At 44.0% G+C, this 58,694-nt stretch overlaps 2 protein-coding genes across 2 annotated transcripts; one reads left to right on the plus strand and one right to left on the minus strand.

The window, feature by feature from the left end:
- Window positions 1-5,438: 5,438 nt before the first annotated feature.
- On the minus strand, window positions 5,439-38,573 carry LOC311523899 (cathepsin E-A-like; the record flags this gene model as incomplete). The annotated part of the gene is made up of 10 exons (XM_084634430.1): window positions 5,439-5,618; window positions 5,707-5,805; window positions 15,626-15,770; window positions 16,822-16,944; window positions 18,033-18,232; window positions 27,561-27,679; window positions 29,319-29,436; window positions 33,170-33,341; window positions 33,507-33,582; window positions 38,372-38,573. The coding sequence occupies 10 exons, from the start codon at window positions 38,571-38,573 to the stop codon at window positions 5,439-5,441; spliced, it is 1,434 nt and encodes a 477-aa protein (XP_084490556.1).
- Window positions 38,574-43,725: 5,152 nt separating this feature from the next.
- On the plus strand, window positions 43,726-44,589 carry LRRC10 (leucine rich repeat containing 10; the record flags this gene model as incomplete). The annotated part of the gene is made up of 1 exon (XM_084617851.1): window positions 43,726-44,589. The coding sequence occupies one exon, from the start codon at window positions 43,726-43,728 to the stop codon at window positions 44,587-44,589; it is 864 nt and encodes a 287-aa protein (XP_084473977.1).
- Between the last annotated feature and the right edge of the window lie 14,105 nt (window positions 44,590-58,694).

A 58,694-nucleotide genomic window follows, 5' to 3' on the forward strand; every position in this document is an offset into this window, starting at 1 on the left:
AGCGTCCTCTCACAGAGTCTCATAACGCTAGAAAAGGATACGGTACAATGGGAAAATGCTTACAGGTATTTCACAAATAGCAACTAATTACAGGAATAAATTCAAATATTCTGTCCATTACTTGTACAGAATGGGACATAGTTATGGCCATTTTCAAAATTTCCTCTTGTTAGTTAGTTTGTTTGTGAGCCCACTATTGCATTCATCTGGTGCTGAATTATCTTTTGGACCAAGTTGGTCACCTAAGCGCCTCTCGCTACAATTTTTTTTTAACACTAGTTTAATAAATTGACTAATTATAACACTAGCAGCCCAAACAATTTATGGTTCACGTTTACCAGCATAAACAATGTAACAATTTATTACATAAAAAAGCAATTTTTTAAAAAATGAGGTTGCTTTGGTTGTATTAAACTATGTCAAGACTTGCCCCAACAAGGACCTGACCAATAGAGTAGGCCACTTTGGAGAACAAGAGCATCAGAGGGCAGGAGCTACAGATGTTAGTGAAGCTGGAAAAGACTGGGGAGAAAACAAGGCTAGAACAGAGGCATATGTTAAAGCAGCAGTTTGTTACCATCTCCTGGGGCTAATCTTGGACAAGGTGGGATATATGACCATAATGTCTGTGGTATGATGAGCTGACCAATACTGCAACTTTCTAGGTGTTTGCATTCTAAGTCAGAATTCAAAGAACCCAGACGGCAGAATGTTCACATTTTATGGAACTTTCTGGCAACACTTATTCATATATGATAGAAATGTGAGTAGACTGTAATTTTCTGTTAGAATAATAATTGTATGTATATCTATATAATGGAAATGTACAAAATATAATTCAACTACTCATCTAAGGAAGCAAAAATATCCAGGCTGCTGCTAAATAAACGATACAGCTTTATGATGTCTTATTTTAGGACCAAATAAATAAAGTTTATCTAGACAGAAAAGTTTGCTTATGAGTACTGCATACTTTAAGAATAAAATTGAGAAAAAAGCATATACACAAAATAGACGTGGAGTAAATCATATTTGTATAGCTTACCCTATTCTGCAAAAACTGGTCAATAGCAACTGTCTCTTGTGGCCTGGGACATAGCCTGTCAGATCAAATATATGCGGTATAGTCTTTTACTGATGAGTACAGAGCCATGACATTATAATGCTGGGAAATATAAATACATACTATAGTACACATTAGAAACCAAAACCAATATTCCACAGATATCTGTGCATAGACTTCCTAGGTCTGTAACAACAAAAGCTTCAAGTCTAAAAGTCCGTGTGTCAAACTTTGTCAATGCCAGAAATGGGTCTTCTATTTGTTCAGAACCACTAAGCTTGTCCTGAAGTACAGCATTATCAAGTTTCTCAATTGACACTGCTCCTTATTTGTTGGGTCAGTGCTCTTCTTAAAGGATTGGTTTCCATAAAAGGGAGACTACATGCTGTGCGCCTATATCTGGTAACTGGTCTGGAGTATTGCATCTAAAGGAAATCAGTTTATTGGGACCAAGCCTTGAGTAGGAATATGGCTGCCTCAAGAATATGTCCTTAAACATGGAGATTATTTTAAAGCATATTGTTAACAATTGAACCTGCTCACTTTGATGTGGGCTAGGTGCCCAACCTATCAGCCCCTCCAACCTCAGAATTTCTATTCTGTAAGATTGAGTATCTAGTTGTCCTGTGCACTAGCCTGTATAGTAGGCTTCATCTGGCAGAACCTTCCAAACATTAGCCCAGATCATTCCATTTTGACTAATCAGAACATAGTTATCAGAGGGAACACCCCAAACGCATAATCCTGTCACCTGGGAGAGTGGTGGAAGGAGATTTAAGGAAGCTTGCTGTAATACATGTACATTTCCATAGCACCAGAAGTCTTCTTTGAATTCAGCTGATCGCTTTTGCATTCCAGAGTTTAAAGTGAGTGTCAGAAGTGACGGCATAAAGTGTCATTTGTAAATGACTGTGTCCGTCATTTCAAACACGTATATATCATGGAAGTGCCCAGGGGACCAAGCGATATGCTAAGCACTGTACAAACACAGAATAAGGATATGTCCACACTGCTATGGCAGGTGTGATTGCAGCTCTGGTAGGCATAACCTTGGAGTTAAAACCGGCAGCGAAGATGCAGTGGCATGGGCTTCAGTCCTGGCTAGCAAGCCGAATATGGAGCCAGGGGGACCAGGCAGACTTGTAGAACCCACGATGTGCTAGGTAGATTAGAGCTATAGTGTGGGGCCTAGAGAGCTGCAATCACACCTTCCATTGTCGTATAGACACACTCTGAGACAGTCCCTGCACTGAAGAGCCTACAGTCTAAATAAACAAGACAGACCGGGCAGGGGAAAGGGTAGAATACACAAGCCAAGTGAGCAACGTGACAATGGCAAATGTCATGTTACTTCCATGAATCATGCTTATTTATTTATCTGTGTATTTAAATCTTCTCAGTGGTGTGGTGTTCTGCGGGGCGTAGCTATCTGGAAAGTCAAATGAAGGGAGAGAGTTGGTGCAAACAGCCAGTCAGCACAGGGCAGAGTGTGGTCAGAATGAGAACTGCAGAAAGCAGTCTGCTGACATCATCAGTGTCTGTCACTCGCAGCACAAACACATCCAGCTGCTGCTCTGCTGCCTTCAAGTATCTGGCTGGCTCCTCCCTGCCACATGTCTGTGGGGAGAGGGACACCACATGGTCCTAGTCCCCAAGAGGTCAATATAGTTCTGGGGCCAGGAGGCTCTGGGGGTGGAAAAGATGGCTCCAGCTGGGACCCATTTTACCCCCGCCTACCCAGAGGAACAGTACCTGCTTAAACCGCCGGCAGCCAGTGATGGATTAACGCACAAGCCCACAGGGTCCTGGCTAATTTGTGGGCCCCTATAGGAGCACCAGAATGTGTGTGGAAGTAGAGGGGACCGCCTGCACTGGAACTGTAGCCCTGGCCCCTGTTCCTCCTCTGCCCCCTGGGGCCCCACCACCTGGCCAGGCCAGAAGCTGGAGTCATGCAATGGTAAGAGCTGCCTAGGGACCCCAGACCTTCTACCTGTCCTGGGCAGGGGGTTAGGCTGCCAAAGAGCAGACCCTGGTCCATGTCCCCACCCCCCGGGAGTGCAACCCATGGCAGATGGAGGGTCCAGGGATTCCTGGGAAGCTCTTACTACTGCCTGGTTCCAGCTTCCGCACTGGCCAGGGGGTGGGGCCTGGGGGAGAGGAGGGGCAAGGGACAGGGTCCCATGGCGAGGGCAGGGCTAAGGCCCATATCAGCCCCCCACTGGGAAGAACTAGCAGGGGCTGTGCTTCACACCAGGGGAGCTAATCATCTTAATCAGCTCCCCCACTGTGAAGTGCAGCCCCTACCACTGCCACCATGCCTGCCCAAGGCTACTATGCCCGTGTTAAAAAGTCGGGGGCCATGTCCTACTGTCTGTCCCCCCCCCCCCCCGAGTTCCGGTTCCCCCTGGGGTCTGGGAGTCCAAAATGCTCTTTGTGACCAGGGCTCCAATAAATCTTAATCTGCCTCTGCCTGCAGCTGCTGGGCCACCTCTCTGCAGAATGCTTCCCACACAGGGTGTGATGCTAGTGGGTGCGGCAACCAGTGAGAAGCTGCCCTGATCATGTCAGGTGGCAGCCAAGAAAGAGTAGTCACTGTATGAGACTACTCCACACTTCCTGGTCAAGTGGGAGCCATAGCACATTTAGAACCCACATAAATCAGCCCTTCACAATACTTAATCTTCTAGACCAACAGTTAGACTGCATATCGGGAAACTAAAGTAACAAAGCTTTTCCTGGGCATATGCTGCAGGCAGAAAAAGACTGAAGGATTTATGTAATCCTTGAAAATCAACTTGGGGACAGGTATCCTTCTGCTTGCGTGAGCAATATGTTACCTACAACAGCTGTCCCGCCCTACAACCTGTCCCCACAAAGTCCTGATCCTCCCCAGCAGACTTCTTAGCATGTGGGATCGCCACAAATGGACATTCAATGGCTCTTGGAGGAGACGAAGAGGCATTTGGAGCATGTTGCTTGGCTGTGCGCTTCCCTCCCCTCCCTTATGATGTCTTTGGGATTTTCCCTTCCTTTTTTTCGTTAACATGGCCCTAGTTAACTTATTTTCCATTGAAAGAAAATGTAAAATGAAATGAAAAAAGCACCAACTCAAACCAATTTTTTCTTGATCAAATTTTATTCATTTGTATGTTAATAGCTAGAATCAGATCTAACAAGCAAGATGAATATTCAAATAGGTATAAATCAGATGAATTCATTATTGTTCAATCAATTACACAACAGAGGACAGCTTGGCTACCTATGGCTCGGAACTATTTTGCATCTCAGTCAAAACTGCTGCTAATGATGTCTCTCAAAATGTGGAACAGCACAGGTCTACATTGGGGTCCTATTTTTGTATCTTTCGTGGAACAAGGTGATGCTACAGTGTCATTCCCACATAACAGTCTCTCTCTTTGCAGCAATTGTGCAATACAAGCTTCACTGTTGGATTTCTTGCCATGCAAGTGGATGCCAATCCCAGCTGTTTCAATCCATCAAGGTGTGGAGATGTCAGGCACTAAAGACAGCATCTGACTGACAGTGGTGCGGGAACAATTTTTATAGTGGGGGTACTGAGAACCATTGAACCAAACTGTAAACACTGTATAGAATGGAAACTACTTTGAGCCAGGGGGCGCGGCACCCCTAGTTCCAGCATCTTTGCTGACTGAAGACCCAGTAATTGCAAAACTCTAGCCTAATAAAGAAAAAGAAAGTGTAGAAAAAGAATTTACCTGAGGAAAAAGACAAGTCAGAGAGAATAAGTAAGAAACAGGAAATCACATTTAAGTGATGGTAGTAAAAAGAGTAGGGATTGAGGCTTTGTGCACATAAAGAGTATCTATAAAGGACAGAGGGAGAAAGGGTGGAACAAACCCCAGCAAATAATGAGAAAAATAAAAGCAATAATTAAATGATAAAAAGAAAATATTTAGTCAGGAACTAGAAGGCTGAAACTGACAAGCAAAGGAAGAGAAATACCCAACACTAGTCAGATTAGGTTCCCATAACTGCAACTGATACACAATCATCTTTGCATTATTTAGCAGTCTTCTCCCAAGCACACTTTCCCTCCCACCCCAATGCAAATCCTACAGGCAAGTTGTTGTACAGGCATTTACTAGGTTTTTTGACACAGTCCTTCCTAGGGCTTTTGGTCTTTCAATCACTGATTTAGAAATAAATGTGTCTGTTGCAAATGTATAGAAATGGAACCTAGCTACAAAATTTGTATTCTGAATTCAATTTCAAACCCACCCTAAACCCATGTGAAATTTGTTGGGAGCAATATTCAGATCCAGGGTTTTAGTTCAGGCTCATCTCATAACCCTGAATAACATGTGTTTAAGGCAGAACTGATGCCATTAGGGCCTCAGGAACGCTCCCTTCTTTGAGAGGTTTTTGCAAATCCCACTCTATCATTTCCACGGTCAAAAACACAGTAAAACGCAGACATGAATACATCTCCTAAAATCCATAGCTGGCCAGAGTGAGTGGCAATATCCAGAGACTGAAAGCCACTGATGCACACGGTTTTTTCTTCTATGGTTTCCTGAAATTAAAAACACATTTCTATGTAGAATTACATATTATCATATCATAATTTGGTAGATACCATTTCTTAGAATTTATATGCATACCTTTATTATATACTCTTTTGCTGTTAACGTGTATTCTCTGTGTCCAATGGTGAAACTTATATGTGGCAGGCTTGACAGTCTCCTGCAGTCTACAACAAACTATAACACAATATATTGGTTGACTTGGGGTTTGTTTGTTTGGGTTTTTTTACATTACCTTTTTATTCAAAATTATAATCAGTCTATCAACCTAGCAACCAGAATATCAACCTTTGCAGTCCGGTTTGGTATTGTCATTTATTTTTTTTCAGACCTAATGGTCAACGTACAAGACTATATTATGGTCCTGCACAGGAGTGCAAGTGGTGGGAATGTATAAGGAGGCCTCCTGCTCTTTGAGCTAATACACAGAGTTGATCACAGACTTCTCAGACTCCCAGCACCCAAGGACTAATGGAATCTAGGGCTGACAGCAAGGCTAGTGATGTCCAAAATGGAGGGGTCTCTGAGGACATGGCTCCTCCTCCTTCCACATATGCAAGCAAACCCAGGCTCCAGCATGAGTTCTCATTGCCTCTTGTAATGGGTGCTGCTAAGTGCACAATTCCAATGCTCCCAGAAGCCTGCCACAGGCACAGTCCTGGGAGCTGCCTCCAGTATGTTTTCTCTCCTTAGAGCCTCCACAGTGAGTGACTTACAGCCACAACTTTCCCCATACTGTACAGGAACATCATATTTTCAGAGGGAGAAAATCCATCCAGAAGGTCTGTGGGACATATTGTGTTCTATATTATACTACACTAAAGCGGAATTCCAAGAACAGCTGATAGATCACAATCTAAAATGCCCGCCCAGTCATTGCTGTAAATATTACACTAATTCACAGTGAATATATGAGAGGGGGTTTTGTTGTGTGTTTGTGTGGGATTTGTTTTGTTGTTGTTGTTGTTTTTGTTTTGTTGGGTTTTTTATTTTATTTATTTATTGCCTCTCCAGTTGCTCCATTCATTAAAAAAATGAAAATAACTTTTGACCATTCCAAAGGATGGTCTGATACCCTCTGGGAGCTTTGTTGTAAGCTATAGTGTTTTGGCTTATTGTTCTACAACAGAAGGAATATTTTTAAAAATCTAGTTTATGAAAATATATTCCCCAAGTATTTTGTATGTCTGTCGAGTGCATTCTGGAAAACAAGAGCTAAGTAGAGCTGCAGAGCATATTGTGATATATATATATATACACACACAATATAACAGAGCCAAGATAATGCCTAGTGGGCTATGGGGGTCATAAATTAGAGCTGGGCAAGTAATAGATTTTTCAGTTCACTGCCAATTGCAAAACAAAACAAAACAATTTTTTTTTTCATTTTTGGTGAATTGAAAGGTCTAAAAAAAAACGTGTTGTGTGTCGAACAAAACATTTCATTTCAACCAAAATGTTTCATTTCAATTTTGAGTGTTTTTAATGTTTTAGATTTAAAAAAAAAAATTGAAGGCAATTTCCTAACAAAAGGTCTTTTCAATTGAAAAAATCACAATGCTTCAGTTTGACATTTTTGGAAACTTTCCCCCTCAACATGAACAATTCAGTGAAACCCACACAAATTCACAAAACCTTCTGATGTGGCTGAATCTCAATTTTTTTTTTAACAGAAAAAAAATTTCGCTGAAAAATTTTCTCCCAGCTCAAGCCAAAATGTAGCTCCATTTACACCACAAATGTGTCGAGAACAAGTTCAGGCCATGTGAGCTCATAGTTTTGTTTTACCCATGAAGTACATGGGAAATGTGAAACACATCAGAGAGAGAAGCTGAAGCACTGAAATGGACTCGACTTTATAGCATTGTCGTAATGTGTTATAATCAATTTGTTGGCATTGTATTCTATTTATAATACACCTCAAGGTGGCAGTGTTTTCATACACCACTCCATGCATGACAGCTCAGCAATATTAGTTTGGGAACACAATGTAGTAAAATCCCATTCTGTGGGCAAGTTAGTAATTAAAAGATAAATGAATATTATTTGATTCATAAAATCTATAGCATCATAATTTCAATGATGTCACCTTCTGCACCAGGGTAGAAGAAAAGGAGGACTTGTGGCACCTTAGAGACTAACCAATTTATTAGAGCATAAGCTTTCGTGAGCTACAGCTCACTTCCTCAGATGCATATCGTGGAAACTGCAGCAGGCTTTATATATACACAGAGAATATGAAACAATACCTATTCCCACCCCACTGTCCTGCTGGTAATAGCTTATCTAAAGTGATTTCCAGCACAAATCCAGGTTTTCTCACCCTCCACCCCCCCACACAAATTCACTCTCCTGCTGGTGATAGCCCATCCAAAGTGACAACTCTTTACACAATGTGCATGACAATCAAGCTGGGCTATTTCCTGCATAAATCCAGGTTCTCACATCCCCCCCACCCCCATACACACACAAACTCACTCTCCTGCTGGTAATAGCTCATCCAAACTGACCACTCTTCAAGTTAAAATCCAAGTTAAACCAGAACATCTGGGGGGGGGGGAGGAAAAAACAAGAGGAAACAGGCTACCTTGCATAATGACTTAGCCACTCCAAGTCTCTATTTAAGCCTAAATTAATAGTATCCAATTTGCAAATGAATTCCAATTCAGCAGTTTCTCGCTGGAGTCTGGATTTGAAGTTTTTTTGTTTTAAGATAGCGACCTTCATGTCTGTGATCGCGTGACCAGAGAGATTGAAGTGTTCTCCGACTGGTTTATGAATGTTATAATTCTTGACATCTGATTTGTGTCCATTTATTCTTTTACGTAGAGACTGTCCAGTTTGACCAATGTACATGGCAGAGGGGCATTGCTGGCACATGATGGCATATATCACATTGGTGGATGTGCAGGTGAACGAGCCTCTGATAGTGTGGCTGATGTTATTAGGCCCTGTGATGGTGTCCCCTGAATAGATATGTGGGCACAGTTGGCAACGGGCTTTGTTGCAAGGATAAGTTCCTGGGTTAGTGGTTCTGTTGTGTGGTATGTGGTTGTTGGTGAGTATTTGCTTCAGGTTGCGGGGCTGTCTGTAGGCAAGGACTGGCCTGTCTCCCAAGATTTGTGAGAGTGTTGGGTCATCCTTTAGGATAGGTTGTAGATCCTTAATAATGCGTTGGAGGGGTTTTAGTTGGGGGCTGAAGGTGACGGCTAGTGGCGTTCTGTTATTTTCTTTGTTAGGCCTGTCCTGTAGTAGGTAACTTCTGGGAACTCTTCTGGCTCTATCAATCTGTTTCTTTACTTCTGCAGGTGGGTATTGTAGTTGTAAGAAAGCTTGACAGAGATCTTGTAGGTGTTTGTCTCTGTCTGAGGGGTTGGAGCAAATGCGGTTGTATCGCAGAGCTTGGCTGTAGACGATGGATCGTGTGGTGTGGTCAGGGTGAAAGCTGGAGGCATGCAGGTAGGAATAGCGGTCAGTAGGTTTCCGGTATAGGGTGGTGTTTATGTGACCATTGTTTATTAGCACTGTAGTGTCCAGGAAGTGGATCTCTTGTGTGGACTGGACCAGGCTGAGGTTGGTGGTGGGATGGAAATTGTTGAAATCATGGTGGAATTCCTCAAGGGCTTCTTTTCCATGGGTCCAGATGATGAAGATGTCATCAATATAGCGCAAGTAGAGTAGGGGCTTTAGGGGACGAGAGTAGAAGAGACTCCCTGCCTCAGGTCCTCCGGTTGGTGGAAATTTTGATAATACAAGGTCATTGGAAAAGGTTTGAGTTGGGTATATTTCGAAAGCCCTTTCCCCCCACAAACATAATGGTACCAAACATGACAAACCTAGAACGTGTGTGTGTGTGTGTGTGTGTGTGTATTTAAAAATCAATGCTTTCTAAATTATATTTTAACAATGATTAGGGGACTGGAACACATGACTTATGAGGAGAGGCTGAGGGAACTGGGGATGTTTAGTCTTCAGAAGGGAAGAATGAGGGGGGATTTGATAGCTGCTTTCAACTACCTGAAAGGGGGTTCCAAAGAGGATGGCTCTAGACTGTTCTCAGTGGTAGCAGATGACGGAACAAGGAGTAATGGTCTCAAGTTGCAGTGAGGGAGATTTAGGTTGGATATTAGGAAAAACCTTTTCACTAGGAGGGTGGTGAAACACTGGAATGCGTTACCTAGGGAGGTGGTGGAATCTCCTTCCCTAGAAGTTTTTAAGGTCAGGCTTGACAAAGCTCTGGCTGGGATGATTTAGTCGGGGATCGGTCCTGCTTTGAGCGGGGGTTGGACTAGATGACCTCCTGAGGTCCCTTCCAACCCTGATATTCTATGATTCTATGATAAATTGACCTTTGGTAATCCTAGGTAAGTTGCCTTGACATGAAAGGACTGAAAACATTTATTCATCAAAGTCATCATCAGTGTCATCTCCATCTACTCCACTGCTAGATACATTGTCACGCTGATCCTCGTCCGTGCCGCACTTGCACCTCTCCGTGCAAGGCAGGCTGCTGGCCAAACATTTGCAGGACAATGAGCATCTGTTCTTTGCACACAGGTATTTGATTAGCTGAAGGACTGATTTGGGAACACGTGGTATTTTACACATAACCGATGTGATCAGTCCCTCCTCCAAGACCCATCCATGCCCTATAAAGGAAGGCAGTTTTGGACATGCTCAATCACCCTAAAGCCATTCCATTGCTTGATAATTCACCCTCTTGATAGCACATATAAATGCATCCCTTATCAGTAGCAATTTTTCTCTGCTTGCTTCTTGAAAACATCCACCTATGTAGCTCTGCAAGTATCATAATGTTGGTCTTCAAATGGTAAAGTTGGCATATGAATGGCTCCAGTGCATTTATGACCTCATCAGTGACTGCGTCAGCCATTCCGAACACCTTCAGAGTGAAGAGAAAGTCTTTGAATGCTGACTCAAATGCCTTCCAGTATGATAATTTGGTCTTTCCAGCACGTCTTCCAGTAGTGTCATATCCTGAAAGAGCATGGAAACCAAGCAGTGCTGCAGCTTTTAATGGTTTGCATGATAGGAACATAGCTCTGAAGGAAGAAAAGGAGTACTTGTGGCACCTATGTACTGCAATTCTGTTTCCCAGCAGCAGGTGCAAAACCAGGATCTTGCGGAAGCCTTGGGTAGCAACTCATGGAAAGCTCTAGAACATCTGTGTCTTGTGCAAAAACCTAGAGTTTAGTAGCATCTCTTTCTGTGGCACTGATGACATGCAAGGTAATTTTAGTGTCAGACTCCTCATGGGAACTATGAAGAAACTGCACTGAACAGTGTGAGGCAGCTGCTTCATTATGCCATGTGACCGTGAAATTCTTTGAACAATTATTTGCACACTGGAGTATTTTTCCTGCAAGGTATGAGGTTAGTTCATCCTTCATGGGGATACGAGACGGTAGCTTCTTCATGATGACATTGGAAATGTTCATGGAGTCAGTGACTTTGTATTGGACAGGGGCAATACCAGGTATTTTTGGCAATCTTTTTAATTGACTCCTCTGCATACATGTCAAACATGAGATGGACTTTGTCATCAGGCCAGTATTTTTGCTGTAGCCTCATAATGAAGTGTACAGTTTTAAGAATGGAGAGAGTTCAATAGTGGGTGTCCCCCAGGGTCTGTATTGGGTCCAGTCCTATTCAACATATTCATAAATGATCTGGAAAAGGGGGTAAACAGTGAGGCGGCAAAATTTGCAGATGATACAAAACTACTTAAGATAGTTAAGTTCCAGTCAGACTGCAAAGAGCTACAGAAGGATCTCTCAAAACTGGGTGATTAGGCAACAAAATGGCAGATGAAATTCAATGTTGATAAATGCAAAGTAGTTTCACATTGGAAAACATAATCCCAACTATACATATAAAATGATGGGGTCTAAATTAGCAGTTACCACTCAAGAAAGAGATCTTGGAGTCATTGTGGATAGTTCTCTGAAAACATCCACTCAGTGTGCAGGGGCAGTCCAAAAAGCTAACAATGTTGGGAATCATTGGGAAATGGATAGATAATAAGACAGAAAATATCATATTGCCTCTATGTAAATCCATGGTATGTCCACTTCTTGAATACTATTGGACTTGGAAAAGGTTCAGAAAAGGGCAACAAAAAATTATTAGGAGTATGAAATGGTTTCCATTTGAGGAGAGATTAATAAGACTGGGACTTTTCAGCTTGGAAAAGAGATAGCTAAGGTGGGATACGCTTAAGGTCTATAAAATCATGACTGGTTTGGAGAAAGTAGATAAGGAAGTGTTATTTACTCCTTCCCATAACACACAAACTAGGGGTCACCAAATTAAATTAATAGGCAGCAGATTTAAAACAAAGAAAAGGAAGTATTTTTTCATACAACGCTCAGTCAACCTGTGGAACTCTTTGCTATAGGATGTTGTGAAGGCCAAGACTATAACAGGGTTCAAAAAAGAACTAGATAAATTCATGGAGGATAGGTCCATCAATGGCTGTTAATCAGGATGGGCAGGGATGGTGTCCCTAGCCTCTGTTTGCCAGAAGCTGGGAATGAGCGACAGGGAATGGATCACTTGATGATTACCTGCTCATTCCCTCTGGGGCACCTGGCATTGGCCACTGTCAGAAGACAGGATACTGGACTAGATGGACCTTTGGTCTGACCCAGTATGGCTGTTCTTATGTACAGCCAAATCTTGGCAGGTTTTAACTGTTTCTGATTCACTGAGAAGTTGTACCTCAGCCATATCATCTGTGATTGCTATGCTAAAAAGCCTCTGCTGGCATAAGATACTGGTCACGTTGTTAGTAGGTACTGGCTTAGGAAGACCATGCAAAATGTGAATTAGTTTGCTTTCTGCCTGGCACAGATGCATTATTCCATCACATTCAAACATCGATTGTGGTCCCATGGAGAACTTGTAATTTCCCAAAGTCTGACTTAGATCAACATTATGCTGAGATCTGGACACGACCAGGAAACAAGTAAGCGATAACTTGTCTGCGGTTAGCTCCATCATAGTCCCTGCTACCTTCACTCTGACTTCCTTCTTTGCATTCAACCACAGCTTTAGTCTGTTCTTCTTGATTGTAGCCCATTGATTGATGGAGCCTTGAATAATTGTTTAGGTTTTGAAGGCTTCATACAAGTCATGACCCAAAGTATCCATTCAGCTGACATCGTTAGCTATCTCATCACTGAAGACTGCTTTCATCATGCTATTAATGAGCTTCAGTCCATCATACATGAATGGCCTGTGCAAGTAAGCTCACCCTGTAGCTTTAAAATTACCACTTCTTGGCATTTAACAGCATATAATGAGTCCAGATGGTGCTTGGTTACTTCTGGGGAAGTCATCCCAGCCTTGCTTAATATTTCGTTCAAAATTCAGCAGAGTGCTGGGGTTGTCAGGAAAAACTGGGATAGAACATTTGGATGTTGTGTTATGCCCAGCAATCCCTCCTGTGAATTTCATTGCTCTGTTTTCTCAAACTGGGAGTCAGGACCTCTCAGGGGGTTGAGAGGTTATTACATGGGGCAACACGAGCTGTCAGCCTCCACCCCAAACCCCGTTTTGCATTCAGCATTTATAATGGTGTTCAATATATTTTAAAATGTTTTTAATTTATAAAGGGGGGGGGTCGCACTCAGAGGCTTGCTATTTGAAAGGGGTCACCAGTACAAAAGTTTGAGAACCACTGTTCTAGGGCTTTATCTGAATCAAGTCCACAAAAGGGAACTGGTGATCTTTGAACAACCCAATTTCCTTTTCAAAATGCCTCCCATATGTCAGTGTCAAACTTTTTCTACACCTCTTATTTCACTGAGGTACCAAGCAATCATACATAATAATTCATTAAATCTTAAGCAAAAAAGTATTTCACAAAGTCTTCCAGTACTGTGAGGTGCAAAGTCCAATCAGCTGTCCTGACAGATCAAATAAAGAGCAGCAAAGACTCTACCATCTTCATGTATAATAAATTTCCATCAACTAGAGGACCTGGAGCTGTGAACCAGAGAGGTGGGGGTGGGGGCAGCGAGTCCCCCTAATCGGTGCAGAGGGTGGTACCATGGAAATTATGATTCTGTAGATTTTTACGAATCAAATGACATCTCCCTTACCTTTCTATCATTAATTTGCCCGTGGCATTACACATGCTCCCAGACTATGTGGGACTACCATTTCAATGCATATAGGAATGAATACGGCTGCAAGCAGGCAGACTGACAAGCCTCAAAGTGAGGGAGCAAAGCTGTTTGGACATCAAAGGAGAGGTCCCTGAAGGAGATGGTGAAGCTGCACATAGGAGGGAAAGCATGAGGGTTGCCAGGTATCTGGTTCTCGACTGGAAAGTCCAGTCAAAAACGGCACCTGAAAGTGTCTGGTTGGAAACACTGACCAGGCACCAAAAGTCTGGTTGCCGCCTGCAGGGGCAACATGGGGGGGAAGGAGGGGAACACATGGGCGAGCAAGTGCCCCCCCCAAAAAAAAACTGGCCCACCAGGTTGGGGAGAGGTGCCCTGTCCGCCACTGCCGCCTCTCGCGGCCAGACTCTCTCTTGCAGCCAGCTACCGCGCTGGGTGCGCTCTCACGCCGCCCCAGAGCGTGGCCCCGGCCCTTCCGCTCCCTGCCTGGGTCCGGCTCCCTGCCGAATGGGCCGAGGGGCAGGCGCAGCGGTAGGAGGGAGTACTGCAGCCCCTGGGCTGGGTGCCGGGCTGGAGGGGAGGGGGTGGAGCAGGGGGCGGGACCTTGGGGGAGGGGGTGGAGCAGGGGGCGGGCCTCAGAGGAGGGGGTGGAGCAGGGGTGTCTAGCTTCCAGAGACTGGAAAGTTGGCAACCCTAGAAAGCATCAGAGGATGAGAGTGGCAGCAGCTGGGCGGGAGTGGCCTAGCGGGGAGTGGAACAGAAGCAGGGAGATAGGCGAGAGTGAGCCACATGTGGAAAGCAGGGGGTGGCAGGGAGCAATTGGAGATTGAGAGGAAAGGAGACTCGGAGCATGGAGGAGACGGCAGCAGGATGCTGTAGAAGGTGAAGATGCAGCAGCAGGGAGGAGAAAAGGGAAAATGGAGGGAAGAAGAAAGTGGGAGGAGGGGTAGAGCAGGGAAGAAAGGGAGGAATGAGAGAGGCAAGGGAGAGAAGGGGGATGGAAGACAGGGATTGGGATGTTACATGCAAATGAACGAGAATATTTTGAATGATAGAACTGTGTCCCCCTCTAGGGGCCCTGGTAACAACAATGTTAGCTCTCATAAGCTCAGCTGACACCTGTGCCCTTCGATGGAATTATTACATGTCTTTTTATCTTAATTTCCGGATTCTGACGGTCAGTCAGCCTGGAACTGCTCTGGACTTTAAGGAGTTAACAGTCATGCCATATGACCTAGGAAAGGTAATTCTCTCTTGTTTTACAAGGTAGTATCATAGAATCATAGAATCATAGAATATCAGGGTTGGAAGGGACCCCAGAAGGTCATCTAGTCCAACCCCCTGCTTGAAGCAGGACCAATTCCCAGTTAAATCATCCCAGCCAGGGCTTTGTCAAGCCTGACCTTAAAAACCTCTAAGGAAGGAGATTCTACCACCTCCCTAGGTAACTCATTCCAGTGTTTCACCACCCTCTTAGTGAAAAAGTTTTTCCTAATATCCAATCTAAACCTCCCCCACTGCAACTTGATCGGTCATATGATGTCATGATCATCTGAGCAACTTTAACAGAACATTTCCATAAACAGATGCTTCTACTAGATCCATGTGTCATTAATGAGGGAAGAGATATCTTGCAAACAAAGGTGGCGGGGAAGGATAAAAACAATACAAATCAAATATCTTGCCCTGATTTCAGCTCTGTACAAGCAGCAAGCTTTTCTCCTAGTGCCTACTTTGTGCCTAATTTTAATCATTTTATCTCTTTCCCTGCCCCCCTCACATGAGCATTTGTATCAAATCATTACTTCACTTCCTCTGAGTTTTTTGTCCCGCTCTATGGTTTTTACCTCTCCAGTTTGTGTTGGACTGGCCCCAATATGCTCCTGTAGTTGTCTTATTTGTAAAGAGGGGCCAGTAATAAGAGAAGTGCCTGAATCAACAATGGCTTCACAACCATGGAAGCAAAGCGCAACCCGTCCCTGGATTTTCACGCTGCATGTGGAAAAACCAAAACACATACACTTTAAACAGAGAGTGCAGATACACTAAGAGTGATGACACAGTTATCAGGGAATTTAAGCAAGTCTATGCTGCCAGTTAAAATACAAGCATATGGTTCAAAATTTATACTAACTTTAGGGTGTCTTGATTCCAAAAGAAGGATAGCATTCACAGAAAACTAGGGCAAGAGAGCTTTGGAAATAATTTGTGTGTGTGTCATCTGCTCTTCTGAATGTGTAGGAGTTGAAGGTCTATCACTGATCTGACCCCAACCAATATATCCTCTGAGCATCTCACAAACATCGATGAATGTATTCAAGGTTGGGAACTGTTATTATTACAATCATTTTAAATAGTAGGAACAGCAAGGCTAAGGCCATGTCTACACTATCACTTATATCAGTATGACTTGAGCCGCACAGGGATGGGAAAAAACGCCCCACCCCTACCCCCGAGCGACATATGTTACACCAACATAAGTGCCAGTGTGGAAAGCGCTATGTTTGTGGGAGAGCTTCTCCCGCTAACATAGCTACTGCCGCTCGTTGGGGTAGGAGTAATTATGTCGAGAGGAGAGCTCTCTCCTGTTGGCACAGAGCAGCTACACAAGGGAGCTTACTGCGGCCCAGGTGCACAGGTACAGCTGCGCCACTGTAAACTCTCTAGTGTAGACATGGCCTACGTGACTAGACTGCTGTCACACAGGAAGGCTGTGGCAAGCCAGGAATTGAACAGCAGATCACATGAATATCCCTTACCCAGGAGAGTAAGGATTCCCACAATTCCCACGGATGTCCATTAGGCCCTTAATATGACCTGCTAATAAAGGACACTCCTCCGAGTACCAGCCACCAAAGTTAGTGCTTCCCGTAATATTAGTAGGAGCACAGGATACACTAATTATCTTCAGGTCTTTCCCAGAAGCACTGTTTTTGGGAGGCAGTACATCCAGGGTGGCCACTGTAGCATAGATGTCCTGGGATTTTAATGGGCTTATACAGAGAGGCACAGTTTCATCAGATTTATAGACATGCAAACGTACTTGTTAACATGAATTTGCCAGTAGCTTTTCTCAGTAACTGGAACCCAGTGAATTGAACCTTTGTAGAGCGACTGGTCTATACCCCCCAGTATCAGTTCACCACCATTTTCAAGGTCGTCTCCTCTAAAAATGTAAAACAAATAAATATGTAAACTGGATGACATACAATTTAAGTGGGACATGGGGGTAGGGGGGAGAAATCAGCTTTCAATTCCAACCCTTTCATGTCTTTTTCAAATGTGTATGTTGCAATGGAAGTCTAAAACTTCTAATTTTATAATTATACCTAGAGATGGCCCCAAATCAGAGCCTCCAGTCTAAACCCCTTACTAAAAATGTTAGGGGTTGTAGAGGGTTTAGGAGTGAGATTAGAAACAAGTGCCTCAGGCCAGTTTCTGGTTTCGTTTACCCCAGTATAAATCTGGGGTAAATCTAGTGATTGAAATGGAGTTATTCTAGGTTTGACTGAGATTAGAGCACAGCCCCTTTTCTTCTGAAATACAGTCGCTCAACTGCGGTGCTGCAGTTCTGTTCATCTCCTACTAGCTGATGAAACAACTCTATGAGTGCCCAAGACACTGTAAGAAAGTCAGATGTTCTTATTAGCACTGGTCAAAAGCTGGCAAATATGCTTTGTAAACGTTTTCTAAATTTTCTGATTCAACAAAATAAATTAGTTTTTTCTTCTTCCCTTTCACCCGCTTTTTCAGTGACAAAATGCAAAAAAGAAAAGGGGAGGGTGTAAAAATGGAAAAACAGCCCAAAATATTAAACTGACTATTTTGTTATTGTTGTTTCAAACAAAAAAGTGGATTTTTAAAAAAGTTAAAAACCAATCATTGGAAATTTTCAAAACAATGAAAAGTTTCCTTTTGCATCTTATCTTTTTAAAAAGTCAATTTTTCATTTTAAAAATAGTTCAGATGTAGACCATTCATCAGATTATTAAATCAAGACACTTCTTTGGAGTTCTCAGTGGTTTGCGCATTAATTGTGCATCTACAAGTGTTTATTTTAACGATATACGTTTAATAGCATTTCTGTAAATATGATTTTAGTTACTATGCTCCCCCACTGGTGCTTCTATCTAGACCTACTCCTGAAAATGTCCTTTCTGGAGATGAAACATATACAAATGGATGGTTTTCTTAATCTACAGTTAAAATTTGCTTCTTTTGACAGTGTCCCTTTATTCAGTGTTAAAAACTGACCTGATCAAGTGGAAGGAAAACACTGGCTTCTCTACCAGACGTTGGTTGATTATGCTGTCAAATACTGGAAGAGCACTGCCAACTGCTAAAGAAGGGTATCCTAAACCCAGCACGCCATCGAAGTGTGCAAGAGCAAAAGTCATGCCGGGCTCAAAGATAGACTCTCCGAAGTCCTGCCCCTGGATGGAAATGTTGCTAATCTGTTTGTTATTACAAAAGGGAACAAATGAAAAGTAAAGTCTGAGCAGATTACAGAAATAACCACATTTTATATACGCATCAGATTTTTAGTTTTATCAAATATAATGTCCAGAGCTTTCCGGTAATTGTGTTAGTTGCATTAATATTAGCAGGCATCACGCTGAAGACAGTTATATTTTAGAAAGCAAGTCCCTTTTAATGGCCTAATTCTGCTGTCACTTGTTCATAAACTCATGCCAGAAAACTACAGTCAAAAGGGAAAGGCAAGGTGGAAGATATCTGCCCTAATTCTAGTCAATCCATAGGCCTCAAACAGGAGACATGAAGGGCCATGCTGGAACAAGATGCACTTGTTCCAGGACTACACATGTCGTGCATTTCGCTTTATGTCATATTGCCAGAGTGCTGTATGTTACTGTGCTCTCAGGAAGAAGTCTATCACTAGACAATAACATATCCTTTTCTAATTTCAAAATTATGTTTTTATATTTATTTTAGTGGCCTGGCAGCTCTCCTAGTGTGAACCAGCAGCTTTGCTATAGTTAAGGTTGAATCACTGTTTAAAAGATAACAGTTCTAAGTGCTCTAAAATCTATTTGCTATCTCAGATTGTCTTTAAATTTTCTGTGCCGTAAGGGAATGTGCGATAGGGTTACGGGTCCAAATTTGGGGTAATATGAGCCGCAGGTTCCCAAGATACAGCCCCCCTAAAAAACAGCTATTTACAAAATTACTTGGTTCTTCTTTCTTGCCCACACTTGGGGCTCAAACTATGGATCTGATCCTCCCCAAACTGAGACAGGATAAGTGGGGATGGGCAGTAGGGGTGGGGGACATGAAAGTGGGTGACAGGAGAAGTGGCAGCCTGTCAACCCCACATTCCCCCCTCCTCTTGGAAGCCATCACCACAGCCACTCCTGCTCCTCCCCCACTCTCCTCATCCTGCCCAGGCTTAGTGGTTGGGGAATAGGTAGAGATGCCTCCCATCCCTCCGGGCAAGGGCCAAAGGGTGGGGGGAGACACATCCCACATGCCAAGGGTGTGGGAGAATAGGGCAGCAATAATCCTGAAACCTAAGGAGGGCTGGGGTCATCCATGTGTGAGTTGGGATCTGGAGGGCCCTGCCCCTATGGGGGTCCAAACCCTTCTCCTTTTCCCTCAAGTGATTTGGGAGGCTTTACTCCTCTCTTGGGGGAGGGGTCTGGCCTCTCTTTCTGAATCTCTGTGAGTAAGGCAGGACCAGGGAGACCCTGTCCCTCCAGGGAAGTCTGTGCTCCTCTTCCTAGCACCCCCCCACACCCCATGTCAGCCAGCATCCAATAGGGCCCTGCCCCTCTGGGTGCTAAGCCCCTCTGTCTGCCCCAACGTGAGCTGGGTTTGAGGCAGGGTGACCATATTTCCCTTTCCTGAATAAGGAGCACCTAGTAAAATTATTTGTATTCAAGCGAGCTCAATGGCAATCAGGCAGACCTATGCAGTACAAACATTCAGATTAACATTAAGTTGACTGAGCCCCTGTTAAAAAGAAATACTGTGTAGTTGGATTATTTTTATTTACCTTCTTACCTTTAAGGCTTTAAGGTTCACACAGGGAGGGATGATACACACACCCCTAACCCCCCCCACACACACTCACGGAGAGAGGTGACGCACACACACGTACCTCTCTCACACGGGGGAGGAGAGGTGACTGACCCTCCCTGCCTGGCACGCTCCACCCTCCATGCCTGCCTGGGCCCCCAGTACCTGGTGTCGCATCTTCTCAAGGGAATACTTGGGGGGCGGGGGGAGGCACACAGGGTCACATGCCCCCCTCCACAGATTTCTGCCAGGATTCACACCAGAATGTGGCCAGCAGCAGCCTATCGGCACTGTGCAGGAAGGAAGGGACGGGAGCTACTTCCAGCGGCAGGGGATGGAGGGAGGAAGGGATGACCTGGCCCATGCCTTTGCAGAGCTCATCTCTTCTTCTCCTCCTCCTCCTCCCCTACCCCGTGGGCTGGAAGCAGCGTGTCCCTTCCTGCCCACACCGTGCCAAAAGACAGCTAACACCTCCAGGCTGCTGTTGGTTACTAACATAACCCAGCCGCCTTCTGTGCTGTCCCTGTCCCCCCTGCCAGCTACAGCACAGGCAGGAAGGAGTTAAGCCCTAAGGAAAGCCACTGTGCACCAGGGTCCAGGGAACCTGACTGCAGGGGCTTCAGCTAACCTGCCCAGAGAGGTGGCTCGGGAGGGGAGGGTGCCTGGGGACATTACAGCCTCACACTCCCTGGGGGCAGGACCCAGGGTTGGAGTGGGACAGGTGAAGAGGGGGCTAAGCCCGGCTGCTGTGAAGCCTGCAGATGGGGGTGGGGGAGAGGGGGAACAGGCTGGAAATCACTTCCCCCCACACTCCAGAGCCGGCACACGCTGACGGACCAGCAGTGGGAGAGGCCTGGCCACACACACTGCAGCTTTGCCCCACCTCTAGTTTTGCAACCCCTATCGTTGGCCTTTGGACCACCCCACTCAGCAGGCAGCTGGCGAGCAGGGATCCAGCCAGCAGCAGGACCCACCAGTACTGATGGGGGGAGGCGGCAGAAATTATGGGGCAATTTGCCCGTTTTTAAGAAAAAGTCAGGACACCTGCAGGAGGGCTTAAATACAAGACTGTCCCATTAAAAAGAGGACATCTGATCACCCTAGTATGAGGGGACAACGGAGCCACCAGCTTCCCTATGCTGCCGCTAGATGTGGGGAAGGAGCTCCAGGCTCATCCTTTCCCTCGATGCAGCTGCTTCTAGGGGGAGAGGGGGTGATGCAGAGTAGTGGGGGGAGGAAAGAAAGGGGTCAGAGCTGTGTAGTGGGATATGTAGCAAGGGCGTCAGCTCTTTCCCCCAAAACCTCTGCACACCTATACCTAGGGCCCTACCAAATTCACAGTCCATTGTGGTCAATTTCATGGTCATAGGATTTAAAAAACCATAAATTTAATAATCTAAGATATTTATGTGTGAAATTTCACAGTGTTGTAATTGTAGGGGCCCTTCATTTTCCATTTTTATTTCATTTAATTTTTCCCGGGAATTTATCAGTATTTATTCCCACAACAACAAAAACAGGTGAAAATCAGTGCAAAAAACTATAAATAATTTTTCTGGAATAAATACTGGGGTTTATTTTGGTGGACAGAAAGACGGGGGGAAAGTATTCAGTTGATTAATGCTTTGAATTCCATTCATCAATATGGTTTCCTGTGGAATTAAAACAGAATGCAAAACACTTCTGAGTTTAAGAAAACAATATACAGTATCTTTAATCCACAAATTAGGGCTGTGAAGCGATTAAAAAAATTAATCACAATCATGATGTTAAATAATAATAGAATACCATTTATTTAAATATTTTGGGATGTTTTCTACATTTCAAAATCTATTGATTTTAATTACAACTCTGAATACAAAGTGTACAGTGCTCACTTTATATTTATTATTTATTACAAATATTTGCACTGTAAAAAACAAGAAATAATATTTTTCAGTTCACCTAATACAACTACTATAGTGCAGTCTCTTTATCATGAAAGTTCAACTTACACAGGTAGAAATATGTACAAAAAATAACTGCATTCAAAAACAAAACAATGTAAAACTTAAGAGCCTACAAGTCCACTTAGTCTTACTTCTTGTTCAGCCAATCGCTCAGACAAACAAGTTTGGTTACAATTTACAGGAGTTAATGCTGCCCCACTTCTTGTTTACAATGTCATTTGAAAGTGAGCACAGGCGTTCCCATGGCAATGTTGTAGCCGGCGTCGCAAGACATTTACATGCCAGATGCGCTCAAGATTCATATGTCTCTTCATTCTTCAACCACCTTTCCAGAGGATATGCATCCATGCTGATGGTGGGTTCTGCTCAATAATAATCCAAAGCAGTGCAGACCAATGTATGTCCATTTTCATCATCCGAGTCAGATACCACCAGCAGAAGGTTGATTTTCTTTTTTGGTGATTTGGGTTCTATAGTTTCCACATTGGAGTGTTGCTCTTTTAAGACTTCTGAAAGCATAGACTTTAAGACTTTAAGGTCAGAAGTGACCATCTAGTCTGACCTCCTGCACAACGCAGGCCACAGAATCTCATCCACCCACTCCTATAACAAACCCCTAACCTATGTCTGAGCTATTGAAGTCCTCAAATCGTGGATTAAAGACTTCAAGATGCAGAGAATCCTCCAGCAAGTGACCCGTGCCCCACGCTGCAGAGGAATGCAAAAACCCTCCAGGGCCTCTGCCAATCTGCCCTGGAGGAAAATTCCTTCCTGACCCCAAATATGGCGATCAGCTAAACCCTGAGCATGTGGGCAAGACTGACCAGCCAGACACCCAGGAAAGAATTCTCTGTAGTAACTCAGATCCCACCCCATCTGACATCCCATCACAGGCCATTGGGCCTATTTACCACTAATAGTCAAAGATCAATTAATTGCCAAAATTAGGCTATCCCATCATACCATCCCCTCCATAAACTTATCAAGCTTAGTCTTGAAGCCAGATATGTCTTTTGCCCCCACTGCTTCCCTTGGAAGGCTATTCCAGAAGTTCACTCAACCGATGGTTAGAAACTTTCATCTAATTTTAAGTCTAAACTTCCTGATGGCCAGTTTATATCCATTTGTTCTTGTGTCCACATTGGTACTAAGCTTAAATAATTCCTCTCCCTCCCTGATATTTATCCCTCTGATATATTTATAGAGAGCAATCATATCTCCCCTCAGCCTTCTTTTGGTTAGGCTAAACAAGCCAAGCTCTTTGAGTCTCCTTTCATAAGACATGGTTTCCATTCCTCGGATCATTCTAGTAGCCCTTCTCTGTACCTGTTCCAGTTTGAATTCATCCTTTTTAAATATGGGAGACCAGAACTGCACATAATATTCCAGATGAGGTCTCATTAGTGCCTTGTATAATGGTACTAACACCATCTTATCTCTACTGGAAATACCTCGCCTGATGCATCCCGAGACCGCATTAGCTTTTTTCACAGCCATATCACATTGGTGGCTCATAGTCATCCTGTGATCAACCAATACTCTGAGGTCCTTCTCCTCCTCTTTTACTTCCAAGTGATGCGTCCCAAGCTTATAACAGAAATTCTTGTTATTAATCCCTAAATGCATGACCTTGCACTTTTCTCTATTAAATTTCATCCTATTACTATTACTCCAGTTTACAAGGTCATCCAGATCTTCCTGTATGATATCCCGGTCCTTCTCTGTACTGGCAATACCTCCCAGCTTTGTGTCATCTGCAAACTTTATTAGCACATTCCCTCTTTTTGTGCCAAGGTCAGTAATAAACAGATTAAACAAGATTGGTCCCAAAACCGATCCCTGAGGAACTCCACTAGCATGTTCCATACCTCATCCCTTTCAGATTTTGGAAGGTACTTCAGATTCTTAAACCTTGGGTCAAGTGCTGTAACTATCTTTAGAAATCTCACATTGGTACCTTCTTTGCGTTTTGTCAGATCTGAAGTGGAAGTGTTCTTAAAACTAACATGTGCTGGGTCATCATCCAAGACTGCTATAACATGAAATATATGGCAGAATGCAGGTGAGACATACAATTCTCCCTCAAGGAGTTGAGTCACTAATTTAATTAACAAAATTTTTAAACGAGCATCATCAGCATGGAAGCATGTCCTCTGAAATGGTGGCCGAAGCATGAAGGGGTATACGGATGTTTGGCATATCTGACAGGTAAATACCTTGCAACGGCAACTACAAAAGTGCCATGTGAACACCTGTTCTCACTTTCAGGTGACATTGTAAATAAGAAGCAGGCAGTATTATGTCCTATAAATGTAAACAAACTTGTTTGTCTTAGCGATTGGCTGAACAAGAAGTAGAACTCAGTAGACTTATAGGCACTAAAGTTTTACATTGTTCTGATTTTGATTTCAGTTATGTAACAAAAATAATCTATATTTGTAATTTGCATTTTCACGATAAAGAGATTGCACAACAGTACTTGTATGAGGTGAACTGAAAAGCACTATTTCTTTATCATTTTTACAGTGCAAATTTTTGTAATAAAAATAATAAGACAAAGTGAGCACTGTATACTTTGTATTCTGTGTTGTAATTGAAATTAATATATTTGAAAATGTAGAAGAACATCCACAAATATTTAATAAATTTCAATGGGTGTTCTATTGTTTAACAGTGTGATTAAAAGTGCGGTTAATCGAGATTAATTTTTTAACTGCAATTCATTTTTTTTAGTTAATCGCATGAGTTAACTGTGATTAATCGACAGCCTTATCCCAAATAAAACTTTTCATTTGAATAAATAATTTACTATTGTACACTTAGAACTATTAGCCTATAAATATTTATGTTTAATAGGCTACGCCATTTGCAGTGCACACTCTCAACTTCTTCCTTTTTTCCTGTTTTTTTTTTAACTTTCCAATACTTCCTTGCGTTCTGAAATGTATTCTGATGAAGATTTTCATTTTCTTCCCATTTTAGTGTGTCAAATCTTTAAACCGTAATCTGCTAGCAGATTTAAATGTGTACGTGGTGGGTATAAGATTCATCAGTATGTTCAGATGCGCACACACTTCAGAGCTTGTGTATGTGCCTGTTCGTTTATTGGTCGTATCTTCTAGACTGATACATAGCCTTACTTCAGCAGACAGCTTTGCATATACACACAGTCTAATGTATTATCGTAATACATATATCTCATGCAATGTATTGTATTTTCCTAATACAAAGTTATATATATATATATATTTGAATGATACAAAAGTAGGGTGAAAATCGGAAAAAAATGAATACTTTTTGTAAACCTGAGAATTTTTTGGTAAAAATCGGTTTAAACTGAAAACGAAGGGGCCCATATACTATGCCCACATCTGGAGTAGAGACTTTACATCTGCACTCTCCTGCCCCTTCCTTCCTCCAACTAATACATGCCCTCCTCACAATCCCACCACTCCCGACTTCCCCATGACCCTTCCAAGCTTACCAGGGGCATGGAGTGGGAAGGAGGATGGTGGATCTGGTGTGCAAGGGGGTGGACTCTGAGCATTGTGGGTATTTGGGTGGTCAGAACAATGGCTGTGATGGAGGGAATGCTGGAGCTGTCGGAGCAGTGGTAGGGGAACATGGTGGTTAAGAGCAGTGAGCTGTGGTGGGGAGGGGGTTGGAGCAATGCAGGGAAGAGTGGAGTGGAAAGGAGGGGTCAGAACTATGTATTGGAGGATGCTGGGGGGGCTTCACATCTGTCCTCCAAAACTCCCCACGTCCATTTCCACCTCCCGTGTCTGCCTCCCTTTCAAAAAACATCCTCACTGACTCCATGCTAGTCCCTGCATTGTTCCTGCATCTTCTCCCCAGCTCCCCCACCAGCAGGTTCCATTCCAACACTCACTTCTTTGTGGGGAGGAGGGCTGAGTTGGACATGCAAGGAGATGAGAAGATGATACTGGGACAGTGAAGGGACTCACATGCAGCCTGTGCATTCTGTGGCCAGGGTAATCATTGCCAGGGATCCAGCAGGAGTGGAGGGGGAAAGCTGAGCTGCGATGCATGAGGATACTGAAAAATTATTTTAAAAAATGCAAGGAAATTAAGTGCCCAAAAGCTTTGTTAACACAGAGTTAAGGTTCTCTGGCCGAGTCACCTGCCCTTTCAGAACTCTGAGTTCAGCTGCACCCAAACTGCTGAAAACCAAGAACTACAGAGTTAAAGTACACATTCCCCTCCCTGGCAATGCAACCTAACTCTGCCCTTTTTGAGCAATGTCTCAACATGCCAACACCACATACTAGTGTTCTACAGATGCTATAGAATATTCTGGGATCAGAGCACAAGAGCACTGTAGGACAAAGTCTTAGCTAAGACAAAACTCAGGTTAGGTCTGATGTAGCAAACAGGAGCTACTTACACCTGGCCTACACTCAAACACTGAGCCAATTCCGCACAAACCATCCCAAACTAACTAACTGTTACCTCCCCTTCATCCTAGCCTGAGAATTCCTTCTGAGGCATTGCCTTCACTAACCCCTCACCAGCCCTGGGAGCCACCATGCTTCTGACAACCCAGATAACAAGATCACCCCATGCATCGACACTGACACAATCTACGGAAGTCAGCACTTAAATGAGGCACTTGTGATCCTCTGATATATTCATGCACCTCTCGTCATACAACAGACTATGTCTACTCTACAGCTTATGTTGACATAGCGTGTCACTCAGGGGGGTGAATCAATTACCCCCCCCCCCCAAGTGACATAAATTACACCAACATAAGTGCTGGTGTGGACAGAAGTTTTCCAGCCAACATAGCTGCCGCTGCTCACAGGGACTAGAGTAGATAAGCTGAGGGGAGACCTTTCTCCTTTGGCTTAGAGTGGCTACATTAGATAGTTTGCAGCAGCACAGCTGTAAACTCTCTCGTGTAGCCGTGCCCACAGTAACAATCGTACCAACTTGCTCCAGTGTAAGCCCTCCAACATTCAGTACAACTACACTAACACAGTGAACGCAGCTGACATGAATGCAGATAAATGCTGGAATTCAGATCTGTGGAACACAACACAAATAATGTTACAGCCTCTTAGAATTTCCTGCTGGCTACTTATTATGGCATCCCTTTTGTGAACCATTCCCAATGGCTATTGCTAGCTCCCGGGGGCAGAGTTAAGGTTGCATTGCAGGAGTGGCCTGTACCTTAACTTTGTATTTCCTGGGTTTCACGGGTTGGTGTTTTGCTGAACACAACGTTCGGGAAGGCTACGGGGCACCATCATCAAACAGCTCGGCGTTAACGAAGTTTTGAGGCATCAATAATACATGAAAAGGTGCCTTTTCTAGGCTCTCGGCACATTTGCTGTAAACTGACAATACAGTCAGTCAGCTTGAACTAGCTTGCTCCTCACCCCAAAGCCAAAGATAAAATCAAACCCAAGCAATACCAACTTTATCCTCAAAACGCTGGGCATACAGTTAGGCCTTGCTCACGGTCAGCAGATTTGTGCTGTTTTGGACCACAAAGGAAGGAACTTTTGAAGACCAGGGCTTCTCACAGAGAACACTGTGCTGAGGGCTCTCTACTTCCCTCTCCACACTCCGTCCCCGAGGGGCTTCAGCTCAAGCCTCTATACTTATAGCATCTGTGGCAATATGACATGAGTCACTGTCTCTCCCCCCAGGTAAGGCAGGCCCCAATCTACTCAGGTCTTTGTAGGTCAATACTAACATCTTAACCACCTGGAAAGCCATAAACAACCAATACAGAGAGCGATGATTACGATGGTGTTAGGGTTCCACTCACCCGTAATGTGTCTTTGCCAGCAATGCCTAGAAGCTGCCCAGTACCATACTGTAGGGCAAAGGCCTGCCCTCCATGCTGATAGGAGTTTGATAGAAATGATTTGAATTTTTGATGCATCCCTGTGAAAATAAACTTCACCCTTAGCACTGAAGATAAGGTTATCAGGAATGTACCAGATTTCTGAGACACAGGACTAGCTGATAGGCAAATAAAACACATTGTTTGGAGAAGCAAAATAACAGATGAAGGGAAGCAGGCAAGAGTCTCTGCATCCCATAAACCCTGCACTTTTCTCCCTATTCTGAAAATATCTCAGCAATTGATTGATTTCCGTTTTGTATCAAAAAAATTTTTTTTTTATCCAGCTATTTCCACAGGTTTTTTTTAACTTTCTGATGTTTCTTTTGCCTCTGATTTTTCATAGTATTTAATTGTCAATTAGCAACTGTTGCAGCAAGAGAAGGTGCATATCACGGCTACAGTGAGGCACAGGAAGAATGGAATTTAAAATAGTAATGCAATGACAGTGCCAATGAGGGCCTTCAAACCTATCCTTCCCTGCCATCTTCCTGACATATTTAGAGGGCAGAATCTTACTTCTCTCTCTTCTGCTCTACCCATCCTGTTTCTCTAGGGGATGCACAGCAAAGTCTGCCCACTCCTTCCACAAATCCTTTCACATTTTCCTTCAGCCCAGTGAACTCTGAGACATCTTGCAACCCCAGAGTCAAAAGATCAGTGTAGCAGCAGCCGCTGCAGTGGAGGAGCCTTTCCACTTCCACTGCTGCATAACAGAGAGAAGATGCCCACCCCAGGAAAAGACACTCAGGGTTTGGACATCATGGCCAAGGTTCCTGAGAGCACTGTGTCTCAATATTGATGTAAATAAGACCGTGCATGCAGTACCTCCTCCCCCACCCCGTTTAGTAGCAGGATGAACGCATGAGCTGGTTGCCATCTGAAGATGTCAGGAAGGGGAAAGAGTTGTTGCAAGAGCAAAAATCTTCTCTTAGAAGATTGCACCAACTCAGAGACCACCCAGACCTATTGAGGGATGGGGAGGGCAGCAGCTGGATTCTCCAGTCGGACTGAGATCCATATCTGAGGTTATGAATATTATCCAGCTGCTTGTGCTCCTAAATACAGATTCCACTGAAATATTAACCTGTTCATTTCTCCCTAATGGACACATCTATAGCCTTTAGATTCCAGTACTTCACTCTGAGATTTTCTCTCTGTCTTCTCTTGTCTCAGATGTCTCTGGCAGCATGAAGTTTGAATGCTGTTTCTGAGGCTTATCCACCACACCATAAGTTGTGTGAGGTGGAGCAGACATATTAGTGTAGCTCAGCAGCTAACTCTGAGATAAGCAACACAGACATTCTTTCTAGTGACTCCTCTTTCTTACCCACCTCACCAGCATGGACTAATCCTTTCACCTCGCACTTTCTCTCACCCCTGTTGTGTCTAACTAGCAATGACAAATTCCAGAGCATATGGAACTGGAATTAATCTGAATATAACAGGAGATTATCGACTCCCTCCACTGTTGCTCAACATGAATAAAACTGCAAGTCAGTGGAATTGTTGTAAAATAGGGGTGTGAACTGAAGGTATGTGAGACTCTGCTGAACACTCAAGAAATGTGTTTGGTTTTCTGTTAAAGACATTTTCCAACAAAGTGCATTCATTGCAGGGGAGCTACTTTAAAAGGTGAATTAAACCATTAGAAGCACAAAGGAACATAACGTCTCTTACTGCAGGCTTCGCTGATGCAATAAGCTGAAGGGACCCAAAAATTGGATGATCCTGTGTCAAACACCACTGTGAATTTCTGAGGTGGGGTGCCAACACTTACCACCCCATAGTACTGGGCCTGGGGGAAAAATATACTCAGTCAGTTTAGCAGTATATCAGTGCAAACTATCCTTGAAGAAAAGACAGACAAAGGTACAATGTAAAAATCCTCAGTGTTTCCAATCTAATTATTTGACTTTTAATTAAATGCTACCTCTACCAGGCAACCAATTCTTTCCAGTCCCATGAGTGGCCACGTACGGCAGATTTCAGGATGTGGCATAGCTTTTCAGCACTTCAAGTGCAAGAAGTCAATCCTGGAGTTTTTCCATTGGCTAAAATGGAAGCAAAATCAATCCCCAAACTCTTACAAATGATAGGCAAAATCCTACAGTAAATTCCAGCAAAACTCCTGTTGAAGGCAACAGGAAGGTCTGGGAGCTTCATCCTAGTAAGAAATGCAAGATCTAGCCCTACTGATTTTAGAAAGCTCTGAATATTAACCCAACTGGCAATGCAACTATCACCTCACTGGGGCACACAGCTGTATATTTTTGTTTGAATGTATTCTAGTCAGTAGTAATTAGTCAGTTAAAACAAGATGATCAAATTCAGTCTCCGCTTAAGACTCCACCTGATGCACCACACAAAACCTATCAGAGGAATATAGAAAATACAGAAGGCTCTTTTCTATAAAAGGCAGATGGAGATAATCTGTGAACATGTGAACTCTGAAGGAGCTTATCAGCTTTCAGGCTCCAAGTGCTTAGTGCCCATATCTGCCTATGGAATAGCACTGCAGCATTAGGAGACCTATTTTTAGGAATAGGGGCATTTCTGGCATCCGATGTAGATAGAAAAGCCTCTCCGGTGCCAAAATATTCTGTATAGATGCAAATATTTGAATGTTTATGATGAATGTATTAGTTGCTATTAATGTGCTCAGCACTGATTGGAACGTGGTCTCTGCCCCAGGAACTTACCTTCTACATTAGATAAGTCAGTAAAAACAGCAGCATGAGTTATGTGTAAAAGAGCACCTGGATAAGCACATGCCTCCACTAAGTCGCAGCTTGATTTTATTTATTACTGTAACCCTTGTCCTCCGCCACTATTGTTTATCGCCTTAGTGCATCATCTGTAAAATTAGATTGTAAGCTCTTGAGAGCAGGGACCTTATCTTTGTATCCATTTCTGTACAGAACCTAGCGCATTAATAATAATAAATAATATGGTTAAATGGAAAAACCTGCAACATTTTGAGATTAATTAACTAGTGTGTTATTTGTGGGAAGCATGTTATTGCCTGTATGTTTAAAACTGAAAATCCCTTTGGGGCATGATCCATAACTTTCTCTAGATACAATGACAAGCACTCAATCAGAGCTAAGCAGGCCCTTCCAACTACATCACTCAGTGAGCAGATTAAGATTTAAGAATTTTTTCTATAGTAAACTAAAGTTAGGGTGCGTTGTGGTAAATTTTATCTAAATTGTACCCTAGGCTTCTGTTCTTTTAACTTCACCCTGAGGATCACCTGTTCCAATTCCCCTCATCAGAACAGGTGGAAGTGGGATCTTACTTTATCCTAACTGGGTCATAGTACTATTTATTTATTATATGCTACAAAACGAAAAGTGTGCCCATCCCAGGCCTCCTTGTGGTCCCTTGCTACTAGATACAGATATATCATTATGCAAAGCTGGAGGGCAAAGGGATCATAATTCATAAGCAGGGAAGCTTTGTTTAAATTAAGTAGTCCCTCCACTTACAAGTGAAATAGTAAGGATATAAATCATTCTACTAGCAAATGTATTTCTAGTATTCGTATCTTCAAAAAATGCTCATCAGTTAAGACCCAGGAAGCAAAACCAGAAATGCTATTGTTTAGGGGGTTTTAATTTTATTGGTGGGTGGAAGAGTGCATGGGATCCCACCCACTATATGAAATTCATTGTAGGGCAGTGGCCTGTTCAGAGCCGGCGCTAGTCATAAGCAGACTAAGCAATTGCTTAGGGCCCCAGCAGCTCAACGGGGCGCCCTGTTCGCTTATTATGTGTTGGGGGGGGCAAAAATATTCCTACCGAAGACTCCCAATGGGTTAGCACCACCTCTGGGCCCCCTGTTCACTTATTATGTGTTGGGGGGGCAAAAATATTCCTACCGAAGACTCCCAATGAGTTAGCACCACCTCTGGGCTCCCTGTTCACTTATTATGTGTTGGGGGGAGGGCAAAAATATTCCTGCCTAAAACTCCCAAAGGGTTAGCACCACCTCTGGGTTAGCTGGATTATAGACAGAATCTGCTCAGCTGCGCTCATAGTCAAAGTGCCAGTAGTGGGGGGAGTTTGGAATGGTCAACTCCTGCATTTGCCACTTGGAGAAAAACTAAATAATTGATCATTTCCATTTTTTAAACTGTAAGATGAGACAAAAAGATTTAGCAATTGACAGGGTGGCCTCAGTTCTGCTCATCCCCCTTAGGCCCAGGCAGGGCTTTCCTCAAGGCTACCCCCACTTCTACCTCCCCTCAGGCCAGGACAGGGCCCTGCTCAGGGACACACCTCTTGCTATCTCCCCCCAGGGCAGGGCTCACCTCAGGACTACTCTGGTCACTACCCACACTTCCCTCTGGCTAGAGTGCAAGTGTTCTAAGCAGAGCTGGTCAAAACAGCAGTAAAAGGTTTCACAGACATTTTTTGACTCGTTATTGGTTTTATTGACCAGCTCAACTGCTAGTTTAAAAAAAACAACAAAACCTTCTCAACAAAAATTTTCAGGATGTTTTCTGTAAAAATTCGAACAGTCAATAAAAATGTTTTCAGAAATTCTACATTTGGAAAATTCTGGCCAGCTTTAGTTCTAAAGGAAGTTGTTTTTAACCCTTCATGCTCTTCTTCCATGCTCACCTCTGGGGCCTTTTTCCTTGTACCCCCCAACCCATCTTGGAACCCCCTCTCATTGACCCAATCTGCCATGCTTCTACCTTCTTGCATACAAACACTATCTCCTCCAAAAAGCCTGTATAACCTAGCCCTGTCCTTTTGATAAATGTTAACAAAATAACCAATCAATTAGAAAACCAAACAAAACTCTAAACCAAGAAACATGGTGTTCACAAGCTCAAATCACTTGTGTAAATTGGTTAGTCTCTAAGGTGCCACAAGTACTCCTCTTTTTTTTGCGAATACAGACTAACACGGCTGTTACTCTGAAACTTGTGTGATATAATATCCCATCCAACGTAGTCCCCCAAATCTGAGATCTGTTTAGATGGGAAATTCTTCAGGGTTAAGGCAGGCCTGACATTTTTATCTCCGAAGTGCCTCTTGCACTTTGGGGACAATAAATAATAATAGCAAAAACTCCATTCATATTACCCACGTCTTTATTAACACAGATTTTTACAAGAATTTATTTGTGACCTAACGTGTTCAAACAAGATGACATTTTGGTTTATTGTGTAACATGTCAGATTTCTGATGGATGTTGCTGGGCCTCCCACATAGATGTGAGCCCCAGTGAAGTCAACAGAGGTTCGTGTGACTCATTGCAGGGCCATAGTTTCTAAACTAGAGGGAAATTCTAAGTAGGTCCCATGTCTATCCTAATTTTACTTATGTTACTTGATCAGTTTTTTGCACACTGGCAAGCTCATTTATAAGGATGCAAAGAATCTAGTTTAAACAGATACACAATTAATCTCAACTTGCAAAACTTTTTACAAGAGAATAGAACTAGTGTGCTGAACAAAACCTCCCTTCAGTACCATAAATAACCCTTTACAGTCTATTACACAAGAACATACTCACATTCATGTAGTCATATAGCCTTTCTGAAGCAGCTGGTAGAAAAATATCTGAAGGGAAGCAATGCAGATATCTCCGAGCAAAAATGTCAGGCTGATGATTTTTCAAAAATTCCTCCAGTTCTCCCTTTTCCCGGAGTTGCCTCTTGGTGGATTTAAATCGAACTAAAGGGATCCTAAGCAAACAAAATAAATACAAACCATTTTAACTGGACTTCCTTTCTGTATCACTCAAATGCCAATGTTTTTTTTTTTAAACACACAAAGATCATTCCAGGAAATCAGTGGAGAACAAAATGCACTATAAGGACCATTCTGTGATATTTGAAATGCTTTCTTACCTTTCTATAGCTAAGATGAATGGAATATACACTAGAGCCACTAATAGCACCCTCATGGTTTCAGGTGGGTGGGAATCTATATGACATTCATACAATTAGTACCGTCTTTTATACTTCATTGGACAACAAAGGGCTGTTAGCCAGGTCAATCAATTCCAGGTCGTCAGTAGTTTGGCAGAACCCTCATTAATGTGTTTGAGGACAAACCATTGGTTTGTGTAAATATTGACATCCCCTGAGGATATTAAAGCGCATTGAGCAAGGGCATGGTCTATATGAAAAGATACATGTTAACATTTTTTATATATATATATATATATATATAGACAAAATTCAGCCCGTTATGGGAGAGCAAGAGAGAGAAAGCAAAACACAAAGCAACCTAAGGAATTTTCTGGCTATCTTGCTGTACAAAGAAGCATAGATGACAGGTATTTCTAAAAAAAAGGAGGACTTGTGGCACCTTAGAGACTAACAAATTTATTTGAGCGTAAGCTTTCGTGAGCTGTAGCTCACGAAAGCTTACGCTCAAATAAATTTGTTAGTCTCTAAGGTGCCACAAGTCCTCCTTTGCTTTTTGCGAATACAGAGTAACACGGCTGCTACTCTGAAACCAGGTATTTCGAAAGTGACTAAGATAGTTAGGCAGGATTTAATATCCAACAGCTGAGTTTTTTATGTGGCACTTGCTTCAAGAGGATCTAACACCTATGTGTCACAAGTCACACACACACCCCCAAAAACTGAAGATAAATGCCCTTGCTAAAACTAAGCTACGTGTGCTGTTTATGTGAAAGCTGTATTTCAAATAAATAAATGGACTGTCATCCAAAAAAAGTCATCCGTCAAACAAGATGGTGGCATGCAAAGTAATGCACAAAATAGCCTAGGATTTTTTCCCTCTCACACATTGTCAAGGCAGGTTTTAATGGAAATTTTGCTGTGGTTTCAACAAGACATCTGTAATTTTTTCTTCTGACTATCCTGAAGATAGAAGCCCCCATCCATGCCCAAGGCCTACGGACAGACCAAACAACGAAAATGTAAAATCTTGTAATAAGGGGACTCTGCTTCATTAGACTGATAAAGATCCTAGCAGATGCCTACTGAGCATGCTCAGAAGTGATGTTTCAATTGCTTATGACTTGTTTTATTTTGAATCTTTCCTTCACAAAGAATGTAGGAAAGTGCATACTCTTTAGGGTGAACTGCACTAAGATGCACTTCCAAATATGAGCCATTTTTGCTATATCTTGTTCAAAAGAATGTGGTTAGAAAGTGGGGGAAATGCATTTTTCCACACTTTCCTAGCATTCAAAACGAGCTAAAGAACAGGTTGATATCAGCATGAAGGTGCATTTACACTCAATAAATAATTCACCTTTGGACAGACATAAGAAATTAAATCAAAAAGAAAAGACAGTTACCTTTTCCGTAACTGGTGTTCTTCGAGATGTGTTGTTCATGTCTATTCCACAATAGGTGTGCATGCTTGCCACATGCCCTGGTGCTGGAAATTTTTCCCCTAGCAGTACCCGTGGGGGGGGGAGCGCCCCCCACAACCCTTGGAGTGGCGCCTGCCTGGCACGGTATAAGGGGAGCTGCGCACTCCCCCCACCCTCAGTTCCTTTTTGACAGACAACTCTGACAGAAGGGAAGGAGGGAAGGATGTGCAGTAGACATGAGCAACACATCTTGAAGAACACCAGTTACGGAAAAGGTAACTGTATTTTCTTCTTTGAGTGATTGCTCATGTGTATTCCACAGTAGGTGATTCCAAGCTATATCTGTTGGAGGTGGGTAGGAGTTCATAAGTTCCAAGGACGGAGTACCGCCCTGCCGAACCTGGCATCATCCCTGGCCTGGGAGACGATCGCATAATGTGAGCTGAACGTGTGAACCGAAGACCACGTGACCCTACAAATGTCCTGGATGGGGACGTGGCCACGAAGGCAGCTGACGAGGCCTGCACCCGAGTCGAGTGTGCCCTCACAGTGGGTGGCAGGGGGACACCCGCCAGCTCATAACAGGAGCAAATGCACAAAGTGATCCAATTGGAAAGCCACTGAGTGGAAATCGGCTGGCACCTCGCATGCTCAGCCGAGGTGATGAACAGTTGCAAGGACTTTCTGAACAGCCTGGTCCGCTCGAGATAGAAAACCAAAGCCCACCACACATCGAGCACGTGGAAGTGGTGCTCCTCACTGGACCCATGAGGTTTGGGGCAGAGGACCAGTAGAAAAATGTCCTGACCCATGTGGTAGGCAGACACCACCTTCGGGAGGAACGCGGGGTGTGGGTAAAGCTGGACCTTGTCCTTATAAAAGACCGTGTACGGCGGCTCGGAGGTCAGGGGCCTGAGCTCCAAGACTCACCTAGCTGATGTGATTGCAACCTTCCATGAGAGGTGAGACCAGAACCACGTGGCCAGTGGTTCAAACGGGGGCCCCATGAAATGAGTCAACACCAGGTTTAGGTCCCACTGTGGGACCAGGGCTCTAGAATATGGAAAAAGACGGTCCAAACCCTTAAGGAACTGGCCAGTCACAGCATAGGAAAATACCGTGTGCCCTTGCACCAGCGGATAGAAGGCTGATATGGCTGCCAGGTGCACCTTGACTGACGAGGGTGCCAGGCCCTGGACCCTCAGGTGGAGGAGGTAATCAAGGATAAGCTGGATAGGGGCGGCCACAGGGGAGACACCCTGGTCGGCCGCCCACCTAGAAAACAGGACCACTTCGCCAAATAAGCGCGGCGAGTGGAGGGCCATCTACTTTTGAGGAGGATGTACTGAACCTGTTCTGAACACATCCTTTCCTCTCCACCTAATCACTGAACAGGCACGCCGTAAGGTGAAGAGCCGCTAGGTTAGGATGGAGGAGGTGATCCTGGTCCGGAGAGAGCAGGTCCGGGCAGAGCAGCAATGGCCACGGCAGAGCTACTGCCAAGCCCGTGAGGGTCCTGTACCAATGCTGCCTGGGCCACGCCGGGGCAATCAGGAGGACCCAGGCCTCATCCGTCTTTATCTTCTCCAGGACCCTGCTGATTAGAGGGAATGGGGGAAAGGCGTTGAGAAGCCAGCCGGATCAGGACAGATAAAGGCATCGGAGATAGCGCCCCTCCCCAGGTCCCCCAGGAGCAGAACTGGGGGCATCGCCGGTTCTGCTGAGTTGCGAATAGGTCCACCTGGGGAGTTCCCCACCTTCAGAAGAGCCGGTGGGCCACGTCCGGTGGAGGGACCACTCATGTTGCGAGGAAAAGTCCCTGCTTAAGTGATCCGCCCTCTCGGCCTTCAGGTGGATGTCGTGGGCTATACAGAAGTCCCAGAGCCTGAGGGCTTCATGGCAGAGGGCAGAGGATGGGGCCCCATCTTGTCTGTTGATATAGAACATCGAGGCCATGTTATCCATGAGGACCCTGACTACCTTGCCCTCCAGGTGAGAGCGGAAGGCCATACATGCCAGCTGCACTGCACTGAGCTCCTTGACGTTTATATGTAGGGTCAGGTCTTGAGCTAACCACAGGCCTTGGGTCTGAAAGTTCCCCACATGGGCCCCCCAACCAAGATCCAACACATCGGACACCAGCTCCAACGACAGGGCCCTGTCCCTGAATGGGACTCCTTAGAGCATGTTGTTTGGGGCGGACCACCACCGTAGGGAGGTGATCACAGAGTCTGGCATGGAGAGGACCTTGTCCATCCTGTCCATGGCCTGAGAGAACTTTGAGACCAACCAGAGCTGGAGAGGCCTCATCCTGGGTCTGGCGTGACGGACCACGTACATGCATGCCGACATGTGACCCAAGAGCTGCAGGCAAACCCTGGTTGTTGTCACCAGGAACCTTGTGACCAAGTCGATGAGACCTTTCAGGGTCCCGAATCTGTCTGGCGGGAGAAAGGCCCTGGTCGACGCTGCATCCAGGAGCGCCCTGATAAACTCTGTGCATTGGAGCGGGATTAACGTAGACTTGGTGTTGTTTACCAACAGGCCCAAGGCGGTGCACGTGGACAGAAGGAGCACCACGTGATCCCTCACCTGCGACCAGGAGGTGCCCTTGACAAGCCAATCGTCCAGATAGGGAAATATCTGGAACCCCCCTGGTCTGAGGTAGGCTGCTACCACCGACATGCATTTTGTAAACACCCTGGGGGCAATGGACAGACCAAATGGGAGGACTGTGAATTGGTAATGATTCTGTCCCACCACGAAATGGAGGAAGCGCCTGTGCCCCTCAGATATGTGGATGTGGAAGCATGCATCCTGTAGATGGAGGGCAGCATACCAGTCCCTGGGATCCAGGGAGGGGATGATGGAGGCCAGGGAAACCATACTGAACTTGAGTTTCATCATGTACTGGTTCAGACCTCGCACATCCAGGATGGGCCTGAACCCCTCTTTGGCCCTCAGGAGGAGGAAATAATAGGAGTAATACCCCTGGCCCATGAACTCCTCGGGCACTGCCTCTATCACTCCTAGTCCTAGGAGCAGCCCTACCTCCTGCTTGAGCTGGGGGTGGTTTGGTGGGGAGGAAGTAAACTGGATGGTGTAACCCCGGGAGATGGTGTTGAGGACCCATCGGTCCGAGCTTAGCCGTGACCATTCCGGGAGGAAAGCACACAACCGGTTGGAGAAGGGAAGCTTTACTGGGGGTGGATCCCTGATGAGGACTGGTGGCGTGCACCCAAGCATCCCGTCAAAAGCGCCTTTTCCCTGCCTGCTTGCCCTTGGAGGACCCAGGCTGGGGGGAAGGCCAAGACTGCCTCTAAGGGCGTCTCTTATAGTCCCACTGCTTCTTATGGGCAGCCTCATACTTCAGGAGGGCAGCTGGGCGGGAGTCTGCTGCAGCTTGAACTTAGGTTTTGCCGGAGCTGGGACATAGAGTCTGTAGGGTCGTGAGGGAGTCTTTCATGCCATGCAGCCTTGTATCTGTTTCCGCCACAGATAGAGCTTTCCTGTCAAATGGGAGATCCTGCATGGAAGACTGCGCCTCGCTGGACAGTCCAGAGAGCAGGAGCCATGACACCCGTCTCATGGACACCGCAGAGGCCATGGATTGTGCGGCCATGTCCTCGGCATCCGAGGCTGCCTGCAGGGATGCCCTAGCGGCCGCTGCCCCTTCCTCCACTAGCGCCTTGAACTCCTTCCTATTGTGGTCCTGGAGGGAGTCCTCAAACTTGGGCAGGGAGCCCCACAGATTGAATTTGTACCGGCCCAGGGGAGCCTGATGGTTTGTGACTCGTAACTGGAAGCTCGAAGATGAATACATTTTCCTTCTGAAAGAGTCCAGTCTCTGAGAGTCTTTGTTCTTTGGGGTTGGGGCTGGCTGACCCTGCCGTTCCCTGTAGTTGACCGACTTGACCACCAGGGAGTTGGAAGCCAGGTGGGTATACAAGTACTCATGCCCCTTAGTGGGTATAAAGAACTTGCGTTCCGCCTTCTTAGAGATGGAGGCCAACGAGGCTGGTGTTTGCCATGGGGCATTTGAAATCTTAGCCACCCCTTCATGGAGGGGCAAGGCCACCCTACCTGGTGCCAACAGGGACAGCATGTTAAACAGGGAGTCTGAGGGCTCCTCCATCTCCTCTCCTCTTTAAGAGTTCTTGATGGGTCCTGAAATCCTCCTGCGGGGGACCTTTCTACACACACAGATTTTGAACTCATTTAACTATGTTGGTTTAGAAATAGATATAGTTACACTGGTGCAGCCTCTAGCATGGATGCAGTTATACGCTTTACATTTAAGTAAAGTGACCAGAATAAACTCTGCCAGTGTCAAGGTGTTTATGTCAGTAAACCTGCATCCACACTAGAGGTTTGCACCAGTGTAACCACTTGTTAACAAATATAATTGAATCAGTAGAAAAATTGTGTATAGACCAGACCTATGGATGTAACTTTGAGAGACAGATGGTAAAGAGAACACTCCCCTGTGTGTTCAAAGAACAATTCCATGAGTATTGTCCATACTACATTTAGGCCTGATGCAATGTCCATTGTATTCAATGTGAATCCTTCCACTGATTTCAGGGGGTGTTGGATTAGGCTTTTAACATGCCATGAATCTATCTGCCCGTCTATCTAGGTTTGGCCCTGCTCACCATGGAACCTGTCAAGTATTTCAAATTAGAATAAAAGATAGTCTCTCTCTCTCTCTCTTCCACCCCATTCCATAGGAAAAATAGCTTGATTAGTTTAGTTGTAGGTGTATAGACTTTCTCCAGGTAAAGCTAAGTTGAAGAGATGGGTTTGGTATTTATTTTTGAACTCGGCGGGGTCTGTGGTGATTATTATCTCATGTGTGAGTGTGCGCTATAGTCTTGGTCCAGCTCCCACGAAGTTCTGTCTCCTGCGCTCACAGGCACTGGTTGGGACATTCTCGCATTCTAGTGGGAGGTAGTTACTGTGGGAGGTCAGTCACAGAGAAAGAAGTCATTTCTCAGACAGCTAAATCCAATAATAACCATGAGTCTGATAATTTTCCTCACTGATCTGTATTTCTCATTGTACATTAAGAATTAACCTTTTCCGGATAGTTCCTTTGCTCTTCTCAAATAACTAAAGTCAAATGCCAGCACCACCTTCTGTAGTGTGCAGTAATAAAAATATATTCTCATTGGATCTTATTGCTTTTTTAATAAACCTAGAGAAATAACTGAGAATGAAGTCCTGATTTCTTATTTGTGAAAGGGAGTTTTCCCACCCAATTCAATCGAACCAGTTGTAGGCACTAACTGCTAAGAGCAGCAGAACACCAGATGCATGATAACATAAAGTACAGTTAAATTTTTTTCTCAATATTTTTATTTTTATGGGACAGACACACCTGATTATACAAAAACAAAGAACCCAACAGAACCATAACTGACAATGAGCTCAGTCCTGTAATGAGGTCCGAGGGGGTGGACCCCTGTAATATGGTAGAGCCCCACTGAAATATCAGGGCCAGTAAGACTAACTGTCAAGGTATGAAAAGTGACTTCAATATCTTACATTAGGCATAACTATGTTGGGCATTTCCTGACTGGCTGAGTATTTGTTAACTTGCTCTCACCCTCAGCTTCTCCACTCAATCATTAGCTGCCTAGAAATGCCCTTCCTCATTATCATTACTGCTTAAATGAATCAGGGCTTTTTATTATATTTCTAATGTCCCCTCAAAAGCCCATTCTTCTATTGTTGAGTTCCTTTTTTTTTTCCAAATACTCTGATTTCACTAGCGTGTTCCAAACAGACTTTAACTTTGCCAACAAAAGCACAAAATGCAGCAACGAAAGGTCATTCTGACTTTTTTTGATAAGCTATAGCAATGATTAAACTATAACCCAGAGTTTTCCCAATATATATTTAGTTAAAAACTAAAAGAAAAAAATCTTCCTGAAATATGCTCTAGAAATATACAAACATATACTTTCATATACAAATGCCAAGCTGATAAGACAAAAAAGTAGAGAGATATTTTTTCTTTTCTCCATACTACACTGGTAAAAGGAAAATTACACTTCAAACAAACTATATTAATAACTAAAAAGTTATTACCTAGGTTTTTGTACCACACTTGTCACCACAGTATCTGAATCCCTTATATTATTATGGAAATACCTATATCATGGATGTGTTCTCTATCATAGCTCACACCACTAAAAAGTGATGTATGCCAACTAACCAAAATATAGTCTTTTCTCTGTGTGTTTTGACAGACACAATCAGGTACATTTTGGAGGGTTTTGAAAGGCTCAAAACTTTCATAAAAATTGTGGGGGGGGGGTGTCATAAAACAGATTAAAATGCAGATGCTAAACTGGGATACATCAAAGTATTTCAGATTAAAGGGATTTCATAAAACCAAAGTATCTAAATTTTCCATGATAATTGCTTAGAAAAGGAGAGATTATGAAAGTACAGTGCTGACGTGCTATTTACACAGTTTCGCTGAAATACAGCACAGTATTGCATTATAAAAAAATGCAGCAATCACTTGAAGGTTCCTCAGTGGAAACTCCACTGTTACTGTGGTACTGCCATATGTATGGTACATCACTTGCTTTGCCATTGTCCAGTCTACTAATTCAAGACAATGTTTTCAATACTGATCCTTACAGCAAGCCAACAGACACTTGCAATAGCTCGCCTTGCCTTCAAGATCCTGATAACTCTGCCCATTCCTGCTTATCAGCCTGAATCTCATTTCAGGTCACCCTGATGCACTAGCATCCGCTCTGCTCTGCCAGTAGATCCAGCCTCAGCATGCCACTTATCTGTCTCTCCCATCAGTGTCTTCAGGCCTTCTTTCATAGCACCCTTTCTGCATGGAACATGCCTCAAGACCTGGTCCCCCACATCACTGCCCTCTCCTCATTCAAATCTCTGCTACAGACCAACTTCTACTATGACACATGTACAACTAACTATGATGGATTGGCTGTAAGATAATTTGGAATTGCCAGTACAGTACATTTAAAAACAAACAGTATCAATGCAAATTTGTATGACCAGGATGTAGACATTTGCTCTGAGGCCACTTTAACTGTTTGCTCTTCCCCTTTTCCCTGTCTTCTGTTTGTTCTGACTTTCCTCACCACCGCCACTAAGTGTAACTGTTCAAGGCAGCGACCATGATTTCTTTTGTGTTTGTACAGCACCTAGCACATTGAAGGTGCTACTGGAAAGGAGTTGTACACACTTTAAAGAAAATAGCCTCCCTTGATCACAACTGATGCAGATAAAGAGTCAAACTCTGCCATTTGATGTGTGAACTGAAATCAAACCAAACATCCAACTCCATCTGTTGGAAATGCTCTTTCAAAAATCAAAGTTCTTCTGAACCTCTGATGTGAAGATTTGCAAGAGTGTTATAGAAAGAATCACCCAAGAGTTCGAAGCATCTATTGAGCTGCTCTCTAAAGACTGGAAGTCCTCTACAAATGAATGGATGCTATGCACCAAAGTTTGCAGACTGAATATCTAAATTAGTAACAACAGTGAATGTACTACAGTAAAACCTGCCAAGAGCGACCACTCATCGGAGTTAGCAAAAGTGGTCGCTTGTAAGAGGTGGTCTCTCTTCAAAAGTTTGCATGGCAGAGAGTGATGGTTCTGGGGCCTCTGCAAGCAGTCGCTCGTGACAGGTGATCTCTCTTCAGAGGTGGTCTCTAAGGCAGGTTTTACTGCGTACAAATCCATAACTGGCTACATTTAAGCTCAGGATAGCTCAGCAGTTTGAGCACTGCTAAATCCAGAGTTGTGAATTCAATCCTTGAGGGGGCCATTTAGGATTCTGGGGCAAAAATTGGGGATTGGTCCTGCTTTGAGCAGGGGGTTGGACTAGATGACCTCCTGAGGTACTTCCTACTCTGAGATTCTATGAAAACATTGCCATGGATTTAATGACAAAGTCTTTTGCCAGATGAAAGGGCAGCTAGACACTGGGAGTTAGTGGCAGGAGGTTAGAAGAATGGAGGCATGTTGTGATGGTGAATGTGTTGTATATGGGATTCAGGCAGTATAACCCAAATGCAATTTAGCAAAAAGACGGCACACAGCTAAAAGTCCCAGCAGCTCTAGTAAATACAGTTAAATTAAGAAAGTAAATACTGAGGCAGCTAAAGAGCACTTTGCCAAGTATTTATCTTAAATGTATGAGATAAGTATTGGGTGGCAGGTCACACTGTTCAAATGTGTATTTGGCACTTCACAAAGTAACTCCATAAAAGTTCCACTGGTCTGGAAAGTTACTTGAGTCTTGACAGGTATTCTAAACAGGAATCAGACTCCATCTGACAGTCCCACTCAGTCTGCTACAAGATTAAATGTTTAGTTTAAATTAAGTTTAAAAATTCACTCTTCAGCGATGTTTACTTTCCTTAGCCAATCGCCAGCGCTGGTACCAGCTGCGCAGACAGTGTGGCTGTATCTACAGGGAGGCAGGGAGCGTTTGAGAAACTATTTTTGGTCAAGTGTAGTGCAATTTTAGAACTTTTACAGTCTTCACAGGGAAGATGGCCTCTTTGCTGTGTGTGAGAGAGACCTGTTCTCCGAAAGTCATGCTGTCTGCACTTCCCATCACCAAGCACTCATTCGGTTATCAGCAACATTTCAGAGCTCTTGAGATTAATGACTGTTGCCATGTAAACTGTGTATTATAAGGGGAAGAAGGAAATACCAGCAGGACAGTGCACAAAGTAGAAACCGGGGAGAGTTCCTGATGCTCCGGGTTCCACATGGTAGCAGTGATTTTAAATGCAGACAGTTTCAGTATGGGCAACACGCTGAGAGCAATCCTTGCCTTCATCCCTTCTGACGACTGTCAGAAATACCTCCTGGGAGACCTTGAAGAGATGCCAATTGACAGAACGGTGGATCTGAGCAGCAGGCAGCTGAGGAGATTTCCCTTGCATGTTTGTTCCTTCAGGGAGCTCGTCAAGCTGTACCTGAGCGACAATAACCTGCATCAGCTGCCCCCAGAGCTAGAACAGCTGCAGAACCTCCAGATCTTGGCGTTAGACTTCAACAACTTCAAAGCGCTGCCCCTGGTGGTGTGCACCCTGAAGCAGCTGGGCATCCTCTACCTGGGCAACAACAAGCTCTGTGACCTGCCCCAGGAGCTCAGCCTCCTGCAGAATCTCAAAACCTTGTGGCTCGAGTCCAACTGCCTGAGCTACCTGCCCGAGGTGGTGTGTGAGCTGAGCCTCCTCAAGACCCTGCACGCCGGCTCCAACGCGCTGTGCACGTTGCCCGCTGGGCTGCGGTGCCTGCAGGAGCTGCGCACCATCTGGCTCTCAGGCAACCTGCTGGCTGACTTCCCCCCGGTGCTGCTGCACATGCCCTTCCTGGAGGTGATTGACGTGGATCGCAACGCCATCAGGTCCTTCCCCAGCCTGGCTCACCTCCCCGGCCTCAAGCTGGTGATCTACGACCACAACCCCTGCAGGAATGCACCCAAGGTGGCCAAGGGGGTGCGCAGAGTGGGGAGGTGGGCGGAGGAGACCCCCGAGCCCAGGAAGCGCTCCGAGCTGGGCAGGGAGGAGGAGACCGATGACAAGGAACTGCCACTTCCCCCTGACAAGCAGCCCCAGCCCTGCTAAGGATCAGCCAGGCTGGTGCTGCCATGGGCAGCTGGCAAATTGTCACCTGTGCCCTTCTCCTCTGGCTGCACGGAATTTGCGCACCTCTGGCTGGTTACAGCAAAAATGCCTTTTAAATAGAGCATTTCTTCACCTCCTGCTACCTCAGCTGTTAAATGCACACGATAGTGCCTAGACTGTTCTTCACAACAGTATTTTAGAGGCCTGTATGATCTCATTTAGTAGGTGTAGCTATTTAAATAGATGTGCCATCAAATTTCTCCCTCTTATCCCAAAAGCCTCCAAACTTAGGGCTAAAACCCAGCACTTCCTTTTGTAGGATGAGCAGGTGAAAAATACTGTATAAAGCCGACCCTTTGAAGTGACGGAACGGATTTGCATCTAGCAAAATCCATTTTATTCCAAATGCCGCCTAAGAAAGCATGACTGAGTGAGTTTTTCCTTCCCCTGATCACGCTGTAGCACTTGTAAGTGAGCACTGGCCACCATACCCCTTATGTAGCCTGCATCAAAAGAAGTGTTTCTCATGCAAATGATGAAAGGGATCTCAGCAGCTTGTCAAGACCCCCTCTTGTAGCAAACATCATTTGACTGTCCCCAACTAACACCTTAAATGACTAGACTAAGCCCGAGAGAGAATGAGGTTTTTATTTTACTTTGTGCCTTTGCTAGCACTTTATGCAGGGTCATTTCTCCATTCCATGGGGTGGGTTTTCACACCTGCAAAAGGAGTTGTTTTGTTTTGTCTTTTTAAAGGAAGATCTGATTGTAAAACTACAAAAATTGGCAGAGCAACTTACAGGCGTAATACCTAAATATGCCCCCAAACCTGCTAACACACCTATGCTTAACTACAGCTAGCCCCGGCCTTCAATGGGACTACTCCCCTGCTAATCTTTGCACAGCTGAGGCCTGTACTTCTGCCACCACATGTGGAAATGGGCTACATTGCATGTTTTGCGCTAATGTGCCCCGGGTAATGACGACTGACTCAAAATGGGTTGAAGTTATGTCTACTAAGTTATACTTGCAGAGACTGTTCTTTTGATTCATAGTATTTTTTTTATATTCAGCACCAAACTTGACAGGTTAATGGGGTTTCACAGCTACCCGTCTCTGTCATCTTAACAGCACAATACACAAAAATGACAGTTAATTTTCCATAAAAGGTTTGATTTAGTGACTGTTTAAAGTCATTTACATTCTTGAAAGAATATTTGGAAAGTAGAAAATCAGTTAGTCCTTGCTGTCTAATTAACGTAAAATCTAGATTTGGATCTGGCTAGTACCCACCTAGCGTGCTTCCTATTTATTAAACTAATGAATTGGAGTTGTACTCAAGCGCCTTTAGCAGAGGGAAGCCATACTGCTCTGGAGTTAACTGGATTACTTTTCTCAAAGCCTTTGCCAAATCTTGTTCTGCCAAACTAACAATCATTTCTTTCGTGAAATAAAGGGAATAACATTTGGATTTTATATATGAAGATGCATGCCTGCTTCTTGTTTCCACTAGAATTAATGTGACTCTTTCCTGTTTTGTCTAATGGGGGCAGCTTTCCTTTGCTACACATACTAAATCTTATTACTGGGCAAGAAACTGCAACTTTTTGTTTTGTACACCTGTGTAACAATAAAATAAGCCCAGGCGGTACTGATGGTCTACTATAGCTTTCTGTAACAGCCCTTTCACTAGCTGCCTTAGGAAGAGCTGTTGAAATATTTTATTCAGCCTTGGGCTTCACTGCCCTTTTGACATAATTTAGATCAGTAGGTCAAACGTGTGGCCCTTGAGGGTGACTGAAAATTATTTGTGATTTGAAAGTATGTTCCCTAAGCCATACCCCATAACTTTCAAAAAAAAAATGGAAGGATTTAAATCAGCCCTATCACAAGGCTACATTTCTGCCTTCTCTTGCCACTCCCCTTTCAATTTTTGAACAATACAGGAATGCGACTGTGCCTCTCAGTCCTGCTGGTGACCCCTTGATGTTCGGCGCTGCGACTGATAGAGTTGGACATCAAGGCTGGGATTCACAAGAGCTATTTATAGGCGTTGGATCCTTAACTATGTTTATGACTCCCATCCTAAGTGACCACAATCACTGCATGTACAAATAGCTTCACTGGGGCTCTGGTGACATTGATTGTTACTGCGAACACTTACCAGTCACTGCCGGTGAAAGTCATGTCTGTATTTTGACCTTGATGTAACCTTTTGAAATGCTGTATTGTACATAGATTGGCGGGTTTAATACAGACATCAGCAAATGGGACTTCAGATACTCATGTAAAGTTATTAGAGCCACAACCCAATCGTCCGTCACTTATTTTACTACCATCTTTTGATGTGCTGATAAATTCACACAGAGTGAACAAATCAGAAGACTGGACTCAAGCCAAGCTTTACAGCTTCAATAATTACATAAGGGAGTTCTATACTAAATGGTGAGCCATTTTTTCCCTATAAAAGTCCTTACAGGTAAGAAAGTGCAAGGCTGGTTGTAGGCAGTAACAATGGCAGCTCTATGAAGTTAATATTCAGTATCCATATTAAAAAAAAATAATGGACATACACACAGTCTTGCACTTGAACATTTAGTTTCACTTCACTATTTTTCTCGGAGTAGAATAAACCAAATTGATGCAGATTTCTAAACAGTGGGAAATCTAGATAATTTGTATTTATTTATATTATAGTAGCAGCTGGAAGCCCCAAGCAGGGTAGGCTGAAATCGTATAGGCTACAGTAAAGGTGGGTCTGAGAGATTTGAAGAGAGTAGTAGCCTCTTGGATCAATTCAGTTTCATATGGAAGAGAGAAGAAGGCAGCATCCTGCTCAGACAGATATACAAAAGAAAGCAGCATCAGGCCCTTATTTGAATTAAATAGAGATTCCATCATCATTGCTAGTTTCCAGATATATCTGAGAGAGACAAGTCTGAGGATGTGATGCTCCATCTTAAGCAAGCTGGCTGGGATTCTATTCTGAGTGTTGGTAGCCTGCAGCTCGGCAGTGAAAATGAAGGTGGCCAGAGAACTGTGTGTGCTACCTTTCGGAACCAGACTTACATTTTTATCTCATGGCTACATGCTTAAAACAGAGTGAGAATTGAGCAGACACTACAGATAAAGCAGGTCAACTATTATAGAAATATCTGAGTTTTTAAATGTCACACGCATTATTTTTCTTTCTAGCTGTAATGGATAATGCACTACCAGATCTTAGCCCTGTGTCACTACTGCAAGACTGACTATTCGCCATGTAACTGTGCAGGATCACATCACCTATGGGGGAACAAATATTTATTTAGTAAGCTGTGGTAAGAGCTGCAGTGTTTGAAAGATCAGACAGCTCGCAGTGGAGCTGGAGTAAGGGGCAGAGTACAAATGCAACCATCAGAAGTGCATGATAAATGTCATTACCACATGAATGTCATCACATAGAGTGTACTTACAGATACATTGTTTTCAAATATTGTAACAGATAGCAAGTAACACAGTTCAGTCTATTTAAACAATTCTAAGATTTTTCCTGTTGATCTATCACATCTTTCCAGAGGATGTTGTGTTGGAACTCCAGTGCAATATATACATATCAGAAGATTTGTACATTTCAGCTAAACACTGCTCTATCTTAAACACCTGTCCCTGAAATGGATGAGACAACACACAAGTCTCTGGGCAAGATTATTTTGAACTGGTTCCAAGGTGTCCTTTTCTAGACAACATCGACATTTCTGTCTTGTAGTTGGCAAGAATAACTTTTTCGGGCCAAATGTAACCATGTGATGAAGAGCGCCACCTCAGAGTTTTGATCATGAATAACCTTCATAACAAGGAAAATTACAAAACCAGGAACTAGCAACTTGAAACGAAAAAAATAAAACCACTTCTATGAAAGTGTTCAACAACAATGGCCATGGGAGGGAGGGTCTCTGGCATTGCTTCTAGGAAGGTGAAGGGGGCCGAGGGGGATGTACCGAGATATCCTTGACAGGAGGCCTAAACATAACAAATAGTTCCACTTATCTGTGATGAGAAAAGGAGTACTTGTGGCACCTTAGAGACTAACCAATTTATTTGAGCATAAGCTTTCGTGAGCTACAGCTTATGCTCAATTTATTTGGTTAGTCTCTAAGGTCCCACTAGTACTCCTTTTCTTTTTGCGAATACAGACTAACACGGCTGCTACTCTGAAACCTGTTATCTGTGATGCTAATTCCTCCTGTTCCCAGATTACAGCAGCTTCTGAGCAAACCATTCCCCACCTCCTCCCTGGGCCAACAGGAAGGCTCCCTTCCGCACTTAGGTAGCCGCAGCTCCTTTTTAAAGGTCACTGCTCTAGTTACTGCAGTGGTTCTCGAACTTTTGTACTGGTGACCCCTTTCACACAGCAAGCCTCTGAGTGCGACCCCCCCCCATAAATTAAAAACACTTTTTTATATATTTAACACCATTATAAATGCTGGAGACAAAGCAGGGTTTGGGATGGGGGCTGACAGCTCACGACCACCCATGTAATAACCTTGCGACCCCCGAGGGGTCCCAAGCCCCAGTCTGAGAACCCCTGATTTACTGTAATCCAGTGCCTGAGTTCAGAACTACTAACCAAGTTATCAACCAATAAGGCCCCTGTATCGCACAATTTCCTTAGGCCCCTTCCCTTGCTGTACAAAACACACTTTCAGTTTTCCATTTGTCTAGGACACACGTTTATGAAGAAAACCTTGAAGACAGAACTGAGAGCAACCACTACAATATTGCCCTTCCTGCATCTAGAACCTGGCCCACAGTCTTGAGACTGGATCAACTCAGGGAGACTTTAGTACTACTAAAAGTGCCCATAAATGATTGAGTCTACTTCCTGTCCTAACAAATCATTCTCTTAACTGAAGTATTTAGTTCTCTCTATGACAGAGACAAAAGAAAAAACGGGTAGTTACCTGTGCAGAAACTGTTGTTCTTCGAGACGCGTTGTGCACAAATACCTTCCACTGTGAGTGTACGCATGCCCAGTGCATTCAAGGTGGAGACTTTTGCCAGCAGTACAATGAGGTGGTGCACATGCCCCTGATGTCTGGTGAGGGCATAAAAGGGGCTACTGCCTCCCTCTCTGTTCCTTCGCACCATGATATGCAATGTCTGAAGTACCGGGAAGGTGGGAGAGTCCTGGAACATATTTACACAACGTATCTTGAAGAACAACAGTTACTGTACAGGTAACCATTTTCTCTCCTTCAAGTGATTGTGCATTCCACTGGAGGTGACTAGTCAGCAGTTCCCTTACAGGTGGAGGGATTTTGGATTATCTGAACAGAGACTAACACCAATTTGCCAAAGTTTGGCGTGTCACAAGCAGGGATGTGAAACCCATAAAAACCCAGGGTTTTCCAAAATTAAAATGAAACGTTGAACTTCAGTTTCCCTAGCCAGAATATATATAGATATCAGTTGAACAAAATGTTTTATTGATACAATGGAACCCTGTATATCTGATCTAATTGGGACCAAGGCCAGACTGGATAATCAAAAATTTGGATAATCTGGGGTTCTCACTGTCAATCCCAGTTCAGTTAATACAGAGCACCAAAATAATGGAGGCTCGGATAAACAGGGTTCTACCGTATATGTTTTTATTTTTTCCACAAAATGTAAAACTAAAGATTCTCTATAAAAATGCAAATTATGTGTTTTTCCATAGCAAACTGATTTATAGGATCCCTGGTCATGAGATGGCTATGATACTCTGCACCCCATATTCACCATACCATTCACCATAGTGATAGGATTATGATATTATGATGCATCTTGTACAAAATATGTCATGTGAAGTATCAATGGAAAAGTTATGGGTTGCTGAATATGAATTATCCTATTTGTATGAATGTATGATTTTTATATCTGGAGTTATGAATATTGACTATACATCTATATTTCAAATGTGCTTGTTCCTGGGTAACTCCTACAAGTTAGTTTACATCTAATCTAGCCAGAGTCTATTCAAGGTAATGGCCCCTGAGCAAAAACAATGGGCCATGGGAAAAGCTTAGCCTCACCTGATGAGCTTTCCTGTTGGCACTTCAGCCAATGTATAAGTAATGGCTGCTATGACTCATCAAAGCATGCAAGGGCAGGTGACCAGATCATGTGATACTGGACTCCATCTTGTGCCTGTATTTTTCCACTAACTGTGCTGGGGACTTTGCTTGGGACAATGAAGTTCCCTCCACTTGGAAGAAGCCATAAAACGGGGAAGTACCATCACCAGTTGGCCTCACTCCCCTTACATCTAAACACCTGGAAACACCATAGGAACAAAGACTGAACAGGGGAAGAGGGTCCCAGGCAGGACAGTAGAAAGCCCTGCCTGCGTATGGAAGATGGGTGGACTGTTTGTACCATTAGGGTGAGACACTGCTTGATTCAAATCCTGTCTAGTTTATAGAATTTAGATTGCAATTTTGTTTATTTCTTAGGTAACCAACTTTGATGTGTATGCTCCTACTTATCACTTAAAATCTTTCTGTAGTTAATAAATTTGTTTTATATTTTTTACATAAAACAGTGTGTTTTGCTAGACGTGCTTGGGGAATCTGCTCAGGAACAAAAACTGGCACATAGTCCTCGGGTGCATTGAGGGGCAGACTGGATAATAAACTTACACGGGTCAGGCTTTTGACTAGGGCAAGCGCTGGGGTCCTAGGCTGTGAGGTGGAGCTGGCTGGAGCCTCTCTATTGTTAGTGCATTAGTGGCTGAGGAGTAGCATTAATGTAACTGAAGTGGGGTGTGTCCCTGCCTTTGTAAATGTTTGTATGAGTGCAGCTCTGGGAGCAGTCTGCAGGTGGTCACAGCTTCACAGTGTGAGAGAGGGTCCAGATTAATATGCCAGAGGGCACAGCGGTACCCCAGTTCCAGGTTATACCTCCGGAAAGTCCGTCGCAATGGCATAGAGTGGAAAAGGTACACACAGACAGCCATGTCGCTGCCTTGAGTACACCATCTACTGGAACTTTGCTCACTTTGTAATGAAGTGTACAGGCCTGTGGAGCAGTTATTCTCTGTGTAGGAGAGACTTTAGCAAGATTGTAGCAAATTTTAGTGCAGTCAAAAACCCAGAGTGAGATTTGCTGAAAGGACACCGATTGACCCTTAGTTCTGCCAGCATAGGCTACATAAAACCTGGGGGAAGTTCTGAATGCTCCAGTGCAGTTCAAGTAGAATGCCAGAGCCCTACGAACATCCCAAGTATTAAAAAAATGTTCTCAGCTTTAGGTTAATGGGGTTTTGGGAAAAACACCAACAGATTAAATGCTTGGTTTTGATAGAAAGTTGACTCTAACCCTAACCCTAGACAAACTTAGGATGTGGCCAAAGGGAAACCTTATCCTTATGGAAGACTGCAAAAGGAAGGTCAGTTAGAGCCTTATGTCCTAAAACTCTCCTTGCAGAAGTGATTGTCACAAAAAACTCTCGTTGTCTTAGACAAAGAATTAAGTTATAGCCATAGGGTCAAAAAGGGGGCCATCTATGAATTTGGAGAGGACCAGATTTAAATCCCATATACATACAGGGGCAGGTTTCAGAGTAACAGCCGTGTTAGTCTGTATTCACAATAAGAAAAGGAGTACTTGTGGCACCTTAGAGACTAACCAATTTATTTGAGCATAAGCTTTTGTGAGCTACAGCTCACTTCATCGGATGCATACTGTGGAAAGTGTAGAAGATCTTTTTATACACACAAAGCATGAAAAAATACCTCCCCCCACCCCACTCTCCTGCTGGTAATAGCTTATCTAAAGTGATCACTCTCCTTACAATGTGTAAGATAATCAAGGTGGGCCATTTCCAGCACAAATCCAGGGTTTAACAAGAACATCGGGCGGGGGGTGGGGGGAACAAGGGGAATGCAAGGTAACCTATTTCCCCTTGTTTTTTCCTACACCCCCCCCCAGACGTTCTTGTTAAACCCTGGATTTGTGCTGGAAATGGCCCACCTTGATTATCATACACATTGTAAGGAGAGTGATCACTTTAGATAAGCTATTACCAGCAGGAGAGTGGGGTGGGGGGAGGTATTTTTTCATACTTTGTGTGTATAAAAAGATCTTCTACACTTTCCACAGTATGCATCCGATGAAGTGAGCTGTAGCTCACGAAAGCTCATGCTCAAATAAATTGGTTGGTCTCTAAAGGTGCCACAAGTACTCCTTTTCTTATTGCGACATACAGGGGCAGACACACAATGGTAAACATTGATTAGGCCTTTCAAAAAATAGAGAAATGAGCAGATAAGAGAAAATGGAAAATTCATCTATTGGCAGATGTAGTATAAAAAAAAACCCAGCTGAACTCACAGAACTAACTGAAATGCCTAACGATTTCAAGTGTAAAATATAGTCCAGCATGTGTAATCTGCACGTAATGATACACTGGGAGTGCAACTAAATCAGAAATCTCTTCTACTTCACTGTGTACATGGCTCTAGAGGACTCCTTTCTGCTGCTTACCAAGATAGTCTGAACTTCTCGGGAGCACGATTTTTTTGCAAATATTCAACCAGAGATCATCCATGCCATAGAGCGGAGAGCCTTCAGGTTGGGATGCAGAGACTTTCTTTGATTTTGATACTTAAGATCTTTGACTAGCAATAAAGTTATGGGCGACTGGAGGGAAAACTGATAGAGGTCCATGAACCAATTCTGTCTCGGCCACACCAGTGCAGTAAGGATTAATTGTGATTGGCCTTCTTTCAGCTTCTTGAGCTCCCTCACAATTAGAAGAGTTGAAGAAATGAATATAGGAGATGACTGGACAATGGAAGAAGAAAGGCATCTGTGATGGAATGTGGGCTGCAGCCCTGGAGTAAAATCTCATGCACTTGTTCAGGTTGATTGTGAACAAGTCCAATACTAGGTACCCCCAGCAATGGAAAAATCTGGAGAACATCCTTCCTAATTGCTCAATCCTGTTGGTCTATGACAGGGATCGGCAACCTGTGGCACATGGGCCACCAGGGTAAGCCCCCTGGCAGGCTGGGCCGGTTTATCTGTCACATCAACAGGTTCGGCTGATGGCAGCTCCCACTGGCCCCGGTTCACTGTTTGAGGCCAATGGGGGCTGCAGGAAGGGGCGGCCAGCAAATCCCTTGGCCTGCGCCGCTTCCCCCATTGTCCTGGAGCGGCGAACTGCAGCCAGTGGGAGCCACGATTGGCCAAACCTGCAGATATGGCAGGTAAACAAACCGGCCCGGCCTGCCTGGCGGGCCATGTGCCAAAGGTTGCTGATCACTGGTCTATGAAAACCCTGCCAAGGATATCCACTTCCGTATTTCTCACTCCTGGAAGGTGAAAGACCTTCTGGAAACTTTGGGACAAATGCACAAATTACATAGGATGACAGACTCCTGGCACAGATGCGGTGATCTTGCACCTCCTTCTTTGTTCAGATAAAACATGGTAATGTTGGTGTCTGTAAGAACTTGTAACATCTGGTTCTCGATGGTGGGCAAAATACCTCACAGGCCAGACTAAGAGCTCTGAGCTCCAATGCATGTATGTGCAGTGAAACTTCCTGGAGTGACCAAAGCGCTTGTGTCAGGAGTTGGCAGAGATGGGCTCCCCAACCTCTGGTTGATGCATCCATTACAGAGTCATAATTCTAGGGACAAAAATGGAACTCCTCTGTACAGAGGAGGAAGGATGCAACCACCAATTGAGAAATGGAAGCACTTGTTCAGATACTCAAATTTGCATTTCCAGAGGGTGCCTGGAAGGATCATACACTGAACAGAGCCAGGCCTGCGACAGCAAAGGTGAAGCCTGGATGAAGCCTGAAGTTAGGTAGTATGTGCACGAGGTCATATGACCTAGGAGCTGAACGCAGGCAGACATGCACTGTTGTCATTGGGATGGACTTGAGGCTTTTGGAAAGAAATGCTATAGGTTGATACCTCACCATTGGAAGATAAGCCATGGCTGTTCTGGCATCATGGTCTGCTCCTATGAAAGTTATGCACTAAGTGTGATTTCTCCAAATTTAATTTCAGGCCTAGATGGGAATACAGTGTTCTGATTACTAGAATGCTATTTTGGATCTGGTTGCTTGATATCATCCAGGTAAGAAAACAGGAGCAGAGGTTGCTACCATGCTTCTATGCTACCACTGCCATGCACTTTGTGATGACCCTCAGCTGATGACAGACCAAAGGGAAGTACCAGGTACTGGTAATGGTTGGTGCCTACTACAAATCTCTGTGGCAGGGATGTATCCCCACATGGAAGTATGCATCATGTAAACTGAGGGCAGCAACCAATCTTCCAGGAAGCAATAATGGAAGCGAGAGTGACCATCTTGCACTTGACTTCCTTGAAGAAGTGGTTCAGCTTTCTTAAATCTAGAAGGGGATGGCGGCTACCAGATTTCTTTGGGCCAGGAAGTACCAGGAAGAGAAGGCTTCTCCTTCTCCTCTATATTGGTAAGGAACTTCTTCTATCACCCCCAGTTCTACAGGAGACCATAGTTCTTGAAGTAACGTGGTATCATGAGAGGGGTCCCTGTCTGATGAGGAAGGTGGGTTGGGAAAGGTGGGGGGGGGGGGGAAGAGAGATGAATTAGATAACGTATCCCTCCTTTACTGTGCTGAATGTCCGATGTGACGTTTTCCCAAACACAGAAAGAGAGACAGGCCTGATCTGAAAGGAGATGCCATTAGTATGCTATCCTCAACTGAAAAGTCAAAATGATTGCTTCGAGGTTGCAGTATTATGGTGAGAGGGACCTGCTGCAGCTGAAGATGGCTAGTGATGTCAAGGCAATCCTGACCTTCTCTTAGGAGCATACTGAGCCCTCTGATGGAAGGAAGATTTGGAGTAATTTTGTAATCTAAACGGTTTCCTTTTCGCAACTGGAGTATAAACCCCTAATTAATGAATTATTGCACAAAAGTCTGTGTGTCCATATAGCATAGTCTGTTTTGGCAGAAAACAATTTAGACTACTTAAATGGTAAATCTTCTATTGTATCATGCAGCAACTTTGAAATGCCAGAAGACTGCAGCGACCACAGAAAGCGAGGCGCTATCAATAGCATCTATTGCTGCCGGAAGGGATGTATGTGCCGTAAGATTACCCGCAGAAACCAAAGCTAGAAACTGGTCTTTATATTCTTCTGGCAACTTATCAGCAATGTTAAGATTTATTTTGATAAGAGCCTGATTGTGATAATTGGTGGCTCTCATTTGAAGTGTGGCAGTGGAACAAACCTTATGACCATATAAATCCAATCTCAAATTTCTTATCCTTGGGAGTGGCCTTAATTTGGGATTGATGAGATTGCTTATTAGTAGCTGTGACCACTAAGGAGTCAGGAACTGGAAGGGTAATGAAATAGCCAAAATCTTGTTGAGGGACTCGATATCATCTGCCTGCTTGTTTAGCTGTAAGAGGTATAGAGGGGACTGCCAGAGTTTTCATTGGCTCTAGTAAGTTCTCATTGATAGGAAGGGCAATGCTTCCTGGAGAAGGAGACTGGACAATACCCAAAAGACTGTGCAGATTCTCTGCCTGCACCCCTATGGAAGTAGCCTCCCTCTTCTTGAGGTCCTGGAAAACTCAAATCATTGAGTGGGGTGTCAGCTCTGGATTAACTGCTTTGTTTCATAAAGTTGAAGAAATGGAGGGGAAGGGACTGTCTAGTGTTTCCTCCAACAATTCTCCCTCCTCCATGGGATCCAGCACAGCAGGTTGATGTATGGTAGCAGGACGCTGAGAAGACTCATACTAAGAAAGCAGGAGAACTTCCTCCCAGAAAGTGAACGAGACAGAGATCTAGAGTCTCTTGAGACAGCCCAAGACCAGTATGGCCATGGAAGATACGGTACAGACTGTCATCCAGGGCAGGGGACCCCAAGCTGGAGTGTCTCTGTAGGGAAACCGGTCCTAGTATTTAGGACTGGTAGTGGAAGACCTGTAGGGTGATCTGAAAGAAGTCCAAAGATGAAACAGAAGCCACTTCAGAATAGGAACAGTTCTCATTGGGGTTTTAGGTGATCTGGGTATCAGAGACAAACGAGACTCCAAAGGTCAATTAATTGATTGGCGCCAGCATACCCACAGAACACACTTATGGTGCTGGGTGCACTGACAGCACTGGGAGCATTGTTGAAGTCAGATGCCACAATGTGTTGACAGCGGAGCGAACACTGGAGTTGGCTGAAGCAAATGAGTGTCCGGTAAAGAAAGACAAAGAAGCCCCTTGCCACAAGAAGGCACCTCAGGTAAAAGGATTGGCACAGATGGTGCCAGTGGAGCTAAAGCACACTGAATCAACCCGGGGAAGAAGGACCCAGGATGGGTGAAAACACTGGTCTCAATGGTCCCGATGGAGATGGAATCAATGGTGCTGCCTCAGAAAGGACTGGTGAGCACCTCAATTTGTGAGGTCTCAAACTGGAGGACTTACCAGAAAGTTTTCTGGGAGAAAACCAAAACTTACAGGTTTCGTTAGTTAGAATATTTGGAACATTTCAAAGCTGACACAGAAGACAACGCATGCTAGATTTAGAGTTCCCTGTGTCACAGCTGGGGCCCAGCTCAGGTGCAAGTCACATTGTCTCTTTCATAAAGTGAATCTTAAGATGACTGTTTTTTAGTCCTGATGGGGAAGGAGGTACAAATAGAGCATCTGTCCCTCACCAAGAGAGATCAAATTATCCTTGTGCCTATCCCTGACGGAGAAAACAGCCAAGCATGTGGCACGTTGTTTAAAACCCAAGGACTTTTTCCATAATAAAATCCCTCCAGGAACCTGCTAAACTTCAATAAATACTAACTATACCTATATACACTGAAGCTATGGAATGCTGGCTAAACAGAAGCAAATGCTATATGAAGCTCCCACTGTCTCCACAGGCAATAAGAAGGAACTGACAGAGGCAGCAAATATGTCCCTTTTATGCCCTGGCCTGAGAGTTAGAGAGCAGGGGCACATGCACCACCTAGTGGTACTGCTGGCAAAAGTGTCTGATTTAGTGCACGGTCACAAATACACCTGTCTCTAGTGTAATATGTGTGCACACAATCACTTGAAGGAGAATAAGATTTCTTTTGTGTAAGCACCGTTTACATATACACAACATTGCATTTGCAACTCAGTTAGCTTCAGATTCTCCCTAATGCCAAGAGCGAAGAACCTCTTCCCACCACTACTTCCAACAGTGCCAATATTTAAACTAAGATGAAGTTTTAGTCTGAACACATTATATGTAATGAATGTTTAGATAAATGCAGAATGACCCAAGTTACATACACCAATACTAGTGCCAGCCACGATTAACCATATATGTATTCTTAACCATCATCTCATTTTAACTCAAGCAGCATCAGACTTTGCAAGTAGTTTACTTCTGCTAGATCAAACTGTCCCTACCAAACAGGATATATAAGAGCGCGAGCTGGAACTCTCAGGCAAAGAATTGCCTGTAATTAAAGCAAGGTCTTTGTGGGCAAGCGGAAACATTGCTTATTGTATCTAGAAGCCGTTCTCATTCTGTTGCTTATCAATTGAAAGAGACACAGCAAAGGAAATTTAGACAAGCCCTGCTTTACATGGGGGCATAATTCACATTTGTTATCCAATCATAGAAGGAAATGGAATGAGAAGTGGGAGAAATGTTGTGTGTTAGTGCTCTCATTTAGAATAGGATTTCAATGTACACAACAGCACGTATCTAAAGGTGGTAATGTTCTAAAATTCTAATGTAAAGAAAACATACTGTCTAACACATACTGGACTCTTTAGAATGCGTAAAAGGCAGCATGATTTGTCTCCACTGAAATAATGTTAAATGTGTTGTCATCACATCTTTAAATCCTAGTCTAGACAAGACCAATGAGGGAACCAGATAGAGTAGCTTTTAGACTAGCAGCCGTGTTAGTCTGTATCAGCAAAAAGAAAAGGAGTACTTGTGGCACCTTAGAGACTAACCAATTTATTTGAGCATAAGCTTTTGTGAGCTACAGCTCACTTCATCGGATGCAGCATTACTTGAGTTATTTAAATTTGGGAGTGGGGGAACATGGCAAAATACAGCCAAGTATGGAGAGTT

This window comes from Lepidochelys olivacea (assembly GCF_965140295.1).
Source record: "Lepidochelys olivacea isolate rLepOli2 genome assembly, chromosome: 1".
Taxonomy (NCBI): Eukaryota; Metazoa; Chordata; order Testudines; family Cheloniidae; genus Lepidochelys; species Lepidochelys olivacea.